The sequence below is a fragment of the Triticum urartu genome, chromosome 7A (assembly GCF_056163025.1).
Source record: "Triticum urartu cultivar PI428250 chromosome 7A, HENAU_Tu73, whole genome shotgun sequence".
NCBI lineage: Eukaryota > Viridiplantae > Streptophyta > Magnoliopsida > Poales > Poaceae > Triticum > Triticum urartu.
This window is the reverse complement of record NC_141879.1, coordinates 82,462,135-82,534,223: the sequence shown is the minus strand read 5'-3', so window position 1 is coordinate 82,534,223 and position 72,089 is coordinate 82,462,135. Positions and strand designations below refer to the sequence as shown.

Below are 72,089 nucleotides of genomic sequence, written 5' to 3'. Positions count from 1 at the left end.
ACTTGGGTTCGAGCTTTTCAGGTTGATGTTTCTTGACATAAGCATCGCATCCCCAAACTTTTAGAAACGACAGCTTAGGTTTCTTCCCAAACCATAATTCATATGGTGTCGTCTCAACGGATTTCGACGGAGCCCTATTTAAAGTGAATGCGGCAGTCTCTAAAGCATAGCCCCAAAAAGATAGTGGTAAATCGGTAAGAGACATCATAGATCGCACCATATCTAATAGAGTGCGATTACGACGTTCGGACACACCATTACGCTGAGGTGTTCCGGGCGGCGTCAGTTGTGAAACTATTCCACATTTTCTTAAGTGTGTGCCAAACTCGTGACTCAAGTATTCTCCTCCACGATCTGATCGCAAGAACTTGATTTTCCTGTCACGTTGATTCTCAACCTCACTCTGAAATTCTTGAACTTTTCAAAGGTCTCGGACTTGTGTTTCATTAAATAGACATACCCATATCTACTCAAGTCATCAGTGAGGGTGAGAATATAACGATAGCCACCGCGAGCCTCAACACTCATTGGACCGCACACATCAGTATGTATGATTTCCAATAAGTTGGTTGCTCGCTCCATTGTTTCTGAGAACGGAGTCTTGGTCATTTTACCCATGAGGCATGGTTCGCACGTGTCAAATGATTCGTAATCAAGAGACTCTTGTCGGAGTAATTGGACACGGATACCCCGAAGACGGCAAGACGATATTTCAAGACATCGGGGCTAGCAAAGCCCCTCAGTCTGCCTGTCGACGGCCGACTGCGCCAACCAGCCGGCTGCCGACTGCGCCAACCAGCCGACTGCCGACTGCGCCAACCAGCCGGCTGCCGACTGCAGCCCGACCCTACATCGACAAGACACCGACGAGACGGCCATACCACGGACAAGACAACCGTACCGCGACAACATCATGTACAGTGTCACTTGTCCCCTGGCACTATTTATGAAGTGACCCAGGGGACAAGCATGACATGCACCATGCCTTACCCATGCCTACCCACATAGCTTACATAGTAAGCTAGCCCACACTATAAAAGGGGCACTCATCCATCCATCCAAGAGGATGGACTCCCACAGCCACAAGCCATGGCCATACATGGCCGGCCACTAGCATGCCTCGAATAGGCATATACCTGATCAGATGCACGGGTCACTGATCCCAGATACAGCTCCAGGAGCACTTTGTACTGCCCGATGTACACCCTAGATAGATACACTCAGACATGCAGCAGTAGGAGTATTATCTCTACGGAGAGCTCCGAAGCTGGGTAAACCACCGCGTGCTACTCGCATACCCGCTCCCGGGCCTATCAGCAGCAGTCTTACCCACACACTAAGCCCTTGTGGCATCTGTCGACTCGCAAGCCCCCCGTGAGAAATACCACGACAGTTGGCGCCCACCGTGGGGCGGTACTACTATTATGCTACCACGCTGCTGCTGGTTTCGCTATCCGGGCGGGACCATCTTCGTCTTCTCCGCCGCGGCATCGCGCCGTCTCTCCGGTAGCGCTCGGGGGCTCGACTTCGACCCGCCCCCGGTGCGGCCGTGCGGGACGGCGCGCCCTCGTCGTCGGCTTCGCCGCCTTCGTCATCACCACCACTGCGACGCCGGTCGTCCGTCCGCACGCGCGCCGCGCCACCTCGCTTCAGTTGGCCGTATCCATTTCGAGCCGCACGGCCGCCCACCTCTCCAGCTATGACGCGCCGCCATGCACATGCTCGTGTGCATGCCCGTGCACTCCCAGTCGTCTCCGGCGAGTTCGGTCGCTCGCCACCTAACAAGGCAGCAGGCGCTCTGCTCCTCCACACAAAAAAAAGTTCCTCATAATCCCCGTACACTCCTCCATACACAAGCTATACGCTACCCAGTCTAAGCCCTGACAATGGCGTATTTTATGTTGTACCTCGCACATCTGCATCTGCTCCAACTCCTCTGGCAGTTCGCCTCCTTCTCCACTCCTGTGCGCGTCCCCAGCATTATCTCCATCATGGTGATTTGTTCTGCTCGGGCCGTCCCACTGCTCGCTGCTCTGCAAATCGCCCGACTGCTTAGCCCGATGTTGCTTTGCGTCGTCCAGAGTCGCCCCGCGCCGTTGCGCCCCGACGCCGGCTTGGCGTACCGCGCCGCCCAGCGCTTGCCCGGCCGTCCGCGTCGCCTCGTCCAGCTCTGCGCCCGCGTGCGCCGCCCGGGTTCCCTGCAGCTCCGCCGGCCCCCCAGCGCGTTCGTTGGCTCTCGCGCTGACCGGTTTTCCGCGGGCTCGCCGTCGCGCCATGTCCTCTGCGCTTGCCGGCACCAGCACGCGCAGGGTCCCCCGCCTCCGCCCCAGCACGCCTGCTGCTGGGTCGCCACGCCATGCGCCTGTTCCGGCTCCTTCGCCTGCAGTGTCGGGTCCGACCTCCCTCGCCTCCGCGTAGCCGGCTGTTGCCGCGGCCGGCCCCCGCCGGCTCCGCCTTCCTAGCCTCCCGTTCGCTACACCGAGCCGCCTCCGCCCCCTGGTCGCCTGCTCCGGCCAGCCTCCGCCTGGAGGCTTCCCGTGCTGCCCCTCCGGCTCCGAGTCCGGCTCCTGCCACTCGCCCCTGCGCCCACGCACTCGGCTCCCGGGCGGCAGCACCAGCCGGCTGCCCAACGGCCCCGCACGTCGCCTCGACCCGCGGTCCTGCGCCTGGCAGCGCCGTCCTCCGCATCGCCTCTGCTCCGCCTGCGGCGGCCGCCCTCCCCCCGCAGTCGGCCCAGCTCCAGCCGCCTGCGACCCGGTCCGGCTGGCCCCTGAACGAGGCCGCACCCGCGCTCCTCTAGATGCGCCGCGGCCCTCGTCGCTGCACCATCCCGGCTCCCGCCCACTCTGGCCGGCTCCGGCGTCCGCCATCGCCCCTGGCCGACTCCCCGCCTGGCCGACTCCGCTTGCGGACGCCTGCCGCCCGCTCCGGCTCGGCGCCCCAGCCGGCTGCTCCGTGCAGAAAGAAAGGGACGGGCTGCCCCACGCGAGGGATAGAAAGAGAAAAAGAAAAAGAAAAAGAAAGAGAGAGAGAAAGGATCCGGCTGGAGGAAAAAGCAAAGGGCCGACTTCCTGCTAGCCGGCTGGAAAAGAAGAAAAGTGGCTGAGTGCCCATCCGGCTACAGAAAAGAAAGAAGAGGCTGGCTGCTACGCTCCCACTGAGGCCGCCGGCTGCGGTTGCGTGCCCGAAGAAGAAAAGAAAAAGAAAAGCCAGATGAGGTCGGGTGCTCGGGAAAAATAAAAGAGGCCGGGTGCCCAATCCGGCCGAGAAGAGGCTGAGTGCTCAATCCGGCTGAGGAGTGGCCGAGTGCCCAAAAAAAGAGAGAGAGAAAAGAAATGTGCGTCCGACCGTTGGCTACCTGGCCGGCTACAAAGAGCCCGACTGCTGTGTCGGGGTCCGCCCGCCCAGCCGTCTGAAGAAGAAAAAGAAGAAGACAAGGTAGTTGCCGGAAGATCCGGCCCGACTGCTCAGCAGTCGGCCCGAATCTCGGGGGCTACACCCAGCGGGTGTGCTGACGCGCCCCCGCAAGAAAGAAGGCAAGGTAGTTGCCGGAAGATCCGGCCCGACTGCTCAGCAGTCGGCCCGAATCTCGGGGGCTAGACCCAGCGGGTGCGCTGACGCGCCCCCGCGAGAGAGAAGACAAAGTAGTTGCCGGAAGATCCGGCCCGACTGCTCAGCAGTCGGCCCGAATCTCGGGGGCTACACCCAGCGGGTGCGCTGATGCGCCCCCGCGAGAGAAAAGACAAAGTAGTTGCCGGGAGATCCGGCCCGACTGCTCAGCAGTCGGCCCGAATCTCGGGGGCTACACCCAGCGGGTGCGCTGACGCGCCCCCGCGAAGATTGCAGACAAAAGAAGAGTTTTGTCCGGCTGTCAGCAGCCGACAGAAAAAAAAGGGGCGCTGCAAGACGCCTCGCCGCCTGGCCGGTCGAGCCTGACCGGCCGGGACCCCCCTCCAAGCACCCGGAGGCTCGAAGGCTTCACCCAGCGGGTGCGCCGACGCGCTCCGCGAGCGCCGAGTCGCGCCGGCTGTTTTCGACAACCGCGACTACACAAAAATCAATGTGAGCTCTTCACCCGCATATTTTTGCACTACGCAAGCACGGATAATCCCGAGCGATGCTCGGGGAACTATCTCCGCATTTCATTACAGTTGCATCACTGTTCGCCCCGGTGCCAGCCAGAGTTGGCCCGGGGGCTGGCCGCTTGGCCTGAGACGTTTGTTCCCGCAGACGGCTTAGTAGCGTGCGCAGTACCAAAGGCTCACTCTTAGTCACAGACCGCTGAGCGGCTGTCCGGCTAGCAAGGGTGAACGCTGGAGGCCACCCACGTGAAAAACGCCCGGGAAGAAAAACGGTTCGGGCGACCCGGTCGTTTCTTTTATGAGTATCTACTCGGTTGAATCTGCTCCTAGACTCTGAGTACTGTACACTCCACTTTGTGGTCCACCCTCAGCCACAGACCGCAGAGCGGCTGTCCGGCAAGCAAGAGCACAAGCCAAAAAGCGGAGGGAACACGAAAAAGATTAAGGGGGCTCGGACGAAACCGAGTCGGCACCCTCCGCATAAAACTTGCAATACTAAAAGCAAGCATATGATATATTTGCGTGGACTAACTTTGTCCTTTTTATGATCATTTCCATGAACATTTGTCAAAAAACCTCGGCCCAACTTTGCCAAGTTGCCCGGAGGCTTGGGGGCTACTGTCGGAGTAATTGGACACGGATACCCCGAAGACGGCAACACGATATTTCAAGACATCGGGGCTAGCAAAGCCCCTCAGTCTGCCTGCTGGCTGCCGACTGTGCCAACCAGCCGGCTGCCGACTGCGCCAACCAGCCGACTGCCGACTGCGCCAACCAGCTGGCTGCCGACTGCAGCCCGACCCAACATCGACAAGACACCGACGAGACGGCCATACCGCAGACAAGACAACCGTACCGCGACGACATCATGTACAGTGTCACTTGTCCCCTGGCACTATTTATGAAGTGACCCAGGGGACAAGCATGACATGCACCATGCCTTACCCATGCCTACCCACATAGCTTACATAGTAAGCTAGCCCACACTATAAAAGGGGCACTCATCCATCCATCCAAGAGGATGGACTCCCACGGCCACAAGCCTTGGCCATACATGGCCGGCCACTAGCATGCCTCGAATAGGCATATACCAGATGAGATGCACTGGTCATTGATCCCAGATACAGCTCCAGGAGCACTTTGTACTGCCCGATGTACACCCCAGATAGATACACTCAGACATGCAGCAGTAGGAGTATTATCTCTACCGAGAGCTCCGAAGCTGGGTAAACCACCGCGTGCTACTCGCATACCCGCTCCCGGGCCTATCAGCAGCAGTCTTACCCACACACTAAGCCCTTGTGGCATCTGTCGACTCGCAAGCCCCCCGTGAGAAATACCACGACAACTCTAAAAGTCCATCTGCATGGAGCTTCTTCATGCGTTTGACACCTATGTGACCAAGGCGGCAGTGCCACAAGTATGTGGGACTATCATTATCAACCTTACATCTTTTGGTACTCACACTATGAATATGTGTAGCATTACGCTCAAGATTCATTAAGAATAAACCATTCACCATCGGAGCATGACCATAAAACATATCTCTCATATAAATAGAACAACCATTATTCTCGGATTTAAATGAGTAGCCATCTCATATTAAACGAGATCCTGATACAATGTTCATGCTCAAACTTGGCACTAAATAACAATTATTGAGGTTCAAAACTAATCCCGTAGGTAAATGTAGAGGTAGTGTGCCGACGGCGATCACATCGACCTTGGAACCGTTCCCGACGCGCATCGTCACCTCGTCCTTCGCCAGTCTCCGCTTATTCCGCAGCTCCTGCTTTGAGTTACAAATTTGAGCAACTGCACCGGTATCAAATACCCAGCAGCTACTACGAGTACTGGTAAGGTACACATCAATTACATGTATATCACATATATCTTTCGTTTTGCCGGCCTTCTTGTCCGCTAAGTATTTGGGGCAGTTCCGCTTCCAGTGACCACTTTCCTTGCAATAAAAGCACTAAGTCTCGGGCTTGGGTCCATTCTTTGGCTTCTTCCCGGCAGCTTGCTTGCCGGGCGCGGCAACTCCCTTGCCGTCCTTCTTGAAGTTCTTCTTACCCTTGCCTTTCTTGAACTTAGTGGTTTTATTCACCATCAACACTTGATGTTCCTTTTTGACTTCTACCTCTGCTGATTTCAGCATTGCAAATACTTCAGGAATGGTCTTTTCCATCCCCTGCATATTGAAGTTCATCACAAAGCTCTTGTAGCTCGGTGGAAGCGACTGAAGGATTCTGTCAATGACCGCGTCATCCGGGAGATTAACTCCCAGCTGAGTCAAGCGGTTATGTAACCCAGACATAGTGAGTATGTGCTCACTGACAGAACTGTTTTCCTCCATCTTACAGCTGAAGAACTTGTCGGAGACTTCATATCTCTCGACCCGGGCATGAGCTTGAAAAACCATTTTCAGCTCTTCGAACATCTCATATGCTCCGTGTCTCTCAAAACGCTTTTGGAGCCCCGGTTCTAAGCTGTAAAGCATGCTGCACTGAACGAGGAAGTAATCATCGGTACGTGTCTGCCAAGCGTTCATAACGTCTTGTTCTGCAGGGAGAATAGGTGCTTCACCTAGCGGTGCTTGTAGGACATAATCTTTCTTGGCAGCTATGAGGATGATCCTCAGGTTCCGGACCCAGTCCGTATAGTTGCTGCCATCGTCTTTCAGCTTGGTTTTCTCTAGGAACGCGTTGAAGTTGAGGACAACATTGGCCATTTGATCTACAATACATGTTGTAAAGATTTTAGACTAAGTTCATGATAATTAAGTTCATCTAAATCAAATTATTCAATGAACTCCCACTCAGATAGACATCCCTCCAGTCATCTAAGTATAACATGATCCGAGTTAACTAGGCCGTGTCCGATCATCACGTGAGACGGACTAGTCAACATCGGTGAACATCTTCATGTTGATCATATCTTCTATGCGACTCATGCTTGACCTTTCGGTCTACTGTGTTCCGAGGCCATGTCTGTACATGCTAGGCTCGTCAAGTCAACCTAAGTGTTTGCATGTGTAAATCTTTCTTACACCCGTTGTATGTGAACGTTGGAATCTATCACACCCGATCATCACGTGGTGCTTCGAAACAACGAACTGTCGCAACGGTGCACAGTTAGGGGGAACACTTTCTTGAAATTATTATGAGGGATCATCTTATTTACTACCGTCGTTCTAAGTAAACAAGATGCAAAAACATGATAGACATCACATGCAATCAAATAATAATAGTGACATGATATGGCCAATATCACATAGCTCCTTTGATCTCCATCTTGGGGCTCCATGATCATCTTGTCACCGGCATGACACCATGATCTCCATCATCATGATATCCATCATCGTGTCTCCATGAAGTTGCTCGCCAACTATTACTTCTACTACTATGGCTAACACGTTTAGCAATAAAGTAAAGTAATTTACATGGCGTTTCTCAATGACACGCAGGTCATACAAAAAATAAAGACAACTCCTATGGCTCCTGCCGGTTGTCATACTCATCGACATGCAAGTCATGATTCCTATTACAATAGCATGAACATCTCATACATCACATATATATCATTCATCATTCATCACAACTTTGGCCATATCACATCACAAAACACTTGCTGCAAAAACAAGTTAGACGCCCTCTAATTGTTGTTGCAAGTTTTACGTGGCTGCAATAGGGTTCTAGCAAGAACGTTTTCTTACCTACGTGAAAGCCACAGCGTGATTTGTCAACTTCTATTTACCCTTCATAAGGACCCTTTTCATCGAATCCGCTCCAACTAAAGTGGGAGAGACAGACACCCGCCAGCCACCTTATGCAACTAGTGCATGTCAGTCGGTGGAACCGGTCTCACGTAAGCGTACGTGTAAGGTTGGTCCGGGCCGCTTCATCCCACAATACTGCTGAAGCAAAATAAGACTAGTAGCGGTAAGAAAGTTGACAACATCTACGCCCACAACAAATTGTGTTCTACTCGTGCAAAGAGAACTACGCATAGACCTAGCTCATGATGCCACTGTTGGGGAACGTTGCAGAAAACAAAAATTTTCCAATGGTTTCACCAAGATCCATCTATGAGTTCATCTAGCAACGAGTGATCGGACTGCATCTACATACCTTTGTAGATCACGCGCGGAAGCGTTCAAAGAACGGGGATGAGGAAGTCATACTCGACGTGATCCAAATCACCGGAGATCCTAGCGCCAAACGGACGGCACCTCCGCGTTCAACACACATACGGTCAGCGTGACGTCTCCTCCTTCTTGATCCAGCAAGGGGGAAGGAGAGGTTGATGAAGATCCAGCAGCACGATGGCGTGGTGGTGGATACAGGGGTCACCGCAGCAGGGCTTCGCCATTCTACTGCGAGAGGGAGAGGTGTAGCAGGGGAGAGGGAGGCGCCAAGACTCAAGGGTGCGGCTGCCCCCTCCCTCCCCCCCCCCCTTTATATAGGCCCCCTAGGGGGTGCGCCGGCCCTAGGAGATGGGATCTCCTAGGGGGGCGGCGGCCAAGGGTTGGAGTGCCCTCCAAGCCAGGTGGGGCGCCCCCCCACCCTAGGGTTCCCAACCCTAGGCGCATGGGGTGGGCCAAGGGGGCGCACCAGCCCACTATGGGCTGGTTCCCTTCCCCACTTTAGCCCATGGGGCCCTCCGGGATGGGTGGCCCCACCCGGTGGACCCCCGGGACCCATCCGATGGTCCCGGTACAATACCGGTGACCCCCGAAACTCTCCCGATGGCCGAAACTACATTTCCTATATATAATTCTTCACCTCTGGACCATTCCGGAACTCCTCGTGACGTCTGGGATCTCATCCGGGACTCCGAACAACTTTCGGGTTACTGCATATTCATATCTCTACAACCCTAGCGTCACCGAACCTTAAGTGTGTAGACCCTACGGGTTCGGGAGACATGTAGACATGACCGAGATGGCTCTCCGGTCAATAACCAACAGCGAGATCTGGATACCCATGTTGGCTCCCACATCCTCCTCGATGATCTCATCAGATGAACCACGATGTCGAGGATTCAAGCAACCCCGTATACAATTCCCTTTGTCAATCGGTACGTTACTTGCCCGAGATTTGATCGTCGGTATCCCAATACCTCGTTCAATCTCGTTACCGGCAAGTCACTTTACTCGTACCGTAATGCATGATCCCATGACCAGACACTTGGTCACTTTGACCTCATTATGATGATGCAATACCGAGTGGGCCCAGAGATACCTCTCCATCATACGGAGTGACAAATCCCAGTCTTGATCCGTGTCAACCCAACAGACACTTTCGGAGATACCCGTAGTATACCTTTATAGTCACCCAGTTATGTTGTGACATTTGGCACACCCAAAGCACTCCTACGGCATCCGGGAGTTACACGATCTCATGGTCTAAGGAAAAGATACTTGACATTGGAAAAACTCTAGCAAACGAACTATACGATCTTGTGCTATGTTTAGGATTGGGTCTTGTCCATCACATCATTCTCCTAATGATTTGATCTCGTCATCAATGACATCCAATGTCCATAGTCAGGAAACCATGACTATCTGTTGATCAACGAGCTAGTCAACTAGAGGCTTACTAGGAACATGTTGGTGTCTATGTATTCACACATGTATTACGATTTCCGGATAACACAATTATAGCATGAATAAAAGACAATTATCATGAACAAGGAAATATAATAATAATCCTTTTATTATTGCCTCTAGGGCATATTTCCAACATATTTATGTTACTTTGCTGCATCATCCCTTCCTCTTCGGGGAAAACCAACGCAGTGCTCAAGAGGTAGCACAATCGGAGTGACAAATCCTAATCTTGATCTATGTCAACTCAACAAGTACCATCGGAGACACCTGTAGAGCACCTTTACAATCACCCAGTTACGTTGTGACGTTTGGTAGCACACATAGTGTTCCTCCGGTAATCGGGAGTTACATAATCTCATAGTCATAGGAACATGTATAAGTCATGAAGAAAGCAATAGCCGTAAACTAAAATGATCAAGTGCTAAGCTTACGAAATGGGTCAAGTCAATCACATCATTCTCCTAATGATGTGATCCCGTTTATCAAATGACAACTCATGTCTATGGTTAGGAAACATAACCATCTTTGATCAACGAGCTAGTCAAGTAGAGGCATACTAGTGACACTCTGTTTGTCTATGTATTCATACATTTATCATGTTTCCGGTTAATACAATTCTAGCATGAATAATAAACATTTATCATGAAATAAGGAAATAAATAATAACTTTATTATTGCCTCTAGGGCATATTTCCTTCAGTCTCCCAATTGCACTAGAGTCAATAATCTAGTTCACATCTTTATGTGATTAGTTCACATCTCCATGTGACTAATACCAAAAGGGTTTACTAGAGTCAATAGTCTAGTTTACATCGCTATGTGATTAATACCCAAAGATTGATCATGTTTTGCTTGTGAGAGAAGTTTAGTCTACGGGTCTGCAACATTCAGATCCGTACGTATTTCACAAATTTCTATGTCTACAATGCTTTGCACGGAGCTACTCTAGCTAATTGCTCCCACTTTCAATATGTATCCAGATCGAGACTTAGAGTCATCTACATCGATGTAAAAAGCTTGCATCAACGTAACTCTTTACACGAACTCTTTTATCACCTCCATAACCGAGAAATATTTCCTTAGTCCTCTAAGGATAATTTTGACCGTTGTCTAGTGATCTACTCCTAGATCACTATTTTACTCCCTTGCCAGAAAAATGCTAAGGTATACAATAGGACTGGTAAATAGCCTAGCATACTTTATAGAACCTATGACTGAGACATAGGGAATGACTTTTCATTCTCTTTCTATTTTCTGCCGTGGTCGGGTTTTGAGTCTTTTCTCAACTTCATACCTTGCATCACAGGTAAGAACTCCTTCTTTGACTGTTCCATTTTGAACTACTTCAAAATCTTGTCAAGGTATGTACTCATTGAAAATATATCAAGCGTCTTGATCTATATCTTGATGCTCAATATGTAAGTAGCTTCACCGAGGTCTTTCTTTGAAAAACTCCTTTCAAACATTCCTTTATGCTTTCCAGAAAATTCTACATTATTTCCGATCAACAATATGTCATTCACATATACTTATCAGAAATGTTGTAGTGCTCCCACTCACTTTCTTGTAAATACAGGCTTCACCGCAAGTCTGTATAAAACTATATACTTTGATCAACTCATCAAAGCATATATTCCAACTCTGAGATGCTTGCACTAGTCCATAGATGGATCGCTGGAGCTTGCACACTTTGTCAGCATCTTTAGGATTGACAAAACCTTCTCGTTGCATCATATACAACTCTTCTTTAATAAATCCATTAAGGAATATAGTTTTGATATCCATTTGCCAGATTTCATAACATGCGGCAACTGCTAACATGATTCGGACAGACTTTTAAGCATCGATATGAGTGAGAGAATCCCATCGTAGTCAATGATATGTCTCCGTCGTATCTACTTTTCCAAAAACTTTTGCCCTTGTTTTGGACTCTAACTTGCATGATTTGAATGGAACTAACCCGGACTGATGCTGTTTTCAGCAGAATTGCCATGGTGTTATTTATGTGCAGAAACAAAAGTTCTCGGAATGACCTGAAACTCCATGGAGATTATTTTTGGAAATAATAAAAAATACTGGCAAAGAATCAAGGCCAGGGGCCCACACCCTAGCCAAGAGGGTGGGGGCACGCCTGCCCCCCTGGGTGCGCCCCCTGCCTCGTGGGCCCCCTGGAGCTCCACCGACCTCAACTCCAACTCCATATATTCGTGTTCGGGGAGAAAAAATAAAGGAAAAGGATTCATCGTGTTTTACGATACGGAGCCGCCGCCAAGCCTTAAACTCTCTCGGGATGGCTGATCTGGAGTTCGTTCGGGGCTCCGGAGAGGGGAATCTGTCGCTGTCGTCATCATCAACCATCCTCCATCACCAATTTCATGATGCTCACAGCCGTGTGTGAGTAATTTCATCGTAGGCTTGTTGGACGGTGATGGGTTGGATGAGATTTATCGTGTAATCGAGTTAGTTTTGTTAGGGTTTGATCCCTAGTATCCACTATGTTCTGAGATTGATGTTGATATGAGTTTGCTATGCTTAATGCTTGTCACTAGGGCCCGAGGGCCATGATTTTAGATCTGAAACTATTATGTTTTCATGAATATACGTGAGTTCTTGATCCTATCTTGCAAGTCTATAGTCACCTACTATGTGCTATGATCCGGCAACCCCGAAGTGACAATAATCGGGACCACTCCCGGTGATGACCGTAGTTTGAGGAGTTCATGTATTCACTATGTGTTAATGCTTTGGTCCGGTACTCTATTAAAAGGAGTCCTTAATATCCCTTAGTTTCCAATAGGACCCAACTGCCATGGGAGGGTAGGACAAAAGATGTCATGCAAGTTCTTTTCCATAAGCACGTATGATTATATTCGGAATACATGCCTACATTACATTGATGAACTGGAGCTAGTTCTGTGTCACCCTAGGTTATGACTGTTACATGATGAACCGCATCCGACATAATTCTCCATCACTGATCCATTGCCTACGAGCTTTCCATATATTGTTCTTCGCTTATTTATTTTTCCGTTGCTATTGTTATCATCACTACAAAATACCAAAAACATTACTTTTGCTACCGTTACTTTTGCTATCATTACCACTACTATCATATTACTTTGCTACTAAACACTTTGTTGCAGATATTAAGTTTCCAGGTGTGGTTGAATTGACAACTCAGCTGCTAATACTTGAGAATATTCTTTGGCTCCCCTTGTGTCGAATCAATAAATTTGGGTTGAATACACTACCCTCGAAAACTGTTGTGATCCCCTATACTTGTGGGTTATCAGTCAACACCTTGAACTTGTCGAAAACCTTTTGCGACAATTCGAGCTTTGTAGATAGTAACACTATTATCAGCGTCTGTATTCCTCTTGAAGATCCATTTATTCTAAATGACTCACCGATCATCGGGCAAGTTAATCAAAGTCCATACTTTGTTCTCATACATGGATCCCATCTCAGACTTCGTGGCCTCAAGCCATTTCGCGGAATCTGGGCTCATCATCGCTTCCTCATAGTTCATAGGTTTGTCATGGTCTAGTAACATGACTTCCAGAAAGGATTACCATATCGCTCTGGTGTGGATCTCACTTTGATTGACCTACGAGGTTCGGTAGTAACTTGATCTGAAGTTACATGATCATCATCATTAGCTTCCTCACTAATTGGTGCAGGAGTCACAGGAACAGATTTCTGTGATGAACTACTTTCCAACAAGGGAGCAGGTACAATTACCTCATCAAGTTCTACTTTCCTCCCACTCACTTCTTTCGAGAGAAACTCTTTCTCTAGAAAGGATCCATTCTTAGCAACGAATGTCTTGCCTTCGGATCTGTGATAGAAGGTGTACCCACTAGTTTCCTTTGGGTATTCTATGAAGACACATTTCTCCGATTTGGGTTCACTTATCAGGTAGAAACTTTTTCACATAAGCATTGCAGTCCCAAACTTTAAGAAATGAGAACTTTGGTTTCTTGCCAAACCACAGTTCATATGGCGTCGTCTCAACGGATTTAGATGGTGCCCTATTTAACGTGAATGCAGCTGTCTCTAATGCATAACCCCAAAACGATAGTGGTAAATCGGTAAGAGACATCATTGATTGTACCATATCTAATAAAGTACGGTTACGATGTTCGCACACACCATTACGCTGTGGTGTTCCAGGTGGCGTGAGTTGCGAAACTATTCCGCATTGTTTCAAATGAAGACCAAACTCGTAACTCAAATATTCTCCTCCACGATCAGATCGTAGAAACTTTATTTTCTTGCTACGATGATTTTCCACTTCACTCTGAAATTATTTGAACTTTTAAAATGTTTCAGATTTATGTTTCATCAAGAAGATATACCCATATCTTACTTAAATCATCTGTGAAGGTCAGAAAATAACGATACCTGTTGCGAGCCTCAACACTCATCGGACTGCATACATCAGTATGTATTATTTCCAACAAGTCTGTTGCTCGCTCCATTGTTCTGGAGAATGGAGTCTTAGTCATCTTGCCCATGAGGCATGGTTCGCAAGCATCAACTGATTCATAATCATGTGATTCCAAAAGCCCATCAGCATGGATTTCTTCATGCACTTTACACCAATATGACCTAAACGGCAGTGCCACAAATAAGTTGCACTATCATTATTAACTTTGCATCTTTTGGCTTCAATATTATGAATATGTGTATCACTACGATCGAGATTCAATAAACCATTCACCTTGGGTGTATGACCATTGAAGGTTTTATTCATGTAAACAGAACAACAATTATTCTTTGACTTTAAATGAATAAACGTATTGCAATAAACATGATCAAATCATATTCATGCTTAACGCAAACACCAAATAACATTTATTTAGGTACAACACTAATCCCGAAAGTATAGGGAGTGTGTGATGATGAGCATATCAATCTTGGAACCACATCCAACACACATCGTCACTTCACCCTTAACTAGTCTCTGTTCATTCTGCAACTCCCATTTCGAGTTACTAATCTCAGCAACTGAACTAGTATCAAATACTGAGGGGTTGCTATAAACACTAGTAAAGTACACATCAATAACGTATATATCAAATATACCTTTGTTCACTTTGCCATCCTTCTTATCTGCCAAATACTTGGGGCAGTTCTGCTTCCAGTGACCAGTCCCTTTGTAGTAGAAGCACTTTAGTCTCAGGCTTAGGTCTAGACTTGGGCTTCTTCACTTGAGAAGCAACTTGCTTGCCATTCTTCTTGAAGTTCCCCTTCTTCTCTTTGCCCTTCTCTTGAAACTAGTGGTCTTGTCAACCATCAACACTTGATGCTTTTCTTGATTTCTACCTTCGTCGATTTCAGCATCACGAAGAGCTTGGGAATCGTTTCCATCATCACTTGCATATTATAGTTTATCACGAAGTTCTAGTAACTTGGTGATAGTGACTAGAGAACTCTGTCAATCACTATCTTATCTGGAAGATTAACTCCCACTTGATTCAAGTGATTGTAGTACTCAGACATTCTGAGCACATGCTCACTGCTTGAGCTATTCTCCTCTATCTTTTAGCTATAGAACTTGTTGGAGACTTCATATCTCTCAACTCGGGTATTTGCTTGAAATATTAACTTCAACTCCTGGAACATCTCATATGGTCCATGACGTTCAAAACGTCTTTGAAGTCCCGATTCTAAGCCATTAAGCATGGTGCACTAAACTATCAAGTAGTCATCATATTGAGCTAGCCAAACGTTCATAACGTCTGCATCTGCTCCTGCAATAGGTCTGTCACCTAGCGGTGCATCAAGGACATAATTCTTATGTGCAGCAATGAGGATAAACCTCAGATCACGGACCCAGTCCGCATCATTGCTATTATCATCTTTCAACTTAGTTTTCTCTAGGAACACATATAAAACATAGGGAAGCAACAACGCGAGCTATTGATCTACAACATTATTTGCAAAATACTGTCAGGACTAAGTTCATGATAAATTAAATTTCAATTAATCATATTACTTAAGAACTCCCACTTAGATAGACATCCCTCTAATCATCTAAGTGATCACGTGATCCAAATCAACTAAACCATGTACGATCATCACGTGAGATGGAGTAGTTTTCAATGGTGAACATCACTATGTTGATCATATCTACTATATGATTCACGCTCGACCTTTCAGTCTCCAGTGTTCCGAGGCCATATATGCATATGCTAGGCTCGTCAAGTTTAACCCGAGTATTCTGCGTGTGCAAAACTGGCTTACACCCGTTGTATTTGAACGTAGAGCTTATCACACCCGATCATCACGTGGTGTCTCGGCACGAGGAACTGTCGCAGCGGTGCATACTCAGGGAGAACACTTATACCTTGAAATTTTAGAAAGGGATCATCTTATAAAGCTACCGCCGAACTAAGCAAAATAAGATGTATAAAAGATAAACATCACATGCAATCAAAATATGTGACATGATATGGCCATCATCATCTTGTGCCTTTGATCTCCATCTTCAAAGCATCGTCATGATCACTATCGTCACCGGCATGACACCATGATCTCCATCATCTTGATCTATATCAATGTGTCGTCACATGGTCGTCTCGCCAACTATTGCTCTTGCAACTATTGCTATCGCATAGCGATAAAGTAAAGCAATTATTTGGCACTTGCATCTTATTCAATAAAGAGACAACCATAAGGCTTCTGCCAGTTGCCGATAACTTCAACAAAACATGATCATCTCATACAACAAAATATAGCATCATGTCTTGACCATGTCACATCACAACATGCCCTACAAAAACAAGTTAGACGCCCTCTACTTTGTTGTTGCAAGTTCAACGTGGCTGCTATGGGCTTGAGCAAGAACCGTTCTTACCTACGCATCAAAACCACAACGATAGTTCGTCAAGTTAGTGTTGTTTTAACCTTCTCAAGGACTGGGCGTAGCCACACTCAGTTCAACTAAAGTTGGAGAAACTGACACCCGCCAGCCACCTGTGTGCAAAGCACGTCGATAGAACCAGTCTCGCGTAAGCGTACGCGTAATGTTGGTCCGGGCCGCAACAATACCGCCGAACCAAAGTATGACATGCTGGTAAGCAGTATGACTTGTATCGCCCACAACTCACTTGTGTTCTACTCGTGCATATAACATCTACGCACAAACCTGGCTCGGATGCCACTGTTGGGGAACGTAGTAATTTAAAAAAAATCCTACGCACACACACAGGATCATGGTGATGCATAGCAACGAGAGGGGACAGTGTGTCTACGTACCCTCGTAGACCGAAAGCGGAAGCGTTAGCACAACGCGGCTGATGTAGTCGTACGTCTTCATGACCCAACCGATCCAAGTACCGAACGGACGGCACCTTCGAGGTCAGCACACATTCAGCTCCATGACGTCCCACGAACTCCGATCCAGCAGAGCTTCACGGGAGAGTTCCGTCAGCACGACGGCGTGTTGACGGTGATGATGTTACTACCGACGCAGGGTTTCGCCTAAGCACCGCTACGATATGATCGAGGTGGATTATGGTGGAGGGGGCACCGCACACGGCTAAGGGATCAATGATCAACTTGTGTGTCTTGGGGTGCCCCCTGCCCCCGTATATAAAGGAGCAAGGGGAGGCCGGCCGGCCTCTCTAGGCGTGCCAAAGGAGGGAGGAATCCTCCTCCTAGTAGGAGTAGTATTCCTCCTTTCCTAGTCCTACTAGGAGGGGAAAGGAAGGAGAGGGGGAGGAGAAGGAAAGAGGGGGCACAGCCCCTCCCCTAGTCCAATTCGAACTAGGCCCATGGGGGGCGCGCGGCCTGCCCTCGTGGCTTCTCCTCTTTTCCCTTAAAGCCCACTAAGGTCCATATGTACTCCCGTATTCCCGTAACTCCCCGGATACTCCAAAAAATACCCAAATCATTCGGAACCTTTCCAATGTCCGAATATAGTCGTCCAATATATCGATCTTTACGTCTCGACCATTTTGGGACTCCTCGTCATGTCCTCAATCTCATACGGGACTCCAAACTACCTACGGTACATCAAATCACATAAACTCATAATACCGATCGTCACCAAACTTTAAGCATGCGGACCCTACGGGTTCAAGAACTATGTAGACATGACCGAGACACGTCTCCGGTCAATAACCAATAATGGAACCTGGATGCTCATATTGGCTCCTACATATTCTACGAAGATCTTTATCGGTCAAACCGCATAACAACATACGTTGTTCCCTTTGTCATCGGTATGTTACTTGCCCGAGATTCGATCGTCGGTATCTCAATACCTAGTTCAATCTCGTTACTGGCAAGTCACTTTACTTGTTCTGTAATGCATCATCCCGCAACTAACTCATTAGCTACAATGCTTGCAAGGCTTATAGTGACGTGCATTACCGAGTGGGCCCAGAGATACCTCTCCGACAATCGGAGTGACAAATCCTAATCTTGATCTATGTCAATTCAAGAAGTACCATCGGAGACACCTGTAGAGCACCTTTATAATCACCCAGTTACGTTGTGATGTTTGGTAGCACACAAAGTGTTCCTCTGGTAATCGGGAGTTACATAATCTCATAGTCATGGGAACATGTATAATTCACGAAGAAAGCAATAGCAGTAAACTAAAATGATCAAGTGCTAAGCTTACAAAAATGGCTCAAGTCAATCACATCATTCTCCTAATGATGTGATCCCGTTTATCAAATGACAACTCATGTCTATGGTTAGGAAACATAACCATCTTTGATCAACGAGCTAGTCAAGTAGAGGCATACTAGTGACACTCTGTTTGTCTATGTATTCACACATGTATCATGTCTCCGGTTAATACAATTCTAGCATGAATAATAAACATTTATCATGAAATAAGGAAATAAATAATAACTTTATTATTGCCTCTAGGGCATATTTCCTTCAGAATAGGCCTTGGACATTGGACCTGACCTCACTGCTCAACAGCTTAATGAGTACATGAATCTTTGGGATCAGGTGACCAAAACATTCCTGGTGCCGGAGGAGACAGATTACATCATGTGGAACTGGGAGGCCAACGGGGACTACTCCACAAGATCAGCATATGGGGCCAAATTCATGGGGCGTGAGGTGGAACCCACGGCAAAATTTACATGGAAATCCAAGGCCCCACTACGTTGCAGGTTCTTTCTTTGGCTTGCGATGCATAATAGGTGCTGGACCTCGGACAGACTTGCTAGGCGTGGACTAGATCACTAGGACGCATTCCCCTTCCGCAATCAGCATGAGGAGACCATTGATCATCTTCTCCTTGGTTGCGTCTTTGCAAGAGAAATCTGGTTGGTCATATGCAGAACGCTTGATAGGCCACAGTGGACGCCGAGCCATGACTCGAGGCTACGCGACTGGTGCGCCGTCATAGGTAGACATGGACAAGGAGCGAAGAACATGCTTGCAATCTTACTACTCGTGTTGTGGGAGATATGGAAACACCGGAACGCGATTCTCTTCGATGACGCCCCCCTCTCATCAAGGGCGCTCGTGAACAAAATTGATGCCGAGGGACGCGCATGGAAGCAAGCCGGCATCTTAAAAGGGAATGTAGAGCCTCTCATTGGAGGGCTAGTGAGGTGGGCCGAAGCGAGGAGTTAGGCTAGAGTAGTGTGCGGCTAGGCTGGCGGAGTTGGTCCGCATGTAACATGTAACCGTCAACGTGGCGGGGTTCCTATCCTCATCCTCTTTCTTTAATATATAGTATGCACACTCGTGCGTATTCAAAAAAAATTCTGCCACATAAGTTTCGGAAAGGAGAGAAAAACCCCACTATAAATTGGCTCGTCAGTTCAGGCTCCTATCCGATTCCCAACCTAGCGAGCTATCTCTCTCTCTATTTGCGCTTCAAACGTACGCTCGATCACCCTCCGCTTCCTCGAGATAGCATCAAGGTACGTTCACCTCGACCTAACATCTTGCTAATTTTATCAATCTGTGCTGGTGCTCGCTGTGATAATCTGTTGGGTCGGATTGAAAGATTGAAGCGTATCTACCCCATAAGGCCGCGTGTGGTTTATATTGATCGATGGCATAAGCCTATCGCGGCGTACAAGCAAGGGACGATCGCTAGGATACGTCCAGATACATGAGGATAGGAAGAAGGAGTTTAAACAGAGATACAGTAACAAAGTCCTAATTCTATATCTATTTTGTCTAACACTCCCCCTCAATCTAAACCATATGACGATGTACCAAGGTTGAGATTGTATTTGAACTCGTCTAACCTTCTCATTGTGAGAGGTTTTGTGAAGCCATCAGCAAGTTGATCGCATGTCGGAATAAACCGTATATCAAGAAATTTGTGTGCTACTCTTTCTCTGACAAAATGAAAATCAACCTCAATATGCTTTGTACGTGCATGTAACACGGGATTAGTTGAAAGATAGGTTGCGCCAATGTTGTCACACCACAATCTCGCAGCTCGTGGAACTTCAATTCCAAGTTCATGAAGCAACGTCTGAATCCACATTACTTCAGCTGTAGCATTTGCTAACGCCTTATACTCTGCTTCGATACTTGACCTTGAAACAGTAGCTTGTTTTCTTGCACTCCACGACACAAGATTTGTTCCCAGAAACACAGCAAAGCCACCTGTAGATCTCCTATCATCAGCACACCCTGCCCAATCTGCATCAGAGTAGGCAGACACAAGTAGAGATGAAGACTTTACAATCTGAATTCCAAGTCCCTCCATAAATTTGAGATACCTCAAAATCCTTTTTACTACAGTCCAATGAGTTGTAGTAGGAGCATGTAAATACTGGCACATTTTGTTCATAGAATAGGAAATATCAGGACGTGTAAGAGTCAAATACTGCAATGCACCTACAACACTTCTATAATTTGTTGCATCCTCTGACCCCAGTGCTTCTCCACTTTCAATAGTAAGTTTTTCTGAAGTAGAGATAGGTGTACTGACAGACTTACACTTTTCCATACCTACTCTTCTGAGAATATCAGTGGTATATTTTTCCTGCATAAGAAGTATGCCATCTTTTACCTTCTTGACCTCAATTCCAAGAAAGTAATGAAGATCTCCCAAGTCCTTAAGAGCAAACTCTAGTTTCAGATCCTTAAGCAGACAGGTAGTAGCATCTGGATTTGAACTAGCAACAATTATATCATCAACATAAACAAGAACAAATATGGTAGTATTGCTCTTACTGTAAAAGAATAGTGAGGTATCTGCCTTTGATGGTGTAAACCCAAGCTTTTGTAACTGAGTGCTCAACCTTGAGTACCAGGCTCTTGAGGCCTGTTTCAAACCATACAAAGCTTTGTCCAACTTACAGACACAATGTGGTGTATTCTTATTTTCATATCCTGGTGGCTGCCGCATGAACACTTCTTCCTCAAGAACACCATGAAGAAACGCGTTCTGAACATCTAGTTGTCGCAAGCTCCATCCTCTGGAAATAGCAATAGACAACACAAGTCGAATAGTGGCTGCTTTAATAACAGGACTAAAGGTATCCTCATAATCAATACCAAACATTTGCTTAAACCCCTTTGCAACTAGTCTAGCCTTGTATCTGTCTATGCTTCCATCAGCTTTTCTTTTGATTTTGTATACCCACTTACAATCAATCACATTGTTGCCCCTTTTTGGTGGTACTAGATGCCAAGTTCTATTTTTAATAAGTGCATCATATTCGCTATCCATAGCTTTCTTCCAATCTTTGTGAACAAGAGCATCATGTAAATGAGTTGGCTCACCGGTGCTGGTAAGAAATGCACGCTTGACTTTATCATACCTTATTGTACCGTTACTGTATTCCTTTTCCTTTATAATGCCTGATTGAGATCTTGTATGGCGACGAGGAAGCACAGGTTCTGCTGTAGATCTCACCACAGAAGATCCGGGTGAATCAGATGCAGCATCCGACTCCAGATCCGATGCAACAGAAGGAATCGGCATCGAACTCCCCCTTCCAGGAGAGTCAGTCTGTGTGGAGCTTCATTCCTGGTCGGGCCTGCACGCCCAGGCCCTGGCGCGAGCCCCACTGGACCGAGTGGGCGGACTCGTGGCATCAGATGGGTCGTCTCTGCCCGCCTCTGCTGGGCTGGTGGGCTCCGCACCTGCCGGGCTGTCGGCCACCCGATCGGCTGGGTCGCGCGTGGCGACAGACTCCGCCTAGGATCCCTCGCCTGTCGATGCAGCAGGGCTGCCGCGCAGATCCGCCTCGGATCGGGGCAACCGACTGACAGCGCTGCCGTGTAGATCCGCCTTGGATCGGTGCAACCGACTGACAGCGCTGCCACCGGCATCCTCCTGGGATCCAGCGCCAGTTTTGGCTACATCTGTGCACATAAAATTATAGCCTGCTGCTGCACAAGTATCACCTGAATCAAAATTTTCAATGGATTTTTGCACAAGATCAGTTCTATTAAATTCACCCCCGTGATCAGAATTTGACATATAATCTGGAAGGAGAGAAATTTCAGCACGTAAAAGGGCTCCGGCATTGGGATGAAGTTTGGCAAAAGGAAATAATGTTTCATCAAAAACGACATCTCGAGAAATATAGATACGACATGTGGCAATCTCTAGGCACTTATATCCTTTATGAAGGTTACTGTAGCCAAGAAAAACGCACTGTGTTGAACGAAACTCGAGTTTGTGACGATTGTAAGGACGTAAATTTGGGTAACATGCACACCCAAAAATTTTGCGAGCATTGTAGTCTGGTTTTTGATGAAACAAACGTTCCAATGGAGTGGTGTTGCTAGTGACTCTGCTAGGGAGGCGATTAATAAGATAGGTAGCCGTGATAAATGCTTCATCCCAGTATTTGAGTGGCATAGATGCATGGGCTAGAAGGGATAAACCAACTTCAACAATATGGCGATGCTTACGTTCAGCCGAGCCGTTTTGTTCCGTGTGCATGGGGACAAGACACATGATGAATGATGCCTATGCTATGGAAGAATGAGTTGAGTTTCTCATACTCTCCTCCCCAGTCACTTTGGACTGCAATAATTTTTTTATCGAAGTGTCTTTCAACAAGTTTTTGAAACTCTTGGAAAACAGAAAAGACTTCGGATTTAAACTTAAGCAAATATATCCAAGTAAATTTGCTATAATCATCTATAAAACTAACATAGTATTTCTTTCTTCCAAAAGAATCTCTTGCATGACCCCATACATCACCGAAAATAAGCTCTAAAGGAGCATGAGACACACTATTTGAAATAGGATAAGGAAGTTGGTGACTCTTGGCACATTGACAAGCTTCACACACAGACTCATTATTGGAATTATGTGACAATGAAAGATTGCCTTTATTGACTACTTGCTTGACTACTACTGAAGATGGATGTCCTAATCTTTGATGCCACCTTGCCAGGGAGGGCTTGATGACGGAATGAACTTGACGATGATGCTTGCGGCTAAAGACTCTTGATGTGATGGGGTAAAGCCCTCCAATGCATCTACTGTGATGAATGAGCTCCCTCGTTGCCCGATCCTTTATGAAAAAATAGGTGGGATGAGTCTCAAAGAAAACATTATTGACTGAAGTTAAACGAGACATAGATGCTAGGTTTTTGTCGGCTTGTGGAACATGAAGAACATCCTTTAAGACAAGATCACGCTTAAGGCTAGGGGATTTAATAGAAACTTGACCAATGTGACAAATTTCCATACCTCCACCACTTGGGGTGTGAATCTGGTCGTCGCCATGGTATCTCTTGCGGAGAGCAAGCTTTTCTAGCTCGTTTGTGACATGGTCCGTGGCACCTGAGTCTGCGTACCAGATCATGTCACCATCACCTCCTCCTTGCTCACGGATAGCAGCAGCTGCATGACGTGCATCAGGCACGTAGTCCTCATCAAACCGGTGCCAGCAGTCAATGTCTTCATGGCCCGGCTTCTTGCAGAGTTGACACCTGGTGCAGCGAGTGTTGGAGGAGGAGCCGTGGGTGTTGTTGTTGCTGTTGCCACCACCACGATCGCCACCTCCAGAGCGAGCTTGATTCTGGCCGTTGCCGTGCCCGCCATGTCATAATAATTTTAGTCCTGCCACGTAGATTCTGGCCGTTGTTGCTGGATTCATCCTGGATGTCATAATAATCAGCCGAGTACGCCCTTGTTTTTAATGGGGAGCAGCTTGAAGACGGGCATACTCGGCTGATTATTATGACATCCAGGATGAATCCACTCTCAGCCTCGATCTGCCCATCCAAAGGAGGAGGATGCTAATCCGTGTCAAAACGTTGACTGGCACCTCACCACCTCTTGATGTGGAGAATTTAGATACAATCCATTTTGTGAACGAGAAGATTTGTGTTGAGAAGGACATTCATGTGCACCAGCAGAGACTCGTCTATGCTGGAAAACAATTGGAGAATGGTCACACCCTAGAGGAGTACAATATACGCGACGAAGCTACTCTTCATCTGATTCTCCGTCTTCGTGTTTCCCCGGAACAGTGATGGCTGTGATTACACAATATGTGTTGATGAATGTTTCAATATCTGTTGCACAATCAGTTCCACCTCTTTATAGTTTTCTTGTGTTGTGCAAGAGTAGAATAATCATGTGTTACTACATCGCTGTTTGCATAGCTTGCTAGCTAGCCATGTCCGCCGTTACCACTGATGATGACAAGGTCGCTCGTTTGGTGGGTTTCAATCACCATGAATTTTTTTAGAAAAAGAGGACGACCCCCGGCCTCTGCATCTGGATGATGCATACGGCCACTTTATTAATTATTGACACAAAATCGTACAGAGTTCTACAACAATAAGTCTAAAGCCACCAAACTAAGCAACAACTGTCGCTATCCCTATCCGGTTGATGTAGGGGCGCTGAAAGTCTGGGCCTAATACCAAACAGACCACGCAGCCAAACCTAAACATCTAAAGACTTGAGGTCCCATACAGGACGTCTGCCGGGTATGGGCACCCACCAGTCCGGCGTGCTTCTCAACCAGGACCCCTGCCGGGTATGAGGCCGCCGCAGCCACCTGCCACGAATTCATCTTCAGAGTTGTACTGCTGTATCAACCTTGGCCGGTCCAACTGCCGCCGACGCCACCATGACGCCAGGCAGCGTCACCCTCCTGCGCGAGTCCATCTCCGCTCATCAGGCGCCGAGTCTCCACTGCGCCACGCCGCCGAGATCTGCCGTCATCAATGGAGCAGATGAAACACCGCTCCTCCTCTTGTCCCCTCCAACCAGCACTCGCTCCAAAACGATGCCCCCATGAGGGAGAACGATACCGATAGCACCGTCATCGTCTGATCCAGTAGACCCAGATCTAGGGTTTCCCCCGGAACTTCCCGATCAGGTTGATGAGACCTGCAACGACGATGCCTCCAGAAGGAAACGACGTCTGAGACGCCGCCATCGTTTGCCAAGACCACAGTCTGGCGCGATTTTCATCGGAAGCCACGTCTTCCCGACCTCGTGGCTGGCTGGAACCGAGCGGAACCTCACCACGAAGACTTATGTTGTCGTCGGTACTCCGGCGGAGATCCGGAATCTCCTCACCGGTCCCTCCATGCGCCGCCGGTCGACGAAAGGCCTCCCCGCGACGGATCCAAACGGGGCATTGGATCCGCAGTAGCCGTCATCACCATCACGAGCAGGACAGCCCACCTCGCCGGATGGGGCACTGCCACCGCCGCCGTCCATGCAGGGCCGCCGCTCCGCCGGCGATGGTGCTCGGGCCCCCGCCGCATAGCCCGGATACTCCATCCTAGCCGCCGCCGTTGGATCTCATGAGAAGGGCCGCCCCCGCCGCCTCCCCCCGCCCAGGACCTTTGGCACCGGGCCCGCCGCCACCGCGGCCCACGCCGGCGGCAGCGGCGGCGGGAGGGGGTGGAGGGAGAGGTGTTGGCGGCGCTAGGGTTGGGGCCCTTGGCGTCGCCCGGGGGGAGGCGACGCGAGGGGTGCCTGCTGTATCTAACGTGGTCCAGGAACCAACAATCTCCACGACATTACAAAATCACAACAGTGATCGGAGAAGCGCCACTGATAGATCAAATTCGTGTATACAACAAAAAGCACGACTTCTCAACAAAATTCAGATAGCTGGTTCAATCACCATGAATACTCGTTCTCTCTCACTGAACGAGGGAATTGTTAAGTCTCTGGATTTTGTAATGTCGTGGAGATTCTAGTGCTTCTTGAAACCAGCTATCTGAATTTTGTTGAGAAGTCGTGCTTTTTGTTGTATACACGAATTTGATCTATCAGTGGCGCTTCTCCGATCACTGTTGTGATTTTGGAATGTGTATTCTTGTGACATCTTTATCAGTGGATGTGACACACTTCTTTTTCACTCTTTTTGTAGTGAGTTCATGTGAATTGTGGCATCAATATTTGGGCAAATCATTGCGTACGTAGCACTCTACAACTTCTTGTACTACGGAGGAAAACTAAGGTGTGAAGCCAGATTTTTATCCTCATGCAGAAAGACTCACATATATGACTGAAACTGTTATTTTGTTAAGATAATTGACTAAGGCAAGCAAAAGGAACTTTCATCGCATTTAGAGGCATAGTAGCACATGGGAATAGTGGTTCAAAAGAATTTGAGATAAGTTGCAGCGATTAGTATCCTGTCACATAACACCCCTCCCAATGTACATGTGCTTGGAGAAAATGCTAAGTTTATAAGTTGAAAACTAAATTTCAATGGTTGTGTGCATCACAATGATGTAGATGTTGGGGGTTTAACCTTTAAAAGAAACTCTGACATGCATAGTTAACTAATTTGGTGTGGCTATGCTTCCTTCATTTAATTAGTCGTGTGATCTTACGTGGATGCTCAATGGGAAATATAAGAGTCCCCGTGCCCATCATTTCTTCCTTTTGATTTTTGGATGAAGAGAAAATATTATTATCAAGAAGGTATCAGTTACATTTGGCCTCTGCACCAATACAATATCAAGAGTAGTAAAGACATCAAGGATGAACACAATTAAATTATCAATACAATACCAACAGCAACACCTCCATCCATATAAGGACCCATGAGTGCCACCATCAATGATGGGCCTAACCACTAAGTCCAGATATTGGGTTTTAAGGGAACCAAGGTGGCTCGCCTACTTCCTTCATTTAATTTGTCATGTGATCTTATGTGGACAGACAAAGGGCAACATAAAAGTCCTTGTGCGCAGCATTTCATAGTTTTGTATGAAGAGAATATATTATTATCAAGAAGGTATCAATTACCTCCGACTTCTGCGCCAATACAATATCAAGACTAGTTAAGAGCCAGATCTTTTGAGGCTTCTAGCAGTCTATTGTGAAAATAATTCAGAAATCCAAAAGAATGTGTTTTGGGCTCGGGGCTTAACTTATTTCCATCTTTTTTTTCTTCACAAGGAGAGAAAGCTGGGGAGCGGCGCTTCCCGCATAAGCCCACTTAAAAACGAGGTATAGCCCATTGCCCCTATTGTTCGAACATATTACGCCGTATATGCCACCACATCCCACCTTTCACACCGGAACAGAGGCCCAAAAAGAAATATACGACACACTTGCTCTAGTGCCTCTCATCTGCACCACGAACAGAAAACTTCTAGGGTTCCTCTCTCGCCGCCGCCACCGGTCCTCGACGAGCCACTGTCGTCGCCGGTCCCCCGTCACTGCCCGTCCCAGCAGCTGCTGCCATATTGGTTAATCATGAAAAACTTGCAATTTATGTGTATTATAGACATTTCATCAAACGTGCCAGTCAATAAGCTCAGATGATAAAAATGAAAAGAACCGGATAACTTATTTTCATGGGCTTATTTCCACTACAACTTATATATCTAAGACTTAATTTCATAGCACCTTATGCATAGGCCACGACCCAAATGAACTGGCCCTAAGACATCACGGATGCAGGCAATTAAATTACCAATACAATACCAGCAACAACACTTCCATGAAAATAAGGACGCATGAGCGCCATCATCACTTGACCTAACCACTAAGGCCAGTTATTTGGTTTTAAGGGAACCAGCGTAGCTCGCCCAAACAAGTTGCTCGTCCATGTTTGGGCCACTGAATCCATACACGGAGGTGAATACGGCCCAATATACAGCATGTGCAACACAGAAATACTCTAGAACTAATCCCCGTTGACAGGAGCACCTATATGGCGACCTACGCGCTGCGAAAGAAGTGCGGGCCGGGACGCCGCCTTGTTTTTTTTTTCCTTTTTTTCAGTAATTCGGGATATCAAAAAGTTCTAAAAATTCAGGAAAAGTTGCAAATTTCAATAAAACAATCACGATTTCGAAACGTATTCATGATTAGAGAAAAATGCTCAGGAATTAAAAACCTGTTCACGAATTTGTAAAAGATGTCCACAAACTCAAAAAATGTTCACGATTTTGAAAAAGAATCATGATTCAAAAAAATGTTCATTAATTCAAAAAAGGTTTGTGGATATGAAAAAAATGTTCATGATTAAATAAAATACTCGCTAATTTGAAAAATGTTCACGAATTTGAAAAAAAATGTTCACTAATTCAAAAAATGTTTGTGAATTTGAAAAAAATGTTCAGGATTCAAAAAAGGTTGGCTAATTCGAAAAATGTTCACAAATTTGAGGAAAATGTTCATGATTCAGAAAAATGTTCGTTAATTCGAAAAATGTTCGTCAATTTGAAAAAAAAATCGTGATTCAAGAAAATGTTTGCTAATTCGAAAAAGTTCGCAAATTTGAAAATAAATGTTCATGATTCAAAAAAATGTTCGCTAATTCGAAAAATGTGCACGAATTTGAAAACAAATGTTCATGATTCAAGAAAAATGTTCACTAATTCAAGAAATGTTCACAAATTTGGAAAACAAATGTACAAGATTTTGAAAATGTGGTCTATAATTTTAAAATGTTAATTATTTAGAAAAAATATTCATGAATTCAAAAACATGTTCATAACTTAAGAGAATGTTCACAAATTTCAAAAAAATGTTAAAAAATTTAAGAAAATGTTCACAATTTCGACAAAAATGTTCGTGAGTTATAAAAAGTGTTCAGGGTTACAAAAAAATGTTCATGATTTTGGGGAATGTACACGAATTAGTAAAAATGAAACCATGGTTTTGAAAAAAAATTCTTCATTCCAAAAAAAGTTAACCACTTTAAAAATAAAACAGAAATTAATAGATCTTCGGAAATTGGAGAAAAAAGAGTAAAAATGAAAACATATAAGTAAAGAAAAAATGAAAAGAAAACAGAAAAAGAAAAGAAAAAAAACGAAAAACCTGGTTCAGGGAAAGTTCTAGAACCTTCCCAAAACCAGCCGGGGGTACGCGCTACGTAGCTCCCCAGCGCGGTACGCGCCGTATAGGAACCCCACCCGTTGACAATGGTTCTGAAGGAATACATAATGAGACAGGCACTCTGCAGCCCATTAACAGGCACAATTCTTTTCGTTTTCTTTTATAAATCTTCAAATTAATATTTGGTTCCTAATAGTTTTGTAAATGAAATTCAAATAGGAAAAGTATGTAATGCAAAAAACTGAAAATGTTCACCTATAAAAAATTCCTTTATTTTAGAAAATGTTAATGCAATAGGAAAAAAATCATATAAAAATGTGCGTATATTTCAAAGAATACGTTCAGACATGGAATTGTGACATAAAGGTAAAATTAATCAATTTGAAAAAACATTTCACATGTATACGAGATAAATGTTCATATATTTATAAAAATATATTCAGATATTTCCGTACAAAAGAGGGATGTAAAAGGGAAACAAACTGAAAAAAATATTAGTATATAACTGATAAAAGAAAAAAAACTGCCCTGGTATCAGCCCTTGAGCGAAAAGCTTCACGCCCAAGCAAAACGATTTAACAGGCCCACATCATTGATATATGTCGTCCAGGACTAAAGCAATTTATGCTGGACAAAGTTTTTTGACTGATCAATCAGTCCTTAGCGGGTCGATTCGTTTCAGAAGATCTTGACCGAGCTATAAATTCTGGACAGGAAAACCTATGAAAAGCCAAGAGCAAAACTATCAATTTCAAGTTTTCAACTCATCAGTTTATTCGAAGTACGAAACGTCATTCGAATTGAAGTTCAAACTGTCACTGCTGTTTGAGCCCCTAAATTTTTTTCCTAGGAAAAGCTTACTGACGCAAAAATCACATGTCATCCATACATAGCTAGAGACTTCACCCACCCATGGATGCTTCTTAAAATCACTGTCTCTTTCAATTAATCAATCGTGACTGTGCAGTGCCAGACTGGGAAGTTGACGACGGTGTCGAAGAGGCACTAAAATATTACTATAAGCTATGGACGGAAGTTACGATGACTAATTTTGCCAAGCATCCATATCACCAAATCATCCAACACTCATACACTTCCACGCACTTAGCGGGGGTTGACTTGACATGTCTAGAATACTTAATGATAGGGTTATGTAAAGCACGTTACAGTGATGAAATTAAGTGAGAAGTTCCGGGGAACTCATCTTTGTAATCTCTATTACTTTAAAAGAATGTAAGGTTTCAATTCAATCTTTCTTCTCACCATCTCTTTGTCCAACCTTCCATGTATATGATAATCAATCAGCTTAATTTACTTATCTTTTAAATCAATTTCACTTTAATTCACTTACCAAACTTCTAATCAAAATACTCCCTTCGTTCCTTTATATAAGGTGTATTTGTTTTTTGATAAAATTCCACAATGTAAGGTGCATTTGTTCTAATTCCCCTAATTACATGTATATCTCCTTATAGAGAAAGGAAAGTATCTTTCCCCTAATTGCATGTATATCTCCTTATAGAGAAAGAAAAGGAAATTATCCCTCTCTCGGTTGCGTGTATCTCTTTCTTGACTAGCCTAAATGATTTACTTGCCGCTAATCTACGAATTAGACAAGGGTAATTTCGTCCTAACTAGTCCATAATCATGTGCCTTGTTAACATGCTAAAAATAATACTCCTTAGATAAAGGAATGGAGGGAGTATAAGGTAATTCACGGTCAGAATTTGCTAAACTTTTATTTACACAATTGCATTATTATTGACAGGTAAATCACAAGCTAACGTACTATAATATTTATATCCCGTTGCAATGCACGGGCATTATTTTAGTTAGAACTAAAACTGTATCAGTTATTTGTTTTCTATTATTTGAAAAGGGTCTTTCTCTCCCCATGTGAGTGCTCTGGGTGATGATTGCTTGATTACTCTCTTGGGGGCTTCATCGATGAGTTCAAATCTCTGGTCGCAGCGGCAGATTTAGACTGGCTTCGAGCGTGGGTAGGTTATTTCTCGACTCCGCTGCTTAGTGAGCTTGTTTTCGTCCTTTCCTATACACGTGACTGCACCATCGGTTTGATCGGTCCTTTTGCTAGCCGTCCGGATTAGTGCTCCATGGTCTGGGGCGAGAGGGCAGAGTGCCCTCTCCGGCAACAGTTTGATGAGGAGTGCAACATAGCCTGGTGACCTCATCCAGGAGCGCGAGTTCGCTTGTCTTCGGCTGACTTGGTTGCTTCTAGTTGTGGTGTGGCTACTCCTGTGCTTTTGCTAGGCGACATACTTGCGGTGTCCAATAGTGCATTTCTAGTGCCTTGTTTTGTGACGTTTGTCTTGTGTTTGTAAATTTGGAAGCGTATCAACCTACCTTGGTAGGCCGCTGATTGCGTGTTTATATAGGATCAGAAAGCCCATGATCACGGCATGTACAAGGCAAGACTTGGAGTACAAGATGATGATAAGATAGCAACGAATCTTAACAAACTAGGAAGGTCGGTTTAGTCTTATCTCTGACTTAAACCAACCGTACAAGATATCTAGATGATTCTAGACTATTCTTAACAGCCCCTCTCAATCACACCTTGGTCAAGGTGAGATTGCGCCTGAAGTTCTCCAAGTCTCTCACAGGTAACGCCTTTGTGAAGCTGTCTGCAATCTGATCTTTGGATGACACAAACCTTATATCAAGAAGTTTGTTTGCCACCCTTTCTCTAACAAAATGATAGTCAATCTCAATGTGCTTAGTACGAGCATGAAACACAGGATTAGCTGATAAATAAGTTGCTCCAAGATTGTCACACCACAGGCAAGGAATTTCTCTTGTAGGTACTCGAAGTTCTTTCAAGAGCGATTGTAACCAAATGATTTCTGCAGTAGCATTGGCCAAAGACTTGTACTCTGCTTCTGTACTAGACCTTGATACAGTAGCTTGTTTCCTGGCACTCCAGGATATCAGGTTTGGACCAAAGTATACTGCAAAACCTCCTGTGGATCTCCTGTCATCAACGTCACCCGCCCAGTCTGCATCTGAGAAGGCACTTAACAAAGTAGATGATGACCTCTTGTATGCTAATCCTGAGTTCATTGTATGCTTTATAAATCTGAGAATTCTTTTAGCTGCAGTCCAATGGACTGTTGTTGGTGCATGTAGATATTGACATATTTTGTTTACTGAGAAGGAAATATCTGGCCTTGTAATTGTCAAATACTGTTAAGCACCTACAATACTCCTATACCTTGTACTATCTTCTAGCCCAAGTGGTTCTCCATCATGAGCTGATAATTTTTCAGTGCTAGACAAGGGTGTGGGTGCTGGCTTGCAGTCTTTCATACCCACCTTAGTTAGGAGATCCAAAGCATACTTTTCTTGTGTTAACACAATACCATCATTAATTTTCTTTACCTCTATTCCAAGGAAGAAGTGCAAATCTCCCAAGTCCTTCAGAGCAAAGGTTGAGCTCAAATCCTTCAACAATGCTGATATTGCTTCCTGAGAGGAGCTTGTCACAATAATGTCATCAACATAAATGAGAACAAATATAATCACCCCAGACTTATTGAATAAAAAGAGTGAGGTGTCAGCCTTTGAAGGAATAAATCCAAGATTCTGCAACTTTGAGCTCAAACGTGAGTACCATGCCCTTGGAGCTTGCTTAAGCCCATAAATAGCCTTGTCCAGCTTGCACACATGAAATGGCGAGTTTTTATCTTCATAACCTGGTGGTTGTCTCATATAAACATCCTCTTCCAGAACACCATGAAGGAACGCGTTCTGTACATCTAGCTGTCTCAAGCTCCAACCCCTGGATACAGCAATAGACAAAACAAGTCTAATAGTAGCAGCCTTAACCACTGGACTAAAAGTATCTTCATAATCTATATTGTATCGTTGCTTAAAGCCTTTAGCCACTAGTCTAGCTTTATATCTATCTATACTGCCATCAGATTTCTTTTTTACTCTATATACCCATTTACAATCTATAACATTTGTACCACTGTTTGCAGGAACAAGATGCCATGTCTTGTTTTTCATAAGTGCTAGATATTCCTCATCCATTGCTTTCCTCCATCTCGGATCACCCAAGGCTTCTTGAGTAGTTTGTGGCTCACCTGTTGAACAGAAGCAACCATATTTGATTCTGAAATTTTTCTCATACCTAACTGTACCATCAGAGGGAACCAGGGGCTTCATAATGCCTGACTGGAGCCATGTACGCCCTCGAACTGGAGGTGATGGAGTTGAATCCTCATTTTCAGCATTTTCCGCAGAGGTCCCGCCGCCACAGAAGATCCCGTCCCTGTCCCGGGGTCAGCGCGTGGGCTGGCAGCGCCCGTGCGCCTGCTGCGCGATGGAGACAGCGCGGGGCCAGGCGAGATCTGCTGCTCCGCTCGCTCAGGAGATCCTGCGGGATCGGGCGAGGTGGCAACCAGCCGATGGCTGCCGCTGCTGGTTGTTGAACGAGCCGACCCACACGGGATCCGCGGCTGCATGTGGCCCGTGGGCGTCCCTGCGGGCCCGGGCGACATGGTGGGCTGGCGTTGGCTGCCCCCGCTGCTGTCCGCTGTGTCCTGTGCAGGCGAGGCAGCACCTGATCCAGCGCCAGTTTCAGCATGGGATCGCGTGACAGGATCGACGCCGGATCGCGCGCCTCTGTCCTCTAGCACCACATGCGGTATGGAGTGATTTGGCTCCATATTTTCATCATGTTGTTCCAAATTTGCACCTGTATAACTGTCATCAAATCCTGCATCATCTGGTGAATTAGTATTACGAGACACTGCCATATTATTTAAATCACCTCCATTGTTGCCCTGATGATCAAAAAAATGTGTTGGAGCCAAATGATCAGGAAGAAGCAAAATTTCTTGGCGTAGGAGAGCTCCGGCGTTTGGATGGAGAGAAGCAAACGGAAAGACATTTTCATCAAAGACCACATCTCTAGAGATATAGATACGTCCGGTGGACACATCAAGACATTTTACTCCCTTGTGACGTGGGCTATAGCCTAAGAAAACGCATTGTTTGGAGCGAAACGAAAGTTTCTTAGTGTTGTAAGGCCGAAGATTCTGCCAGCAAGCACAACCAAACACGCGAAGAGAATTGTAGGTAGGCCTTTTGTGAAAAAGGCGTTTGTAGGGGGTCTCAAAGTTTGTGACACTACTTGGAAGTAGATTAATGAGATACGTGGCAGCGAGGAACGCTTCGTCCCAAAATTTTAGTGCCATAGATGAGTTGGCAAGAAGAGCAAGACCAACTTCAACAATATGGCGGTGTTTTCTTTCAGCGGATCCATTCTGCTGATGAGCATGTGGGCAAGAAACATGATGAGCAATACCAAGTTTCTGAAAAAGAGTTTAATTTCTCATATTCTCCGCCCCAATCAGATTGGACGGCGAGAATTTTTGAATCAAATTGACGTTCAACATGTGCTTGAAAATTTTGAAAAACTTCAAAGACATCGGATTTTTTCTTAATGAGATAAATCCATGAAAATTTGGTATAATCATCAATGAAGCTAACATAATATTTGTATCGACCAACAGAGAGGGGGGCATCGCCCCATACATCAGAAAAAATCAACTCAAGAGGTTTGGTAGATACACTAGTAGACACTGGATAAGGTAATTGGTGACTTTTTGCACGTTGGCATGAGTCACACACCGACTCACTATTTGACTCTCCATGATAAGAGAGTTTATTATTCCTAAGCACACGTTGAACTATTGAAAAAGATGGATGACCAAGCCGAGCATGCCACCGTGATGAAGATATCTTGATGGCACCACATGCATGTTTATTTGACGTCCTAGATGAAATCAATGGATAGAGTCCTCCTCTACATCTGCCTCGATGCAGCACCCTCCCCGTGACCTGGTCCTTAATGAAAAAGAAATAGGGCCAAAATTCAACATAAACATGGTTGTCAAGGGTGAAGCGATGAACAGAAAGAAGGTTTTGCGAGGCAGTGGGAACATATAGGACTTGATTTAGACGAAAATTTTGATCTTTGGTTTTAACAATGGAGTGACCAATATGGCTAATGCTCATACCTGCACCATCAGCAGTGTGGACCTGATCACCTCCATGATACTTGTCACGGATGGTGAGCTTCTCAAGCTCGCCGGTGATATGGTTGGTGGTGCCGCTGTCCGCATACCAGTTGGTATCTATCCCATACGAGTTTGTTGTAGCAGATGCGCCCACCTTCTCCTCTGGAAGGTAGTCCTCCGTGAACCTGTACCAGCACTCTATGGCAAGGTGTCCTGGCTTGCTGCAGATCTGGCACTGAGGCCGGTTGTCGCTGTGAAAACCGCCGCCATGAGGTCCTGGCCCTCCTGGTCCTCCTGGTCCGCCAGGTCGCCCCCCTGTTGCTGTTGTAGGAGGGAGGGGCGTTGCCGCTGGTGTAGCCACGGCCTTGGCCAGGGTTGCCACGGCCAGCACCTCAGCCACGTGGAGTCCCGCGGCCACGCTGATAGCCACGCCCGCGTGCTGCAGCATTTGCAGAAGACTTGAAGCCACCATTGCCGCCGGAGCCATGGAACAACTCCACCCACTGATCGAAGTTTGCCATCTGCGAGTACAGGGCGTCGAGAGTAATTGGCTCAGTGCGGACGTCAAGGGAAGATACCAGAGGATTGTAGTCGAGGTCGAGGACGGCCAGGTTGAAGGAGATGAGTTCGTCGTCTTCCATGGGTCTGCCGGCAGCTGCAAGCTCATCGGCGAGCGACCGCATCCGGGCGAAGTAGACGGGGACGGACTGGTTGCCCTTCTTCGTGTTGGCGAGGGCGATGCGAAGATTGTTGATGCGGGAGCGGGACTACGAAGAGAACATGTTCTTCAACGCAGTCCAGGCCGAGTGCGCCGACTCGACCGACACCATCTGCGCGAGGACCTCCTTGGAGACGGAGTTCACCAGATAGGCGAGCACTTGCTGGTCCTGGGTGACCCAGACCGCGTGCAGTGGGTTGGGGGTGCTCGTAGGCTTGCCGTCCTTGTCGGTGCCGGCGAGAAACTTCTCTGGCTCGACAGCGGATCCATCAAGGTATCCATAGAGGGAGGCGGCTCGGATCTGGGGAAGAAATTGAGTCTTCCACAGAAGGTAATTTTCACGAGTTAATTTCTCGGAGATTTGGCTGGTTAGTGGGTTGACCGGGGCGTGGGAGGAGGAAGCCATGGCAATGGGGAAGGAAAGCTAGATGCGTTTTTGGAAGGAAGGCTCTGATTACCATGTAAATTTGGAAGCGTATCAACCTACCTTGGTAGGCCGCTGATTGCGTGTTTATATAGGATCAGAAAGCACTTGATCACGGCATGTACAAGGCAAGACTTGGAGTACAATATGATGAGAAGATAGCAACGAATCTTAACAAACTAGGAAGGTCGGTTTAGTCTTATCTCTGACTTAAACCAACCGTACAAGATATCTAGATGATTCTAGACTATTCTTAACAGTGTTGTCTAGATTTCTTTGACTAGTTTTGTATCGGAGTTATCTCAACACCTTGTATCGTTGGGCCGATTGACTTTGTCTATAAAGCGGGGCGAAAGCATATCTCGAGAGTTGGCTGACCATAGATTCTGGACCAGAAAACTTATGTGAAACTAGGAGCACAACTATCCATTTCATGTTTTCAAACCGTTCATTTAATTCGGAGAACAAAACGGCATGCTAACAACAATTTTAATTGTTACTGTGTCGTTTTGTGATGCCCCCAATTCAATCGTACACTAATCATACACGCAAACGTGTACGATCAAGATCAGGGACTCATGGGAAGATATCACAACACAACTCTACAAATAAAATAAGTCATACAAGCATCATATTACAAGCCAGGGGCCTCGAGGGCTCGAATACAAGAGCTCGATCATAGACGAGTCAGCGGAAGCAACAATATCTAAGTACAGACATAAGTTAAACAAGTTTTCCTTAAGAAGGCTAGCACAAACTAGGATACAGATCGAAAGAGGCACGGGCCTCCTGCCTGGGATCCTCCTAAACTACTCCTGGTCATCGTCAGCGGACTGCACGTAGTAGTAGGCACCTCCCGAGTAGTAGTAGTCGTCATCGACAGTGGCGTCTGGATCCTGGGCTCCAACGTATGGTCGCAGCAATCGAGTATAGAAAGGGGGAAAAGAGGGAGCAAAGCAACAATGAGTACTCATCCAAAGTACTCGCAAGCAAGGAGCTACACTACATATATATGCATTGGTATCAAATGGAATAAGGGTATCATATGTGGACTGAACTGCAGAAAGCCAGAATAAGAGGGGGATAGCTAATCCTTTCGAAGACTACGCTTCTGGTAACCTCCATCTTGCAGCAGGAGAAGAGAGTAGATGGTAAGTTCGCCAAGCAGCATCGTGTAGCATAATCCTAACCGATGATCCTCCCCTCGTCGCCCTATGAGAGAGCGATCACCGGTTATATCTGGCACTTGGAAGGGTGTGTTTTATTAAGTATCCGATTCTGGTTGTCATAAGGTCAAGGTACAACTCCAAGTCATCCTGTTACCGAAGATCACGGCTATTCGAATATATTAACTTCCCTGCAGGGGTGCACCACATTTCCCAACACGCTCGATCCCCTTTGTCCGGACACACTTTTCTGGGTCATGCCCGGCCTCGGAAGATCAACACGTCGCAGCCCTACCTAGGCACAACAGAGAGGTCAGCACGCCGGTCTAAATCCTATGGCGCAGGGGTCTGGGCCCATCGCCCATTGCACACCTGCACGTTGCGTACGCGGCCGGTGAGAAGACCTAGCCTCCCTTATATAAGAGCAGGCGTTCCAGTCCAACCCGGCGCGCGCCGCTCAGTCGCTGATGTCACGAAGGCTTCGGCTGATACCACGACGTCGAGTGCCCATAACTGTCCCCGCGTAGATGGTTAGTGCGTATAGGCCAGTAGCCAGACTCAGATCAAATACCAAGATCTCGTTAAGCGTGTTATTTTGAAATAACCGCAAACGCCGACCAGGGCCAGGCCCACCTCTCTCCTAGGTGGTCTCAACCTGCCTTGTCGCTTCGCCACAAAGATCCACACAGAGGGCTTTCGGGAAAGTATGTCCTTCCAGCCCCCAATTCGTGAATCAACCGCGGGTACTCGTCGAGCCAACCCGACTTTAGTCATCACATGTATCATGTATAAAGTATATAGTATATACCCGTGATCACCTCCCGGGTGATCACGGCCCGATAGTATAGCATGGCAGACGGACAAGAATGTAGGGCCACTGATGATAAACTAGCATCCTATACTAAGCATTAGGATTGCAGGTAAAGGTAACAACAGTAGTAGCAAGGACAGGCTATGCATCAGGATAGGATTAACGGAAAGCAGTAACATGCTACACTACTCTAATGCAAGCAGTATAGAGAAGAGTAGGCGATATCTGGTGATCAAGGGGGGGGCTTTCCTGGATGCTCTGGCAAGAGAGAGGGGTCGTCAACACCGTAGTCGTACTGGGTAGCAGCGGCGTCGGTCTTGATGTCTAGCGAGAGAAGAGGGGGAAGAAACAATAAATATAATGCAAACAAATGCATGACGATGCACGACATGACAAAGTGTGATGCTAGGTGTGCCCTAACGCGGTACGAGGTGGTACCAGTGAAGGGGGAAAACATCCGGGAAAGTATTCCCGGTGTTTCGCGTTTTCGGATAGATGAACCGCAGGGGGAAAGTTGTGTGTTCGCTATACTAGGGATGCGTGGCGGACGAACGGACTGCGTATCCAGATTTGTCTCGTCGTTCTGAGCAACTTTCATGTACAAAGTTTTCCCATCCGAGTTACGGTTTATTTTATATTAATTTTAAAAGATTTAAATCATTTTTAGGATTTATTTAATTATTTTAAAACAAAATTATCCAGAACAGTGCATGCTGACGTCAGCATGACGTCAGCAGTCAACAGAGGTGTTGACTTGTCAACTAACGTGTGGGTCCCATTCGTGATTGACACATTTCATTATCCAGTTTTAATTAATCTAAACATGATTAATTATGGGTGGGCCCCACTGTCATTGACTACATAATTACTAACAGTAGTTAGTTTAATTAGTTATTTGGTTAATCTTAATCATGGTTAATTAGTTTAATTAAATGTTTAGTTTAATTAATCAACATTAATTAAGTTAATTTTTTAATTAATTAATTATTATTTTTATTATTTTAAACCCTTTTTTATTTTCGTTCTGGGGGTGGGGGCCCGCTGTCCAGTGGCACAGAGGCCTAGCGGTGCGGGGCGGTTAACGGGCGACCGCCCATCGGGGCCGAAGCCCGTTCAGGCGCGGGAGGGAGGCCGTCGAGCGCGGCGGGGCGCCGGCAGCCGCTGCAGCGAAGCAGCAGCGCCAGCCGGGGGCAGCGAGAGCGAGGCCCTGGCCTGCAAGCGGGCGGGCGCAGAGGCAGGTGCAGGGGGCGGCGTGCGGCACAGGCGGCGAGCGGCGCAAGCAGCGGCCAAGGGTAGGGTTGGGACGGTGAGCGGGCGGAGTGCGTGGGCGCGCGCGGGTGCAGGCCAAGCTGGGCGCAAGCGGGGGAGGCCCGAGGCGCGGCCGACGAGCAACGTCGAGGGGAAGCGGGGTCGTGCGGCGCGCGGGCGGCCACGGGGAGGAGCAGCGGCGCCGGGGAAACGGGGCGCGAGCGGGCGGCGGCGGCCAGAGCAGGCGCGGGGGCGGCGCAACAGCAGGGCTGCGGGCCGGAGTCGGGCGAGGCGAGGTGGGCATCAAGCAGGGGCGCGGGCTTTGCGGGTGAGCTGGCGCAGAGCTGCAGCGCAGGGTGGGGAGCAGCGCAGTACGGCGAGCACACAACGGCGACCAGAGCTGGGCCGCGCGGGCAGGGCTCCGCGGCCGGGCGGGTGGCGGCGGTGGCCGGGGACAGAGAACCAGGGGAGAGAGGGAGGGAGGCCGGAGCTCACGGCGGGGCCGTAGGGTCTCAGGCAGTGGGGCCCGGGGAGGAGGTTGGGGAAGCGGGCGACGAGGTCGGAGAAGCGGGGCAGAGGGCGATCCGAGCAGCGACGATGGTCGGCGTCGGCGGGGCGTTCGGGCGGGCGACGTGCAGGGAGAAGGAGGGGGCGAGGAGGAGGTCCGGTGACGGGGCGGGGCGGCATCGGGGACGGGTGCCGACGTTGAGGCGCGAGGCGCAGTCGTCGGGGGCGACAGGGTCGGGCGAGCGGCGCGCGGCGCCGAGCACGATTCCCCCGATCCCGATTGGATTGGGAAGGGAGGGGAGAGCGATGTGGGAGAGTGGGGAAGGGAGTGGGGTGACTGGGTGGTTAGGGTTTGGTCACGTGGGGGGATAAGGGGGGACCGGGGTGGGCCGGCCTGGTGGGAGGCCAGCTGGGCTGGTTGGGCTGGCCGGCTGGGCCGTTTGGCCCAGTTGGCCGGGGGGTTTCCTTTTTCTTCTTGTTTTATTTTACTTTTTTGTTCCTTTTATTTATCTACCTTTTATTGTTTTACTTTATTTCCAATTATTTTAGTTTTAGTAAAATATACGCTTAGCATCTAATTTAGGATCTCAACTTAGCCCATAGTCACAAAAAGTCTAATCCACAAATAAATTATTTTGACATTTTATTAATTACAAAAGGTATTTAATAAATTGTTTTTGCTGTTGTTTTATTCATCTAATAGTATTTAAAAAAATTATAAAGGTGTGGTTTCTCCATCATAATTACCTATGCAATATTTGGTTCACTCCGAACATTTTAGTTTTGATGTTTGAAAACTTTTGTTGTTTGTCATATTTTGAATTTGAATTTTGAATCAGTTTCAAACTAACGTGAGATTAGCAACAGTAATCGAGGTGACGTGACATCATTAGCAGAGGTTACTGTAGTTTGGCTATCCGGGCGTCACAATTCTCCTCCACTACAAGAAATCTCGTCCCGAGATTTAAGAGGTAGTAAGGGGGGAGTTCTGGTTACGATATTCTATCGGATCTTCTCAAAGAAGTTAATCCCTTTCGTTGATGTCTTCAATTCTTTATTCCAATGCATCATGATGAAGTTTTCGTCCTTTCTTCGGGGAACTCCATCGTACTTACGAATATGTAAGGGGAAGCTCTACAACGATAGGATGTTATAAGGGAAAATCATCTGGGGGTATCCCAAGAATGAACATATGAGTATCTCTCGAGTTGAACAAATGAAACACAACGAGAGCAAAGTAAGACGGTGCAATAAGAAGTTTCGAGCGGATAGGCAATCGTTCATTGCCTGAAACAGAGTGTAAAAGGGGTTCAGAGCAACGGGAATAAGTATTGTGTCCGATACCAGAATTGATCACTAGAAATGTGGCTCGCAAATTACATACGAAATGAAGCGCAAGGGATAACTTTGAAACAGGGATGTACAGGAGAGTCAGGTTTCGATCCTGTGGAACTGTGGGTTATGGGCCCACCATGTGGGTTAAAAGTAGAAGGAGCGGTGACATCTTGCTCGGTCATGACATCAAGGCACGTCAAAAGGGTAGCCTGTCAATTATGTCGGCAACAACGTCGGTACCAAGGGCGAGGGGCGAAGAGAACTATCTTCCTGCTCGTTGAACGAGGCGGACCAATAGGCAAAGTTCTCGTCCATCGGTGGTTACCAGAATGTCAACAACAATAGTAACAGGGTCTTACTGACAGAGTTGTACACTGAGGTGCTTATAAAAGCAATGACGTATTACTGCTTAGATCATATAAACCTCAAGAAGGTTAAACAGAACAATGGAAAGGAAAATGTGATTATTAGATTAAACAGATCAATGGGAAGGCAAATGTGTTTAAACACATATTTCAGGGGTATATCCTTCCCAAGAACAAGCAGAGTATGATATCCAAGACCGGATAGAAGGTAGAAAACCACTTAAGTAAGGGGGAGGAAGCTCATGATATTACCCATACAACGGTGTTTGGATAATTGAGCAGGAAACATTTAGCATTAGCTTCAGTGTTCTTGTTGAAAATCGGAATACCATAGACATGCTTCAAGATAGCATTGACATGGTCAACGGGTGAAGATCAGACTCTGGAGACACAAAGGATCCATCAGGAATAACTTGAAGAATAGGTCTTACAATTCCCTCGTGGAAGAAGGGGTAACCTTGCTGAAAAGGAATCTATAACAACAAGTCCTCCGTCCAGGTGTGATAGGCATGACCCCACCTTACCAATGTATCAGTACCAATGTAATAACTCTTGGAAATATGTTCCAACCATCATATCTGACCGAGATTCAGATCTGATTGGTGCCAGGATGCCTCAGACTCAGGATGCCTGAGAAGAAAATGTGCAACACAATTAACGAGACGACAATGTAAGATTCTCGGGAAATGTACTATGGAAGCGAGTTCCAAAACAAGAGTTCATCATTAAAACCAAGGGGGGAATGAAGAGGTGGCTGATGAACTCAGCGACAATTCATTGAGATTTTCAAAAGATGGATTTCCACACTTATGTGAACAAGGAGTCAACATTTTTCGGACCAAATGATATAAGGATGTATGCTCGAGGAAAACATACACAATTAAGCATTGGTTGAAAAGTGCACCCAAAATATGTTCTTAGGTAGCATGATCAATGTTAGAAAGGTGATTCAACAACCAATAGTCTAAGAATAAAATATCGACCATTAACTTGAAAGCAATAGGGTGCTAGAGACACGAACAGGTTTGTGTTGAACGGAAGGAAATAAAGTGGTCGATGATAACACAAATCATCAAGGGCAAGGAGGATACTTCTCATCATGAATTCAATTAATATCTTGGAAGGGGTCAAAATGTTGATGATAATCATGACAAATCTTGTTGAGAGGCTCCATGCAATCGCTCGGCGATGACATCAAGCCAAGGGAATGGTGAAGCAAAAAGGTTATTATAACCATAGATAAGATGCCATCTCAGAATTCAGAGTTGTCTCTCGAGACAAAAAATATGATGGTGAAGGTTCGATGTAAGCTTAGAGCACTGTCGGGATTGTGTCCCGAGGATGAAGGACATAGGTAGAATGGTCAAGCAGTCAGCCTGACGATGATGATGTAGTCAATCAGCTGGGAATGACACTATCGAGTACAAACTCGTAAGCATTGTAGATTACTAAGAGTTGTTGAATCGCAGTGCGGACTCGATTCAGTTATCGATGTCTTTGAGTGTTAAATAACTCAGAGCCCACGAAAAATTGGAATCAATGAGAATGTAGCACTTGATGAAGAACTCATAAGAAGTTATGCAGTTCCATGATAATCTTGAGATACCAGGGGGGTAATACTCGACGACAAATCAAAGTAGAGGTTGGACTGGGGTATTACTCCGCAGAAGACAAGTGCTTAAACTTGCACGAGAAATGGTATTTAAAGGAGAACATGGTCGGTGAAGGAAATATGCCCTAGAGGCAATAATAATGTTATTATTTTCTTTCCTTATATCATGATAAATGTTTATTATTCATGCTAGAATTGTATTATCCGGAAACATATTACTTGTGTGAATACATAGACAAACTAAACGTCACTAGTATGCCTCTACTTGACTAGCTCATTAATCAAAGATGGTTATGTTTCCTAACCATAGACATGTGTTGTCATTTGATTAACGGGATCACATTATTAGGAGAATGATGTGATTGACATGACCCATTCCATTAGCTTAGCACCCGATCGTTTAGTATGTTGCTATTGCTTTCTTCATAACTTATACATGTTCCTATGACTATGAGATTATGCAACTCCTGTTTGCCGGAGGAACACTTTGTGTGCTACCAAACGTCACAACGTAACTGGGTGATTATAAAGGTGCTCTACAGGTGTCTCCAAAGGTACATGTTGGGTTGGCGTATTTTGAGATTAGGATTTGTCACTCCGATTGTCGGAGAGGTATCTCTGGGGCCTCTCGGTAATGCACATCACCTAAGCCTTGCAAGCAATGCAACTAATGAGTTAGTTGCGAGATGATGTTTTACGGAATGAGTAAAGAGACTTGCCGGCAACGAGATTGAACTAGGTATTGAGATACCAACGATCGAATCTCGGGAAAGTAACATACCGATGACAAAGGGAACAACGTATGTCGTTATGCGGTCTGACCGATAAAAGATCTTCGTAGAATATGTGGGAGCCAATATGAGCATCCAGGTTCCGCTATTGGTTATTGACCGGAGACGTGTCTCGGTCATGTCTACATTGTTCTCGAACCCGTAGGGTCCGCACGCTTAAGGTTTCGATGACAGTTATATTATGAGTTTATTAGTTTTGATGTACCGAAGTTAGTTCGGAGTCCCGGATGTGATCACGGACATAACAAGGAGTCTCGAAATGGTCGAGACATAAAGATTGATATATTGGACGGCTATATTCGGACATCGGAAGTGTTCCGGGAAGTTTCGGATAAAACCGGAGTACCGAGGGGTTACCGGAACCCCCCGGGGGGTTAATGGGCCTCATGGGCCTAAAGTGGAGAAGAGGAGGGGCGGCCAGGGTAGGCCACACGCCCCTCTCCCCCTAGTCCGAATTGGACAAGGAGGGAGGGGCGGCGCCCCCCTTTCCTTCCTCTCCTCTCTCCCTTCCTTCCCCCTCTCCTAGTTGGACAAGGAAAAGGAGGGAGTCCTACTCCCGGTAGGAGTAGGACTCCTCCCTGGCGCGCCTCATCATGGCCGGCCGCCCCTCCCCCTTGCTCCTTTATATACGGGGGCAGGGGGCACCTCTAGACAAAACAATTGATCCTTGAGATCTCTTAGCCATGTGCGGTGCCCCTCTCCACCATAATCCTCGATAATATTGTAGCAGTGCTTAGGCGAAGCCCTGCGACGGTAGAACATCAAGATTGTCACCATGCCGTCGTGCTGACGGAACTCTTCCCCGACACTTTGCTGGATCGGGGTCCGGGGATCGTCATCGAGCTGAACGTGTGCTAGAACTCGGAGGTGCCGTAGTTTCGGTGCTTGATCGGTCGGGCCGTGAAGACGTACGACTACATCAACCACGTTGTTATAACGCTTCCGCTTTTGGTCTACGAGGGTACGTGGACAACACTCTCCCCTCTCGTTGCTATGCATCACCATGATCTTGCGTGTGCGTAGGAAAATTTTGAAATTACTACGTTCCCCAACAGTGGCATCCGAGCCTAGGTTTTATGTGTTGATGTTATATGCACGAGTAGAACACAAGTGAGTTGTGGGTGATATAAGTCATACTGCTTACCAGCATGTCATACTTTGGTTCGGCGGTATTGTTGGATGAAGCGGCCCGGACCGACATTACGCATACGCTTACGCGAGACTGGTTCTACCGACGTGCTTTGCACACAGGTGGCTGGCGGGTGTCAGTTTCTCCAACTTTAGTTGAACCGAGTGTGGCTACACCCGGTCCTTGCGAAGGTTAAAACAGCACCAACTTGACAAACTATCGTTGTGGTTTTGATGCATAGGTAAGATTGGTTCTTGCTTAAGCCCGTAGCAGCCACGTAAAACTTGCAACAACAAAGTAGAGGACGTCTAACTTGTTTTTGCAGGGCATGTTGTGATGTGATATGGTCAAGACATGATGCTAAATTTTATTGTATGAGATGATCATGTTTTGTAACCGAGTTATCGGCAACTGGCATGGGCCATATGGTTGTCGCTTTATTGTATGCAATGCAACTGCGTTGTAATGCTTTACTTTATCACTAAGCGGTAGCGATAGTCGTGGGAGCATAAGATAGGCGAGACGACAACGATGCTACGATGGTGATCAAGGTGTCGCGCCGGTGACGATGGTGATCATGACGGTACTTCGGAGATGGAGATCACAAGTACAAGAAGATGATGGCCATATCATATCACTTATATTGATTGCATGTGATGTTTATCTTTTATACATCTTATCTTGCTTTGATTGACGGTAGCATTATAAGATGATCTCTCACTAATTATCAAGAAGTGTTCTCCCTGAGTATGCACCGTTGCCAAAGTTCGTCGTGCCCAGACACCATGTGATGATCGGGTGTGATAAGCTCTACGTCCATCTACAACGGGTGCAAGCCAGTTTTTGCACACGCAGAATACTCAGGTTAAACTTGACGAGCCAAGCATATGCAGATATGGCCTCGGAACACTGAGACTGAAAGGTCAAGCGTGAATCATATAGTAGATATGATCAACATAGCAATGTTCACCATTGAAAACTAGTCCATTTCACGTGATGATCGGTTATGGTTTAGTTGATTTGGATCACGTAATCACTTAGAAGATTAGAGGGATGTCTTTCTAAGTGGGAGTTCTTAAGTAATATGATTAATTGAACTTAAATTTATCATGAACTTAGTACCTGATAGTATCTTGCTTGTTTATGTTTGATGGTAGATAGATGGCCCGTGCTGTTGTTCCGTTGAATTTTAATGCGTTCCTTGAGAAAGCAAAGTTGAAAGATGATGGTAGCAATTACACGGACTGGGTCCGTAACTTGAGGATTATCCTCATTGCTGCACAGAAGAATTACGTCCTGGAAGCACCGCTGGGTGCCAGGCCTGCTACTGGAGCAACACCAGATGTTATGAACATCTGGCAGAGCAAAGCTGATGACTACTCGATAGTTCAGTGTGCCATGCTTTACGGCTTAGAATCGGGACTTCAACGACGTTTTGAACGTCATGGAGCATATGAGATGTTCCAGGAGTTGAAGTTAATATTTCAAGCAAATGCCCGGATTGAGAGATATGAAGTCTCCAATAAGTTCTATAGCTGCAAGATGGAAGAGAACAGTTCTGTCAGTGAGCATATACTCAAAATGTCTGGGTATAATAATCACTTGATTCAATTGGGAGTTAATCTTCCAGATGATTGCGTCATTGACAGAATTCTCCAATCACTGCCACCTAGCTACAAGAGCTTCGTGATGAACTATAATATGCAAGGGATGAATAAGACTATTCCCGAGCTCTTCGCAATGCTGAAAGCTGCGGAGGTAGAAATCAAGAAGGAGCATCAAGTGTTGATGGTTAACAAAACCACTGGTTTCAAGAAAAAGGGCAAAGGGAAGAAGAAGGGGGACTTCAAGAAGAACAGCAAGCAAGTTGCTGCTCAAGAGAAGAAACCCAAATCTGGAACTAAGCCTGAAACTGAGTGCTTCTACTACAAGCAGACTGGTCACTAGAAGCAGAACTGCCCGAAGTATTTGGCGGATAAGAAGGATGGCAAGGTAAACAAAGGTATATGTGATATACATGTTATTGATGTGTACCTTACTAGAGCTCGCAGTAGCACCTGGGTATTTGATACTGGTTCTGTTGGTAATATTTGGAACTCGAAACAGGGACTACGGATTAAGCGAAAACTGGCGAAGGACGAGGTGACGATGCGCGTGGGAAATGGTTCCAAAGTCGATGTGATCGCGGTCGGCACGCTACCTCTACATCACCATCGGGATTATTATTAGACCTAAATAATTGTTATTTGGTGCCAACGTTGAGCATGAACATTATATCTGGATCTTGTTTAATGCGAGACGGTTATTCATTTAAATCAGAGAATAATGGTTGTTCTATTTATATGAGTAATATCTTTTATGGTCATGCACCCTTGAAGAATGGTCTATTTTTGATGAATCTCGATAGTAGTGATACACATATTCATAATGTTGAAACCAAAAGATGTAGAGTTGATAATGATGGTGCAAATTATTTGTGGCACTGCCGTTTAGGTCATATCGGTATAAAACGCATGAAGAAACTCCATACTGATGGACTTTTGGAATCACTTGATTATGAATCACTTGGTACTTGCGAACCGTGCCTCATGGGCAAGATGACTAAAACACCGTTCTCCGGTACTATGGAGAGAGCAACAGATTTGTTGGAAATCATACATACAGATGTATGTGGTCCAATGAATGTTGAAGATCGTGGCGGATATCGTTATTTTCTCACTTTCACAGATGATTTAAGCAGATATGGGTATATCTACTTAATGAAACATAAGTCTGAAACATTTGAAAAAGTTCAAAGAATTTCAGAGTGAAGTTGAAAATCATCGTAACAAGAAAATAAAGTTTCTAGATCTGATCGTGGAGGAGAATATTTGAGTTACGAGTTTGGTCTACATTTGAAACAATGCGGAATAGTTTCGCAACTCACGCCACCCGGAACACCACGGCGTAATGGTGTGTCCGAACGTCGTAATCGTACTTTACTTGATATGGTGCGATCTATGATGTCTCTTACTGTTGGGGAACGTAGCAATAATTCAAAATTTTCTACGTATCACCAAGATCAATCTATGGAGTCATCTAGCAAAGAGGGAGGAGTGGATCTACATACCCTTGTAGATCGCGCGCGGAAGCATTCAAGAGAACGGGGTTGATGGAGTCGTACTCGTCGTGATCCAAATCACCGATGATCCTAGAGCCAAACGGACGGCACCTCTGCGTTCAACACACGTACGGAGCAGCGACGTCTCCTCCTTCTTGATCCAGCAAGGGGGGGAGGAGAGGTTGATGGAGATCCAGCAGCACGACAGCGTGGTGGTGGAAGTAGCGGGATTCCAACAGGGCTTCGCCAAGCGCTGCGAGAGGAGGGAGATGTGTCACGGGAGGGAGAGGGAGGCGCCAGGGCTTAGGTTCGGCTGCCCTCCCTTCCCCCCACTATATATAGGGCCAAGGGAGAGGGGGGAGGCGCAGGCTTGGCCCTTCCTCCAAGGAAGGGTGCGGCCAGGGAGGAGTCCCTCCTCCCCAAGGCACCTCGGAGGTGCCTTCCCCTTTTAGGACTCTTCCTCTCCCTTGATTCTTGGCGCATGGGCCTCTTGGGGCTGGTGCCCTTGGCCCATATAGGCCAAGGCGCACCCCCTATAGCCCATGTGGCCCCCCGGGGCAGGTGGCCCCACCCGGTGGACCCCGGGACCCTTCCGGTGGTCCCGGTACAATACCGGTGACCCCGAAACTTGTCCGATGACCGAAATAGCACTTCCTATATATAATTATTTACCTCTGGACCATTTCGGAACTCCTCGTGACGTCCGGGATCTCATCCGGGACTCCGAACAACATTCGGGTTACCGCATACTAATATCTCTATAACCCTAGCATCACCGAACCTTAAGTGTGTAGACCCTACGGGTTCGGGAGACATGTAGACATGACCGAGATCGCTCTCCGGTCAATAACCAACAGCGGGATCTGGATACCCATGTTGGCTCCTACATGTTCCACGATGATCTCATCGGATGAACCACGATGTCATGGACTTAATCAATCCCGTATACAATTCCCTTTGTCTAGCGGTACGATACTTGCCCGAGATTCGATCGTCGGTATCCTGATACCTTGTTCAATCTCGTTACCGGCAAGTCTCTTTACTCGTTTCGTAACACATCATCCCGTGATCAACTCCTTGATCACATTGTGCACATTATGATGATGTCCTACCGAGTGGGCCCAGAGATACCTCTCCGTTTACACGGAGTGACAAATCCCAGTCTCGATTCGTGCCAACCCAACAGACACTTTCGGAGATACCTGTAGTGTACCTTTATAGCCACCCAGTTACGTTGTGACGTTTGGCACACCCAAAGCACTCCTACGGTATCCGGGAGTTGCACAATCTCATGGTCTAAGGAAATGATACTTGACATTAGAAAAGCTTTAGCATACGAACTACATGATCTTGTGCTAGGCTTAGGATTGGGTTTTTGTCCATCACATCATTCTCCTAATGATGTGATCCCGTTATCAATGACATCCAATGTCCATGGTCAGGAAACCGTAACCATCTATTGATCAACGAGCTAGTCAACTAGAGGCTTACTAGGGACATGGTGTTGTCTATGTATCCACACATGTATCTGAGTTTCCTATCAATACAATTCTATCATGGATAATAAACGATTATCATGAACAAGGAAATATAATAATAATCAATTTATTATTGCCTCTAGGGCATATTTCCAACAGTCTCCCACTTGCACTATAGTCAATAATCTAGTTCACATCGCTATGTGACTAACACTCAAGGTCACATCCCCATGTGACTAACACCCAAAGAGTTTACTAGAGTCAATAATCTAGTTCACATTACCATGTGATTAACACTCGATGAGTTCTGGGTTTGAACATGTTATGCTTGTGAGAGATGTTATAGTCAACGGGTCTGAATCTTTTTCACATAAGCGTCGCAGCCCCAAACTTTTAAGAAATGACAGCTTAGGTTTCTCTAAACCATAGTTCATACGGTGTCATCTCATCGGAATTACGTGGTGCCCTATTTAAAGTGAATGTGGTTGTCTTTAATGCCTAACCCATAAACTATCGTGGTAATTCGATAAGAGACATCATGGTATGCATCATATCCAATAGGGTGCAGTTATGATGTTCGGACATCACACTACGGTGTTCCAGGCTGTATTAGTTGTGAAACAATTTCCACAATGTCTTAATTCTGTGCCAAACTCGTAATTCAGATATTCATCTCTATGATCATATCATAGATATTTTATCCTCTTGTCACGACGATCTTTCAACTTCACCCTGAAATTACTTGAACCTTTTAATAATTCAGACTCATGATTCATCAAGCAAATATACTCAACATCTACTCAAATCATCTGTGAAGTAAGAACATAACGATATCCACTACATGCCTCAGCACTCATTGGATTGCACACATCAAAATGTATTACTTCCAACAAGTTGCTTTCTAGTTCCATTTTACTGAAAACGAGGCTTTCAGTCATCTTGCCCATGTGGTATGATTTGCATGTCTCAAGTGATTCAAAATCAAGTGAGTCCAAACGGTCCATTTGCATGGAGTTTCTTCATGCATATACACCAATAGACATGGTTCGCATGTCTCAGACCTTTCAAAAACGAGTGAGCCCAAAGATCCATCAACATGGAGCTTCTTCATGCATTTTATACCGATATGACTTACGTGGCAGTGCCACAAGTAGGTGGTACTATCATTACTATCTTATATTTTTTTGGCATGAACATGTGTATCACTACGATCGAGATTCAATGAACCATTCATTTTAGGTGCAAGACCATTGAAGGTATTATTCAAATAAACAGAGTAACCATTATTCTCCTTAAATGAATAACCGTAATGCGATAGACATAATCCAATCATGCCTATGCTCAACGCAAACACCAATCTCGATGGTAGAGGGAGCGTGCGATGCTTGATCATATCAACATTGGAAACACTTCCAACACATATCGTCAGCTCACCTTTAGCTAGTCTCCGTTTATTCCGTAGCTTTTATTTCGAGTTACTAACACTTAGCAACCGAACCGGCATCTAATACCCTGGTGCTACTAGGAGTACTAGTAAAGTACACATTAACACAATGTATATCCAATATACTTCTATCGACCTTGCCAGCCTTCTCATCTACCAAGTATCTAGGGTAATTCTGCTCTAGTGGCTGTTCCCCTTATTACAGAAGCACTTAGTCTCGGGTTTGGGTTCAACCTTGGGTTTCTTCACTAGAGCAGCAGCTGAATTGCCGTTTCATGAAGTATCCCTTCTTGCCCTTGCCCTTCTTGAAACTAGTGGTTTCACAAACCATCAACAATTGATGCTCCTTCGATTTCTACTTTTGTGGGGTCAAACATCGCGAATATCTCAAGGATCATCATATATGTCCCCGATACATTATAGTTCATCACGAAGCTCTAGCAGCTTGGTGGTAATGACTTCGGAGAACCATCACTATTTCATCTGGAAGATCAACTCCCACTCGATTCAAGCGATTGTTGTACAGACAATCTGAGCACAAGTTCAACAATTGAGCTTTTCTCCCTTAGTTTGCAGGCTAAGAAAATCGTCGGAGGTCTTATACCTCTTGACGTGGGCACGAGCCTGAAATCCCAATTTCAGCCCTCGAAACATCTCATATGTTTCGCGACGTTTCAAAACGTCTTCGGTGCCTCAACTCTAAGCCGTTTAACTGAACTATCACGTAGTTATCAAAATGTGTATGTCAGATGTTCGCAACATCTACAGACGACGTTCGAGGTTCAGCACACTGAGCGGTGCATTAAGGACATAAGCCTTCTATGAAGCAATGAGGACAATCCGTAGTTTACGGACCTAGTCCGCATAATTGCTACTATCATCTTTCAACTAAATTTTCTCTAGGAACATATCTAAATAGTAGAACTGAAGCACGAGCTACGACATAATTTGCGAAGACCTTTTGACTATGTTCAGGATAATTAAGTTCATCTTATGAACTCCCACTCGGATTGACATCCCTCTAGTCATCTAAGTGATTACATGATCCGAGTCAACTAGGCCGTGTCCGATCATCACGTGAGACGGACTAGTCATCATCGGTGAACATCTTCATGTTGATCGTATCTACCATACGACTCATGCTCAACCTTTCGGTCTCTTGTGTTTCGAGGCCATGTCTGTACATGCTAGGCTCGTCAACACCCGTTGTATTCGAACGTAAGAATCTATCACACCCGATCATCACGTGGTGCTTCGAAATGACGAACTTTCGCAACGGTGCACAGTTAGGGGGAACACTTTCTTGAAATTATTATGAGGGGTCATCTTATTTACTACCGTCGTTCTAAGTAAACAAGATGCATAAACATGATAAACATCACATGCAATCAAATAGTGACATGATATGGCCAATATCATATTGCTCCTTTTGATCTCCATCTTCGGGGCTCCATGATCATCATCGTCACCGGCATGACACCATGATCTCCATCATCATGATCTCCATCATCGTGTCTTCATGAAGTTGTCTCGCCAACTATTACTTCTACTTCTACAGCTAACGGTTAGCAATAAAGTAAAGTAATTACATGACGTTTATATTGACACGCAGGTCATAAATAAATAAAGACAACTCCTATGGCTCCTGCCGGTTGTCATACTCATCGACATGCAAGTCGTGATTCCTATTACAAGAACATGATCAATCTCATACATCACATATATCATTCATCACATCCTTTTGGCCATATCACATCACATAGCATACCCTGCAAAAACAAGTTAGACATCCTCTAGTTGTTGTTTGCATGTTTTACGTGGCTGCTATGGGTTTCTAGCAAGAACGTTTCTTACCTATGCAAAAACCACAACGTGATATGCCAATTGCTATTTACCCTTCATAAGGACCCTTTTCATCGAATCCGATCCGACTAAAGTGGGAGAGACAGACACCCGCTAGCCACCTTATGCAACTAGTGCATGTCAGTCGGTGGAACCAGTCTCACGTAAGAGTACGTGTAAGGTCGGTCCGGGCCGCTTCATCCCACAATGCCACCGAATCAAGATTGGACTAGTAACGGTAAGCATATTGAACAAAATTAACGCCCACAACTACTTTGTGTTCTACTCGTGCATAGAAACTACGCATAGACCTAGCTCATGATGCCACTGTTGGGGAACGTAGCAATAATTCAAAATTTTCTACGTATCACCAAGATCAATCTATGGAGTCATCTAGCAACGAGGGAGGAGTGGATCTACATACCCTTGTAGATCGCGCGCGGAAGCGTTCAAGAGAACGGGGTTGATGGAGTCGTACTCGTCGTGATCCAAATCACCGATGATCCTAGCGCCGAACGGACGGCACCTCCGTGTTCAACACACGTACGGAGCAGCGACGTCTCCTCCTTCTTGATCCAGCAAGGGGGGGGGGAGAGGTTGATGGAGATCCAGCAGCACGACAGCGTGGTGGTGGAAGTAGCAGGATTCCAACAGGGCTTCGCCAAGCGCTGCGGGAGGAGGGAGATGTGTCACGGGAGGGAGAGGGAGGCGCCAGGGCTTAGGTTCGGCTGCCCTCCCTTCCCCCCACTATATATAGGGCCAAGGGAGAGGGGGGAGGCGCAGCCTTGGCCCTTCCTCCAAGGAAGGGTGCGGCCAGGGAGGAGTCCCTCCTCCCCAAGGCACCTCGGAGGTGCCTTCCCCTTTTAGGACTCTTCCTCTCCCTTGATTCTTGGCGCATGGGCCTCTTGGGGCTGGTGCCCTTGGCCCATATAGGCCAAGGCGCACCCCCTACAGCCCATGTGGCCCTCCGGGGCAGGTGGCCCCACCCGGTGGACCCCCGGGACCCTTCCGGTGGTCCCGTTACAATACCGGTGACCCCGAAACTTGTCCCGATGACCGAAATAGCACTTCCTATATATAATTCTTTACCTCCGGACCATTCCGGAACTCCTCGTGACCTCCGGGATCTCATCCGGGACTCCGAACAACATTCGGGTTACCGCATACTAATATCTCTATAACCCTAGCGTCACCGAACCTTAAGTGTGTAGACCCTACGGGTTCGGGAGACATGTAGACATGACCGAGATCGCTCTCCGGTCAATAACCAACAGCGGGATCTGGATACCCATGTTGGCTCCTACATGTTCCACGATGATCTCATCAGATGAACCACGATGTCAAGGACTTAATCAATCCCGTATACAATTCCCTTTGTCTAACGGTACGATACTTGCCCGAGATTCGATCGTCGGTATCCCGATACCTTGTTCAATCTCGTTACCGGCAAGTCTCTTTACTCGTTTCATAACACATCATCCCGTGATCAACTCCTTGATCACATTGTGCACATTATGATGATGTCCTACCGAGTGGGCCCAGAGATACCTCTCCGTTTACACGGAGTGACAAATCCCAGTCTCGATTCGTGCCAACCCAACAGACACTTTCGGAGATACCTGTAGTGTACCTTTATAGCCACCCAGTTATGTTGTGACGTTTGGCACACCCAAAGCACTCCTACGGTATCTGGGAGTTGCACAATCTCATGGTCTAAGGAAATGATACTTGACATTAGAAAAGCTTTAGCATACGAACTACATGATCTTGTGCTAGGCTTAGGATTGGGTCTTTGTCCATCACATCATTCTCCTAATGATGTGATCCCATTATGAATGACATCCAATGTCCATGGTCAGGAAACCGTAACCATCTATTGATCAACGAGCTAGTCAAGTAGAGGCTTACTAGGGACATGGTGTTGTCTATGTATCCACACATGTATCTGAGTTTCCTATCAATACAATTCTAGCATGGATAATAAACGATTATCATGAACAAAGAAATATAATAATAATCAATTTATTATTGCCTCTAGGGCATATTTCCAACAGTCTCCCACTTGCACTATAGTCAATAATCTAGTTCACATCGCTATGTGACTAACACTCAAGGTCACATCCCCATGTGACTAACACCCAAAGAGTTTACTAGAGTCAATAATCTAGTTCACATTACCATGTGATTAACACTCGATGAGTTCTGGGTTTGAACATGTTATGCTTGTGAGAGATGTTATAGTCAACGGGTCTGAATCTTTCAGATCCGTATGTACTTCACAAATTTCTATGTCATCTTGTAGATGCAACTACTAGCTACATTTGGAGCTATTCCAAATAACTGTTCTACTATACGAATCTAGTTTACTACTCAGAATAATCTAGATTAGTGTCAAAGTTTGCATCGGCGTAACCCTTTACGACGAACTCTTTTACCACCTCCATAATCGAGAAAATTCCTTAGTCCACCAGTTACTAAGGATAACTTTGACCGCTGTCCTGTGATCCATTCTTGGATCACTCTTGTACCCCTTGACTGACTCATGGCAAGGCACACTTCAGGTGCGGCACACAGCATAGCATACTGTAGAGAGCCTATGACAAAAGCATAGGGGACGACCTTCGTCCTTCCTCTTTCTTCTGCTGTGGTCGAGCTTTAAGTCTTAACTTCATACCTTACAACTCAGGCAAGAACTCCTTCTTTGACTGATCCATCTTGAACACCTTCAAGATCATGTCAAGGTATGTGCTCATTTGAAAGTACCATTAAGCGTTTTGATCTATCCTTATAGATCTTGATGCTCAATGTTCAAGTAGCTTAATCCAGGCTTTCCATTGAAAAACACTTTCCAAATAACCCTATATGCTTTCCAGAAATTCTACGTCATTTCTGATCAACAATATGTCAACAACATATATTCATCAGAAATTCTATATTGCTCCCACTCACTTCTTTGGAAATACAAGTTTCTCATAAACTTTGTATAAACCCAAAATCTTTGATCATCATCAAAGCATACATTCCAACTCCGAGATGCTTACTCCAGTCCTTAGAAGGATTGCTGGAGCTTTGCATACTTATTAGCATCTTTCAGGATTGACAAAACCTTCCGGTTGTATCACATACAACCTTTCCTCAAGAAAATCGTCGAGGAAACACTGTTTTGACATCCTATCTGCAAGATTTCATAAATAATGCAGTAATCGCTAATATAATTCCAACAGACTCTTAGCATCGCTACGAGTGAGAAAGTCTCATCGTATTCAACTCCTTGAACTTGTCGGAAAACATCTTAACGACAAGTCGAGCTTTCTTAATGGTGACATTTACCATCATTGTCCGTCTTCCTTTTAAAATCCATCTGCACTCAACAGCCTTATGACCATCGAGCTGTTCTGTCAAAGTCTACACTTTGTTTCCATACATGGATCCTCTCTCGGATTTTATGGCCTCGAGCCATTTTGGAATCCAGGCCCACCATCGCTTCTCCATAGCTTGTAGGTTCATTGCTGTCTAGCAACATGACTTCCAAGACAGGATTACGTACCACTCTGAAGTAGTACGCATCCTTGTCATCCCACGAGGTTTGGTAGTGACTTGATCTGAAGTTTCATGATCACTATCATAAGCTTCCACTTCAATTCGTGTAGGTGCCACAGGAACAACTCATGTGCCCTGCCACGCACTAGTTGAAGAGACGGTTCAATAACCTCATCAAGTCTCCACCATCCTCCCACTCAATTCTTTCGAGAGAAACTTTTCCTCGAGAAAGGACCCGATTCTAGAAACAATCCCTTATTGCTTTTGGATCTGAGACGGGAGGTATACCCAACTGTTTTGGGTGTCCTATGAAGATGCATTTATCCGCTTTGGGTTCGAGCTTATCAGCCTGAAACTTTTTCACATAAGCGTCGCAGCCCCAAACTTTTAAGAAATGATAGCTTAGGTTTCTCTAAACCATAGTTCATACGGTGTCATCTCATCGGAATTACGTGGTGCCCTATTTAAAGTGAATGTGGTTGTCTTTAATGCCTAACCCATAAACTATCGTGGTAATTCGATAAGAGACATCATGGTATGCATCATATCCAATAGGGTGCAGTTATGATGTTCGGACATCACACTACGGTGTTCCAGGCTGTATTAGTTGTGAAACAATTTCCACAATGTCTTAATTCTGTGCCAAACTCGTAATTCAGATATTCATCTCTATGATCATATCATAGATATTTTATCCTCTTGTCACGACGATCTTTCAACTTCACCCTGAAATTACTTGAACCTTTTAATAATTCAGACTCATGATTCATCAAGCAAATATACTCAACATCTACTCAAATCATCTGTGAAGTAAGAACATAACGATATCCACTACATGCCTCAGCACTCATTGGATTGCACACATCAAAATGTATTACTTCCAACAAGTTGCTTTCTAGTTCCATTTTACTGAAAACGAGGCTTTCAGTCATCTTGCCCATGTGGTATGATTTGCATGTCTCAAGTGATTCAAAATCAAGTGAGTCCAAACGGTCCATTTGCATGGAGTTTCTTCATGCATATACACCAATAGACATGGTTCGCATGTCTCAGACCTTTCAAAAACGAGTGAGCCCAAAGATCCATCAACATGGAGCTTCTTCATGCATTTTATACCGATATGACTTACGTGGCAGTGCCACAAGTAGGTGGTACTATCATTACTATCTTATATTTTTTTGGCATGAACATGTGTATCACTACGATCGAGATTCAATGAACCATTCATTTTAGGTGCAAGACCATTGAAGGTATTATTCAAATAAACAGAGTAACCATTATTCTCCTTAAATGAATAACCGTAATGCGATAGACATAATCCAATCATGCCTATGCTCAACGCAAACACCAATCTCGATGGTAGAGGGAGCGTGCGATGCTTGATCATATCAACATTGGAAACACTTCCAACACATATCGTCAGCTCACCTTTAGCTAGTCTCCGTTTATTCCGTAGCTTTTATTTCGAGTTACTAACACTTAGCAACCGAACCGGTATCTAATACCCTGGTGCTACTAGGAGTACTAGTAAAGTACACATTAACACAATGTATATCCAATATACTTCTATCGACCTTGCCAGCCTTCTCATCTACCAAGTATCTAGGGTTATTCTGCTCCAGTGGCTGTTCCCCTTATTACAGAAGCACTTAGTCTCGGGTTTGGGTTCAACCTTGGGTTTCTTCACTAGAGCAGCAGCTGAATTGCCGTTTCATGAAGTATCCCTTCTTGCCCTTGCCCTTCTTGAAACTAGTGGTTTCACAAACCATCAACAATTGATGCTCCTTCTAGATTTCTACTTTTGTGGTGTCAAACATCGCGAATATCTCAAGGATCATCATATATGTCCCCGATACATTATAGTTCATCACGAAGCTCTAGCAGCTTGGTGGTAATGACTTCGGAGAACCATCACTATTTCATCTGGAAGATCAACTCCCACTCGATTCAAGCGATTGTTGTACTCAGACAATCTGAGCACAAGTTCAACAATTGAGCTTTTCTCCCTTAGTTTGCAGGCTAAGAAAATCGTCGGAGGTCTTATACCTCTTGACGTGGGCACGAGCCTGAAATCCCAATTTCAGCCCTCGAAACATCTCATATGTTTCGCGACGTTTCAAAACGTCTTCGGTGCCTCAACTCTAAGCCGTTTAACTGAACTATCACGTAGTTATCAAAATGTGTATGTCAGATGTTCGCAACATCTACAGACGACGTTCGAGGTTCAGCACACTGAGCGGTGCATTAAGGACATAAGCCTTCTATGAAGCAATGAGGACAATCCTTAGTTTACGGACCTAGTCCGCATAATTGCTACTATCATCTTTCAACTAAATTTTCTCTAGGAACATATCTAAATAGTAGAACTGAAGCACGAGCTACGACATAATTTGCGAAGACCTTTTGACTATGTTCAGGATAATTAAGTTCATCTTATGAACTCCCACTCGGATTGACATCCCTCTAGTCATCTAAGTGATTACATGATCCGAGTCAACTAGGCCGTGTCCGATCATCACGTGAGACGGACTAGTCATCATCGGTGAACATCTTCATGTTGATCGTATCTACCATACGACTCATGCTCAACCTTTCGGTCTCTTGTGTTCCGAGGCCATGTCTGTACATGCTAGGCTCGTCAACACCCGTTGTATTCGAACGTAAGAATCTATCACACCCGATCATCACGTGGTGCTTCGAAATGACGAACTTTCGCAACGGTGCACAGTTAGGGGGAACACTTTCTTGAAATTATTATGAGGGGTCATCTTATTTACTACCGTCGTTCTAAGTAAACAAGATGCATAAACATGATAAACATCACATGCAATCAAATAGTGACATGATATGGCCAATATCATATTGCTCCTTTTGATCTCCATCTTCGGGGCTCCATGATCATCATCGTCACCGGCATGACACCATGATCTCCATCATCATGATCTCCATCATCGTGTCTTCATGAAGTTGTCTCGCCAACTATTACTTCTACTTCTACAGCTAACGGTTAGCAATAAAGTAAAGTAATTACATGACGTTTATATTGACACGCAGGTCATAAATAAATAAAGACAACTCCTATGGCTCCTGCCGGTTGTCATACTCATCGACATGCAAGTCGTGATTCCTATTACAAGAACATGATCAATCTCATACATCACATATATCATTCATCACATCCTTTTGGCCATATCACATCACATAGCATACCCTGCAAAAACAAGTTAGACATCCTCTAGTTGTTGTTTGCATGTTTTACGTGGCTGCTATGGGTTTCTAGCAAGAACGTTTCTTACCTATGCAAAAACCACAACGTGATATGCCAATTGCTATTTACCCTTCATAAGGACCCTTTTCATCGAATCCGATCCGACTAAAGTGGGAGAGACAGACACCCGCTAGCCACCTTATGCAACTAGTGCATGTCAGTCGGTGGAACCAGTCTCACGTAAGAGTACGTGTAAGGTCGGTCCGGGCCGCTTCATCCCACAATGCCACCGAATCAAGATTGGACTAGTAACGGTAAGCATATTGAACAAAATCAACGCCCACAACTACTTTGTGTTCTACTCGTGCATAGAAACTATGCATAGACCTAGCTCATGATGCCACTGTTGGGGAACGTAGCAATAATTCAAAATTTTCTACGTATCACCAAGATCAATCTATGGAGTCATCTAGCAACGAGGGGGGAGTGGATCTACATACCCTTGTAGATCGCGCGCGGAAGCGTTCAAGAGAACGGGGTTGATGGAGTCGTACTTGTCGTGATCCAAATCACCGATGATCCTAGCGCCGAACGGACGGCACCTCCGCGTTCAACACACGTACGGAGCAGCGACGTCTCCTCCTTCTTGATCCAGCAAGGGGGGGAGGAGAGGTTGATGGAGATCCAGCAGCACGACAGCGTGGTGGTGGAAGTAGCAGGATTCCAACAGGGCTTCGCCAAGCGCTGCGGGAGGAGGGAGATGTGTCACGGGAGGGAGAGGGAGGCGCCAGGGCTTAGGTTCGGCTGCCCTCCCTTCCCCCCACTATATATAGGGCCAAGGGAGAGGGGGGAGGCGCAGCCTTGGCCCTTCCTCCAAGGAAGGGTGCGGCCAGGGAGGAGTCCCTCCTCCCCAAGGCACCTCGGAGGTGCCTTCCCCTTTTAGGACTCTTCCTCTCCCTTGATTCTTGGCGCATGGGCCTCTTGGGGCTGGTGCCCTTGGCCCATATAGGCCAAGGCGCACCCCCTACAGCCCATGTGGCCCTCCGGGGCAGGTGGCCCCACCCGGTGGACCCCCGGGACCCTTCCGGTGGTCCCGTTACAATACCGGTGACCCCGAAACTTGTCCCGATGACCGAAATAGCACTTCCTATATATAATTCTTTACCTCCGGACCATTCCGGAACTCCTCGTGACCTCCGAGATCTCATCCGGGACTCCGAACAACATTCGGGATACCGCATACTAATATCTCTATAACCCTAGCGTCACCGAACCTTAAGTGTGTAGACCCTACGGGTTCGGGAGACATGTAGACATGACCGAGATCGCTCTCCGGTCAATAACCAACAGCGGGATCTGGATACCCATGTTGGCTCCTACATGTTCCACGATGATCTCATCGGATGAACCACGATGTCAAGGACTTAATCAATCCCGTATACAATTCCCTTTGTCTAGCGGTATGATACTTGCCCGAGATTCGATCGTCGGTATCCCGATACCTTGTTCAATCTCGTTACCGGCAAGTCTCTTTACTCGTTTCATAACACATCATCCCGTGATCAACTCCTTGATCACATTGTGCACATTATGATGATGTCCTACCGAGTGGGCCCAGAGATACCTCTCCGTTTACACGGAGTGACAAATCCCAGTCTCGATTCGTGCCAACCCAACAGACACTTTCGGAGATACCTGTAGTGTACCTTTATAGCCACCCAGTTACGTTGTGACATTTGGCACACCCAAAGCACTCCTACGGTATCCGGGATTTGCACAATCTCATGGTCTAAGGAAATGATACTTGACATTAGAAAAGCTTTAGCATACGAACTACATGATCTTGTGCTAGGCTTAGGATTGGGTCTTTGTCCATCACATCATTCTCCTAATGATGTGATCCCATTATGAATGACATCCAATGTCCATGGTCAGGAAACCGTAACCATCTATTGATCAACGAGCTAGTCAACTAGAGGCTTACTAGGGACATGGTGTTGTCTATGTATCCACACATGTATCTGAGTTTCCTATCAATACAATTCTAGCATGGATAATAAACGATTATCATGAACAAGGAAATATAATAATAATCAATTTATTATTGCCTCTAGGGCATATTTCCAACACTTAGAGATTTACCACTATCGTTTTGGGGTTATGCTTTAGATACGGACGCATTCAGGTTAAATAGGGCACCATCAAAATCCGTTGAGAGGACGCCTTATGAACTGTGGTTTGGCAAGAAACCAAAGTTGTCGTTTCTGAAAGTTTGGGGCTGCGATGCTTATGTGAAAAAACTTCAACCTGATAAGCTCGAACCCAAATCGGAGAAATGTGTCTTCATAGGATACCCAAAGGAGACTGTTGGGTACACCTTCTATCACAGATCCGAAGGCAAGACATTTGTCGCTAAGAATGGATCCTTTCTAGACAAGGAGTTTATCTCAAAAGAAGTGAGTGGGAGGAAAGTAGAACTTGATGAGGTAATTGTACCTGCTCCCTTATTGGAAAGTAGTACATCGCAGAAACCGGTTTCTGTGACACCTACACCAATTAGTGAGGAAGCTAATGATAATGATCATGAAACTTCAGAACAAGTTACTACCGAACCTCGTAGATCAACCAGAGTAAGATCCGCACTAGAATGGTACGGTAATCCTGTTCTGGAAGTCATGCTACTAGATCATGATGAACCTACAAACTATGAAGAAGCGATGGTGATCCCAGATTCCGCAAAATGGCTTGAAGCCATGAAATCTGAGATGGGATCCATGTATGAGAACAAAGTATGGACTTTGGTTGACTTGCCCAATGATCGGCAAGCAATTGAGAATAAATGGATCTTCAAGAAGAAGACTGACGCTGATGGTAATGTTACTGTCTACAAAGCTCGACTTGTCGCAAAAGGTTTTCCACAAGTTCAAGGGATTGACTACGATGAGATCTTCTCACCCGTAGCGATGCTTAAGTCTGTCCGAATCATGTTAGCAATTGCCGCATTTTATGATTATGAAATTTGGCAGATGGATGTAAAAACTGCATTCCTGAATGGATTTCTGGAAGAAGAGTTGTATATGATGCAACCGGAAGGTTTTGTCGATCCAAAGGGAGCTAACAAAGTGTGCAAGCTCCAGCGATCCATTTATGGACTGGTGCAAGCCTCTCGGAGTTGGAATAAACGCTTTGATAGTGTGATCAAAGCATTTGGTTTTGTACAGACTTTTGGAGAAGCCTGTATTTACAAGAAAGTGAGTGGGAGCTCTGTAGCATTTCTGATATTATATGTAGATGACATATTACTAATCGGAAATGATATAGAATTTCTGGATAGCATAAAGGGATACTTGAATAAGAGTTTTTCAACGAAAGACCTCGGTGAAGCTGCTTACATATTGGGCATTAAGATCTATCGAGATAGATCAAGACGCTTAATTGGACTTTCACAAAGCACATACCTTGACAAAGTTTTGAGGAAGTTCAAAATGGATCAAGCCAAGAAAGGATTCTTGCCTGTGTTACAAGGTGTGAAATTGAGTAAGACTCAATGCCCGACCAATGCAGAAGATAGAGAGAAAATGAAAGATGTTCCCTATGCTTCAGCCATAGGCTCTATCATGTATGCAATGCTGTGTACCAGACCTGATGTGTGTCTTGCTATAAGTCTAGCAGGGAGGTACCAAAGTAATCCAGGAGTGGATCACTGGACAGCGGTCAAGAACATCCTGAAGTACCTGAAAAGGACTAAGGATATGTTTCTCATATATGGAGGTGACAAAGAGCTCATCGTAAATGGTTACGTTGATGCAAGCTTTGACACTGATCCGGACGATTCTAAATCGCAAACCGGATACGTGTTTACATTAAACGGTGGAGCTGTCAGTTGGTGCAGTTCTAAACAAAGCGTTGTGGCGGGATCTACATGTGAAGCGGAGTACATAGCTGCTTCGGAAGCAGCAAACGAAGGAGTCTGGATGAAGGAGTTCATATCCGATCTAGGTGTCATACCTAGTGCATCGGGTCCAATGAAAATCTTTTGTGACAATACTGGTGCAATTGCCTTGGCAAAGGAATCCAGATTTCACAAGAGAACCAAGCACATCAAGAGACGCTTCAATTCCATCCGGGATCTAGTCCAGGTGGGAGACATAGAGATTTGCAAGATACATACGGATCTGAATGTTGCAGACCCGTTGACTAAGCCTCTTCCACGAGCAAAACATGATCAGTACCAAAGCTCCATGGGTGTTAAAATCATTACCGTGTTATCTAGATTATTGACTCTAGTGCAAGTGGGAGACTGAAGGAAATATGCCCTAGAGGCAATAATAATGTTATTATTTTCTTTCCTTATATCATGATAAATGTTTATTATTCATGCTAGAATTGTATTATCCGGAAACATATTACTTGTGTGAATACATAGACAAACTAAACGTCACTAGTATGCCTCTACTTGACTAGCTCATTAATCAAAGATGGTTATGTTTCCTAACCATAGACATGTGTTGTCATTTGATTAACAGGATCACATTATTAGGAGAATGATGTGATTGACATGACCCATTCCATTAGCTTAGCACCCGATCGTTTAGTATGTTGCTATTGCTTTCTTCATAACTTATACATGTTCCTATGACTATGAGATTATGCAACTCCCGTTTGCCGGAGGAACACTTTGTGTGCTACCAAACGTCACAACGTAACTGGGTGATTATAAAGGTGCTCTACAGGTGTCTCCAAAGGTACATGTTGGGTTGGCGTATTTCGAGATTAGGATTTGTCACTCCGATTGTCGGAGAGGTATCTCTGGGCCCTCTCGGTAATGCACATCACCTAAGCCTTGCAAGCAATGCAACTAATGAGTTAGTTGCGAGATGATGTTTTACGGAACGAGTAAAGAGACTTGCCGGCAACGAGATTGAACTAGGTATTGAGATACAGACGATTGAATCTCGGGCAAGTAACATACCGATGACAAAGGGAACAACGTATGTTGTTATGCGGTCTGACCGATAAAAGATCTTCGTAGAATATGTGGGAGCCAATATGAGCATCCAGGTTCCGCTATTGGTTATTGACCGGAGACGTGTCTCGGTCATGTCTACATTGTTCTTGAACCCGTAGGGTCCGCAGGCTTAAGGTTTCGATGACAGTTATATTATGAGTTTATTAGTTTTGATGTACTGAAGTTAGTTCGGAGTCCCGGATGTGATCACGAACATAACGAGGAGTCTCGAAATGGTCGAAAAATAAAGATTGATATATTGGACGGCTACATTCGGACACCGGAAGTGTTCCGGGAAGTTTCGGATAAAACCGGAGTACCGGGGGGTTACCGGAACCCCCCGGGGGGTTAATGGGCCTCATGGGCCTAAAGTGGAGAAGAGGAGGGGCGGCCAGGGCAGGCCACGCGCCCCCTCTCCCCCTAGTCCGAATTGGACAAGGAGGGAGGGGCGGCGCCCCCCCTTTCCTTCCTCTCCTCTCTCCCTTCCTTCCCCCTCTCCTACTTGGACAAGGAAAAGGAGGGAGTCCTACTCCCGGTAGGAGTAGGACTCCTCCCTAGCGCGCCTCATCATGGCCGGCCGCCCCTCCCCCTTGCTCCTTTATATATGGGGGCAGGGGGACACCTCTAGACACAACAATTGATCCTTGAGATCTCTTAGCCGTGTGCGGTTCCCCTATCCACCATAATCCTTGATAATATTGTAGCGGTGCTTAGGCGAAGCCCTGCGACGGTAGAACATCAAGATCATCACCACGCCGTCGTGCTGACGGAACTCTTCCCCGACACTTTGCTGGATCGGGGTCCGGGGATCGTCATCGAGCTGAACGTGTGCTAGAACTCGGAGGTGCCATAGTTTCAGTGCTTGATCGGTCGGGCCGTGAAGACGTACGTCAACCGCATTGTTATAACGCTTCCGCTTTCGGTTTACGAGGGTACGTGGACAACACTCTCCCCTCTCGTTGCTATGCATCACCATGATCTTGCGTGTGCGTAGGAAAATTTTGAAATTACTACGTTCCCCAACAATCGGAACCACGATTGCAAAAGGCCAGATCCCAGATATAAGATGAACTTATACCAAAGGAATAATTAATTTAAGAGAAGCTCTAATGATAAGATCTACATCGTGTCCATGGGCATGAACACAAAGTTCAAGGTCGACTCCCACTTCTTCAATGTATAACCTTTCATTCACTGCTCTAGATAAAAATGATTTCAGTGTCAAAACCTACCTGGTGAATTACGAGAGGAGTATGACCCGTGAAAACTTTCGGGTTCTCACAGATTAAGAAAGGCATAGGTTCAACCCGTCAGGGTATCGTGGAAACATATACCACAAGCTTCAATCGTAAATACCACCAGCTCGAAAACAGAGCATGGTTGAGAAAACAGAGGATACAATTTACCAAAAGCATTATGTATCCAAGGAAAAGCTCACAAGGTTATTGAATAAGGAGGACACTGTCGAATAATAATCCAATAAAGGATCTGACAGTCCATAGCGGAGCTGATGTGAGCATCGGCATACAGTCAGTTGAAGAAAGGATGCAAGGGCATCAGATTATAGGACACCTGAATGATTCGATGCTTAGATATCAAAGGAATTATGATTTCCAAATAGAAGGATCAGAAGCAGACGCTCTAATCAAGGGTGGATAAGTTCAATAGACCTAAGGTACAATTGACGGCAAACAGATTGGTCGAGAACAAGCTTATGTTCAAAAATGACGTCTGAGCCAGAAAGATAATTTAAAAGGATCAACTGATGACTGCGTGCATTCGCACTCATGTTGAATCAATAGGATCAAAATGACGGTGTCTAAGGATACTAACGAATATTGCCAGACATATGGAAAGCATCCATAATGCAAGCAGACAAGTATTGCAGAGCAATAAGCTACTAAGGATTTTTGGAGGATCCAATAGTATTTTGAAGACCATTGTGAAACACATGAACAACTGGGGGATGAGCGGATACTCGATAAGTGCGAGAATTATCCATAGGGGTATTCATATGACAAAGAACAGCAAGGCAGTAAGCTCAAAGGATTATCGAAACAATGACGAGTATTTCGGGGTATCTTGTAATAACAAGACCAACTTGGGATGTATGTAAGCATAACAACTGCAAGTAGTTATCCATAAGGGTTGACGGTGGAAGGGGAATTGCAAACGCGATGAACACAAGTTCTCGGGTTAACAGCGGAGAATATCTTCAGGGTCTTCACGTGCAGCAGACGATCATCAGTAATAAGGGGCTCTCCGGGTGAAAGTGATAACGAGATCCTAATGTTAGATTTAGCAAAATTCATTTAACCCGAATAGAAGAGAGATCAGAGTCCCAGAGTATAGACAAGGAGTAAAAGATCCTAATACCACCCAATGGCGACGTGGGCCCGTAGGCCACACGGCCATGTTAGTAAAAGTTTTTCAATGACTAGACTCGACTTCGTCCAAGGAGTTGGGAAGGGGGTTCCTACAGACAATCGGCTCTGATACCAACTTGTGACGCCCCCGATTCAATCGTACACTAATCATACACGCAAACATGTACGATCAAGATCAGGGACTCACGGGAAGATATCACAACACAACTCTACAAATAAAATAAGTCATACAAGCATCATATTACAAGCCAGGGGCCTCGAGGGCTCGAATACAAGAGCTCGATCATAGACGAGTCAGCGGAAGCAACAATATCTGAGTACAGACATAAGTTAAACAAGTTTTCCTTAAGAAGGCTAGCAGAAACTGGGATACAGATCGAAAGAGGCGCAGGCCTCCTCCTGGGATCCTCCTAAACTACTCCTGGTCGTCGTCAGCGGACTGCACATAGTAGTAGGCACCTCCCGAGTAGTAGTAGTCGTCATCGACAGTGGCGTCTGGTTCCTGGGCTCCAATGTCTGGTCGCAGCAATCGAGTATAGAAAGGGGGAAAAGAGGGAGCAAAGCAACCGTGAGTACTCATCCAAAGTACTCGCAAGCAAGGAGCTACACTACATATGTATGCATTGGTATCAAATGGAATAAGGGTATCATATGTGGACTGAAGTGTAGAAAGCCAGAATAAGAGGGGGATAGCTAATCCTTTCGAAGACTACTCTTATGGTAACCTCCATCTTGCAGCAGGAGAAGAGAGTAGATGGTAAGTTCACCAAGTAGCATCGTGTAGCATAATCCTAACCGATGATCCTCCCCTCGTTGCCCTGTGAGAGAGCGATCACCGGTTGTATCTGACACTTGGAAGGGTGTGTTTTATTAAGTATCCGGTTCTATTTGTCATAAGGTCAAGGTACAACTCCAAGTCGTCATGTTACCGAAGATCACGGCTATTCGAATAGATTAACTTCCCTGCAGGGGTGCACCACATTTCCCAGCACGCTCGACCCCCTTTGTCCGGACACACTTTTCTGGGTCATGCCCGGCCTCGGAAGATCAACACGTCACAGCCCTACCTAGGCACAACAGAGAGGTCAGCACGCCGGTCTAAATCCTATGGCACAGGGGTCTGGGCCCATCGCCCATTGCACACCTGCACGTTGCGTACGCGGCCGGTGAGCAGACCTAGCCTCCCTTATATAAGAGCAGGCGTTCCAGTCCAACCCGGCGCGCGCCGCTCAGTCGCTGATGTCACGAAGGCTTCGGCTGATACCACGACATCGAGTGCCCATAACTGTCCCCACGTAGATGGTTAGTGCGTATAGGCCAGTAGTCAGACTCAGATCAAATACCAAGATCTCGTTAAGTGTGTTATTTTGAAATAACCACGAACGCCGACCAGGGCCAGGCCCACCTCCCTCCCTGGTGGTCTCAACCTGCCTTGTCGCTTCGCCACAAAGATCCACACAGAGGGCTGTCGGGAAAGTATGTCCTTCCAGCCCCCAATTCGTGAATCAACCGCGGGTACTCCTCGAGCCAACCCGACTTTAGTCATCACATGTATCATGTATAAAGTATATAGTATATACCCGTGATCACCTCCCGAGTGATCACGACCCGATAGTATAGCATGGCAGATGGACAAGAATGTAGGGCCACTGATGATAAACTAGCATCCTATACTAAGCATTAGGATTGCAGGTAAAGGTAACAACAGTAGTAGCAAGGACAGGCTATGCATCAGGATAGGATTAACGGAAAGCAGTAACATGCTACACTACTCTAATGCAAGCAGTATAGAGAAGAGTAGGCACTATCTGGTGATCAAGGAGGGGCTTGCCTGGTTGCTCTGGCAAGAGAGAGGGGTCGTCAACACCGTAGTCGTACTGGGTAGCAGCGGCGTCGGTCTTGATGTCTGGCGAGAGAAGAGGGGGAAGAAACAATAAATATAATGCAAACAAATGCATGACGATGCACGACATGACAAAGCGTGATGGTAGGTGTGCCCTAACGCGGTACGAGGTGGTACCGGTGAAGCGGGAAAACATCCGGGAAAGTATTCCCAGTGTTTCGCGTTTTCGGACAAATGAACTGGAGGGGGAAAGTTGTGTGTTCGCTATACTAGGGATGCGTCGCGGACGAACGGGCTGCGTATCCGGATTCATCTCGTCGTTCTGAGCAATTTCATGTACAAAGTTTTCCCATCCTAGTTACGGTTTATTTTATATTAATTTTAAAAGATTTAAATCATTTTTAGGATTTATTTAATTATTTTAAAACAACATTATCCAGAACAGTGCATGCTGACGTCAACATGACGTCGGCAGTCAACAGAGGTGTTGACTGGTCAACTTACGTGTGGGTCCCGTTCGTCATTGACACATTTAATTCTCCAGTTTTAATTAATCTAAACATGATTAATTATGTGTGGGCCCCATTGTCATTGACTACATAATTACTAACAGTAGCTAGTTTAATTAGTTATTTGGTTAATCTTAATCATGGTTAATTAGTTTAATTAATTGTTTAGTATAATTAATCAAGATTAATTAAGTTAATCATTTAATTAATTAATTAATTAATTAGTTATTATTTTTTTAAACCCATTTTTATTTTCATTCTAGGGGTGGGGCCCGCTGTCCAGTGGCACAGAGGCCTAGCGGTGCGGGGCGGTTAACGGGCGGCCCCCCATCGGGGCCGAAGCCCGTTCAGGCGCGGGGGGGAGGCCGCCGCTGCAGCGAAGCAGCAGCGCCAGCCGGGGGCAGCGAGAGCGAGGCCCTGGCCTGCAAGCGGGCGGGCGCAGAGGCAGGTGCAGGGGGCGGCGTGCGGCACAGGCGGCGAGCGGCGCATGCAGCGGCCAAGGGTAGGGTTGGAACGGTGAGCGGGCGGAGTGCGTGGGCGCACGCGGGTGCAGGCCAAGCTGGGCGCGAGCGAGGGAGGCCCGAGGCGCGGCCGACGAGCAACGTCGAGGGGGAGCGGGGTCGTGCGGCGTGCGGGCGGCCACGGGGAGGAGCAGCGGCGCAGGGAAAACGGGGCGCGAGCGGGCGGCGGCGACCAGAGCAGGCGCGGGGGCGGCGCGACAGCAGGGCTGCGAGGTCAGAGTCGGGCGAGGCGAGGCAGGCGTCGAGCAGGGGCGCGGGCTTTGCGGGTGAGCTGGCGCAGAGCTGCAGCGCGGGGTGGGGAGCAGCGCAGTACGGCGAGCACACAACGGCGACCAGAGCTGGGCCGCGCGAGCGAGGCGCCGCAGCCGGGCGGGTAGCGGCGGTGGCCGGGGACAGAGAACCAGGGGAGAGAGGGAGGGAGGCCGGAGCTCATGCCGGGGCTGTAGGGTCTCAGGCAGTGGGGCGCGGGGAGGAGGTTGGGGAAGCGGGCGACGAGGTCGGAGAAGCGGGGCGGAGGGCGATCCGAGCAGCGACGATGGCCGGCGTCGGCGAGGCCTTCGGGCGGGCGACGTGCAGGGAGAAGGAGGGGCGAGGAGGAGGTCTGATGACGGGGCGGGGCGGCATCGGGGACGGGCGCCGACATCGAGGCGCGAGGCGCAGTCGTCGGGGGCGACAGGGTCGGGCGAGCGGCGCGCGGCGCCGAGCACGATTCCCCCGATCCCGATTGGATCGGGAAGGGAGGAGAGAGCGATGTGGGAGAGTGGGGGAGGGAGTGGGGTGACCAGGTGGTTAGGGTTTGGTCACATGGGGGATAAGGGGGGACCGGGGTGGGCCGGACTGGTGGGAGGCCAGCTGGGCTGGTTGGGCTGGTCGGCTGGGCCGTTTGGCCCAGTTGGCGGGGGTTCCTTTTTTTCTTGTTTTATTTTACTTTTCTGCCTTTCTATTTATCTACCTTTTATTCTTTTACTTTATTTCCAATTATTTTAGTTTTAGTAAAACATACGCTTAGCATCTAATTTAGGATCTCAACTCATAGTCACAAAAAGTCTAATCCACAAATAAATTATTTTGACAGTTTATTAATTACAAAAGGTATTTAATAAATTGTTTATGCTGTTGTCTTATTCATCTAATAGTATTTTAATATTTTATAAAGGTGTAGTTTCTCCATCATAATTATGTATGTAATATTTGGCTCACTCCGAACATTTTAGTTTTGATGTTTGAAAACTTTTGTTGTTTGCCATATTTTGAATTTGAATTTTGAATCAGTTTCAAACTAACGTGAGATTAGCAACAATAATCAAGGTGACGTGACATCATTAGCAGAGGTTACTGTAGCTTGGTTATCCGGGCGTCACACGTTTGTATCCCCTAATTTTCTTTTTTACAAAAATGGCTTATAAAAAGTACAGAGGGAGTGCTTTCTGAGGAACAGCTTGCTGACACAAAAATCACACGCCATACATAGCAAGAGACTTCACCCATCCACACGTAACTATTTTTTGCTTCTTAGAAGCAGTGTCTGATCTTTCAAGTAATCAAGCATGGCTGTGCTGTGCCGGGAATAGGTGATGATTGCATGATTACCCTCTTGGGGGTTCCATTGATGAGTTCAAATCTCCGGTCCCTGCGGCAGCTTTAGACTGGCTTAGACCGTGGGTAGGTTCTTTCTCAACGCCGCTGCTTAGTGAGCTTGTTTTCCTTCTTTCACATACATGCGACTGCGTCAATGATTTGATCGGTCCTTTTTGCTAGCCGTCTGGATCAGTACTCCATGGTCTGGGGCGAGAGGGCAGAGGGCCCTCTCCGACATGTGTTTGGTGGGGAGTGCAGCGTAGTCTAGTGACCTTATCCAAGAGTCGCGAGTTCATTGGTCTTCAGTTGCCTTGGTTGCATCTAGTTGTTTTGTGGCTACTCATGTGTTTTTGCTAGGCAGCATACTTGCGGCGTTCAATAGTTTTGTATCAAAGTTATCTAAACGCCATGTAAAACCAAGAGCACAACTATTCATTCCAAGTTTTCAACCCATTCATTTAATTCGGAGAACAAAACGGCATGCCAATAAAAATTCGAATTGTTATTGCGCCGTTTGCATCCCCTAACTTATTAACAAA

At 46.1% G+C, this 72,089-nt stretch overlaps 1 protein-coding gene and 1 pseudogene across 1 annotated transcript; both read right to left on the bottom strand.

The window, feature by feature from the left end:
- Nucleotides 1–31,510: 31,510 nt before the first annotated feature.
- On the bottom strand, nt 31,511–36,110 carry LOC125507387 (uncharacterized). Its single transcript, XM_087531925.1, has 6 exons — nt 35,814–36,110; nt 35,565–35,753; nt 34,987–35,425; nt 33,138–33,680; nt 32,320–33,045; nt 31,511–32,010 (listed from the first exon to the last, which is right to left on the bottom strand). Exons 1-6 carry the CDS (start codon nt 36,108–36,110, stop codon nt 31,511–31,513), a joined length of 2,694 nt encoding a protein of 897 aa, XP_087388051.1.
- LOC147958024 (small nucleolar RNA Z247) lies at nt 35,492–35,630 on the bottom strand (annotated as a pseudogene).
- Nucleotides 36,111–72,089: the final 35,979 nt, after the last annotated feature.

Coding starts and splice junctions, on each gene's coding strand:
- LOC125507387 (XM_087531925.1), bottom strand. CDS start 36,110: ATGGCTTCCTCCTCCCACGCCCCGGTCAACCCACTAACCAGCCAAATC. Junction 35,426..35,564: donor ACCTCGACTACAATCCTCTG/GTATCTTCCCTT, acceptor CAAATGCTGCAG/CACGCGGGCGTGGCTATCAG. Junction 33,681..34,986: donor CCACACTGCTGATGGTGCAG/GTATGAGCATTA, acceptor CAGATGATGCAG/GATTTGATGACAGTTATACA.